This window comes from Rhyacophila brunnea, unplaced genomic scaffold, assembly GCF_057557595.1.
Source record: "Rhyacophila brunnea isolate RB1 unplaced genomic scaffold, BYU_Rbru_1.0 scaffold_1, whole genome shotgun sequence".
Classification (NCBI taxonomy): domain Eukaryota; kingdom Metazoa; phylum Arthropoda; class Insecta; order Trichoptera; family Rhyacophilidae; genus Rhyacophila; species Rhyacophila brunnea.
Window position 1 is genome coordinate 35585060 of NW_028232751.1, and position 72089 is coordinate 35657148.

General features: G+C 29.2%; 1 protein-coding gene across 1 annotated transcript; it reads left to right on the forward strand.

Annotated features, from left to right (window-relative positions):
• Nucleotides 1-8567: 8567 nt before the first annotated feature.
• SLO2 (slowpoke 2) lies at nucleotides 8568-60437 on the forward strand. The gene is given in 19 exon segments (XM_085944940.1): nucleotides 8568-8651; nucleotides 9832-9926; nucleotides 13259-13442; nucleotides 17107-17334; nucleotides 18317-18474; nucleotides 19249-19446; nucleotides 19528-19677; nucleotides 20641-21029; nucleotides 25159-25329; nucleotides 26417-26573; nucleotides 33667-34017; nucleotides 36869-37003; nucleotides 38802-38913; nucleotides 44194-44379; nucleotides 45888-46019; nucleotides 55034-55239; nucleotides 56647-56972; nucleotides 58876-58976; nucleotides 60249-60437. Coding segments are annotated over 19 exon segments (3474 nt in total). The 5' UTR covers nucleotides 8568-8645.
• The last annotated feature ends 11652 nt before the right edge of the window (nucleotides 60438-72089 follow it).

The window sequence follows — 72089 nt, forward strand, 5'->3', positions numbered from 1 at the left end:
ATAAAAAAAACTCACGTGATTAATAGTTTTTGGTTTTATAAATTCTCCACAATAGTTAAAAGAATACATTTTTTGTGTAAATGGAATAAAATATACATATTTTAATACTACCCCAGGCCGCGATACCCAATTATAGTGGAGTAGTAAAACAGTAGTGTATTTTGTAATAAAAGAGAAACAATCACAAATACCCAGGCTTTGAGAAAAATTTAAATATTTTGTGACTGAACTCGAAACCCCCAGATGAAAGGCTACTAGACTACGAGTTAGATAATAGACACTGTATTTTAATTAATTACTAGCTGCTCAGTACTGATTAATATATAATCAAATATGGTATTATTTGGTTGTGAAAAAATAAAATAAAATTAGTTACTTATAGTAGATTTTTTTCATTTTGATTATCTATATAAAATTGGAATATTATCATTAGTTTTAAAAGTTGATTTATAAATATTAAAAAAAATGTGCATTACCCACTTTAGTTAGTTGGTGTTAATATGAATGGCAGTAAATTTATTTCTTTTTAAAAGTCATATTATTATATTATATATCCTGTCTGACATAATTTTGTATAATATAAATAATATATGCATCTCAAAATACCGTTTATAATTTTTAAAAGACACCATCAACCACTTAAGCTAGAATATTTGATAAAGATTAATACCAATGTTATCTTTTCAAGGGGACATTGTCAACTGTCAGCGTCAATCCGAATGAACAAAATCAGTCATCTGTATTAAGTCATACGGAAAAATCCTACATTATATCCTAATCCTTCACAATAAATTGGGTCAATTATTATTTTTAAATTTGCCTATCTTGGTTTAATAAAGAAACAACTAAAAAACTAAAGGTTTTCAGCTATATTCAATTATTATTCGTTACATATTTTACTATCACTGTTAAATATGTTTCGTTAATCGACTGAAATTATTCCACAAAGACGCACGAGATGTTGAAAATTACGCATAAAACTAAAAAAACAATAAGCATTACTGGTTTATAAATTTATACGTGCAATAGTGTATTTATAGCTTAATATGTGGATACGAGAGAATTCTATAAAATACTTTCACTATGAAAAGTTGAATGAGAATGTTAGGTCAAAGCGGATATTATGTAGTTTAAAATAGAAATCATACATTTCTTAATAGATCGGTTTTATACGATACCATTATACATATATATATATATTATAAAACAGGTAATATAGAGATGTATTAATATAGATTGATCTAACAACCATCGCGTGCTAGCACACGATAAGTCCAAGTTTTAATCCCGTATACTGCGTGAAATTCAAATGTTGTTTTTTGTTTTATTTTAGTCTATTTCTATTTACATAATTGGTATATACCTATGTGCCTATAGAGATTTTAAAAAACCTTATTCTGTAGAAAAACATACCAATTTAAAAAAAATGTTTCTGAAAAGGATTATAAAACCGAATGGTTAAATTATCTCAAAGCCATCTACCACTACAGATTCATTTGTAGCAATTGTTCATACCCTGCGATTTATTTTTCACGGGTATAGTAAGAGACAAAACGCATTTATTTGTATTTTAAATATTAAATAGGTTTGATTTAGGATATTTATATGAACAATCAGGAAAAAATTGCAAATAATAATACGTCAAATCGTTGTTGAGCTGCTAAGATCTCTGACGTGGCAACTTGATTAATATGTTTTTTTCCCATATGTTTTGATGTTTTTTTCTATTAAAACATGTAGTATTTATTTATTGGTAAAGCATACTACCAAAAATCTAGTGGTTACAGGTTTAAGTCCCATCAAGCGTTGTATTTATTTTTTTCAAAAAAGATTTTTTCTAGTATTTATAATAAATCTGAAGTGTTTTAAAATTATGTATATTGAATATTTTTCATTTAGAATCACATTAGACTACTTTTTTAAGGTATGCATGGTCATCCTTAAGTCAGCTATTATATTCGACATGGAATACGTGGGTAATGTCTGCGATAATGGACAAGAAGTTTCACTTTGAATTAATATTGTCTAGAATTATTCTTCCACGGCGCTGCATCCCGGGGTGGGACTTGGCCTCCTCCACAACCGCTCTCCACTCACTCTTGTCTCTCGCCACACTTCTCCAGTTACCGGGTCTTCCTATATGAAGCCAGTCCACTTCTACGGCGTTAGCCCATCTCCTTCTTGGACGGCCTCTGGGTCTTTTCCGTTGGGATAGCCACTTCGTCATGATCCTTGGCGCTCTAACTTCAGGCATTCTCTCCACATGTCCCGCCCATCGTAGTCTTTGGGACTTACAGTATTATATGATTGTTTGCTGTTCAATCAGCTCTTCCAACTCGTGGTTCATTTTTATTCTGTAGTTCCCATTTTCCAACGTGGGTCCAAAGATTTTGCGGAGTATTTTGCGCTCGAAGACAGCTAATTTTTTCCCTCGTTTTGAGTTAAGCACCAAGTCTCACAGCCATAAGTGACCACTGGCCTTATAATTGTTTTATAAATTAGAAGTTTACTTCTTTGGCCTAGAATTTTCGACCCCACTAGTCGCTTGCAGGCATGCCAGCATTTATTCCCGGAGATAAGGCGGATTTTTATCTCCTCTGCTGTCTTATTTTGGGTATTTAGGCTGGATCCGAGAAACCTGAACTTGTCCACCCCTTCATATGCATGCTATCCTATGTCTATATTCTCCAGCGGTACCTGATCGCGTGTGCTGACCATATACTTAGTTTTTGTCTGGTTTATTTGCAGCCCAGCGTTTTCTGCTTTTATTTTCATAGTGCCACCATGGTCGATCATCCTCTGTTTGGATCTGCTTGTAATTACTATGTCGTCAGCATAAGCGCACATCTGCGTTGTACTGTTGTCTACCCAGCCTCTTATGTTAGTTTCACTAGCTATGGATTCCACCACAAGGTTAAATACCATAGTGGATACCGCATCCTCTTGTCTCACACCTCCATAGTGGATAGCGCATCCCCTTGTCTCACAATAGAATTATTATCTTTTTGAATATAATGTAGTTACTACACGATCTCAATTTTTATATCATTTTCGTAGTAATATTTTGAAAATAACCATTGGTTGATAATTTTTCTAGTAGGTATGTCATCTATTCAATAATACTGTCAATATTATAATGTTATTTATTTTTCTTTGTTTCAGGTTTACGAATTCGTATAGCGAATCTATTTTTCAAGCTACTGACATGCTTCCTTTATATATTTAGGGTTATAACCGAAGGCGACCCTATAAATGCAGCATGGTAAGTCATAACAATTATTATGTAATATATATATGTTAGTACTTATTCTTATATAAGGTATCAATAAGTTTTATAACTATTATTTCTAGCATAAAACTCAAATTCTAAACTAAAAATCATATCAATAATGTTAATTTGATAGTATACCTAAATACAGCTATGATAAATAAAATCCATCATACATTTATTTAGATTACATACTTACCATACTTAAAATAATATTTTAATTAATATGATGTATAATATGCATTTTTTTATTAAATGCATAATTTATTTTATGTAAATGTATTATTTTCATTAAATATTAAATAAATGCAACATGTAAATGGAATAATAAAATATAGACTACTGACTAGCACACGCAAACAATAATAATTTTCAGAAAAATAAACTACATAAACATATTAATATATTGTTTCCCACATACCTACCAATCGTGTAGGTTATAACTATCGCAAACTATGAGGGGTTTAACAAAGTTTAATTTAAATTTGTGTTTCCTAAATTTTTAATTAAAATCTCATTAGGATTCAACATTGTATAGGGTTATCAAATTAGTACTATAGTTTTTTAAAACATCATGGCAGCCATTTTTTTCTGATTGCCACCAAAATTGGCATTTTTGTTAAGTATTATTCGATAAATCATAATGGAAAGATAGGTATTACACAATTGTACAGCGTATACAAATTGTTAAAATTTATTACAACAATAATGAATCTATTCGATCTACGTTTTGGGCAATACGTATTTATGGTCAAAATAATCGATCTTCAGTGCTTACTATTCATAAAAATTGAGAATCTTTGTGATAATAAGAATCCAACCTGTCAAATACGTAAACGTACTGCTGAAAATATAAATGGTGTGAATCACAGTGTGGATGGAAATCCATAACAATCAATTAATCGTCGTTCTTAGGAACGTGTTTTTTCTTATGGCACTACATGGAATAGTCTTCATAAACATTTATATTTGAAGGCACATAAAATACAGTTAATAGAAGAATTTAATATAAATGACCATTTGGTGCGTCGAAATTTTGCTGAATAAGCTTTAGAGTAAAAACTTATCTAATCAGCGATTATGCTCATTTTTGTTTAAATGGCTTCGTAGATAAGCACAATTATTGTAGAATTCGGAGTAATGAAAACATACATGCTATTGTTAAAACACCTTTATATTCACTTGCAGTTTGGTGTGGTTTTGTAATGGGACCGTATTTTTTTTAAAAACGAAAATGGCAATACAGATTCTGAAAATGGAAAACACTATACGATTATTGATTTTGATCTGAACGATATATGGTTACAACAAGATGGTGCAATATTCTATACAGCTAGTGGCACAATCAACTAACTTATTGAGAGTTAAAATAAAAATACATATCTTTAGTTACCACTTACCACCATACTTCACAGTACTTATATCATTTTTAGCTGCCCATACCGACAATTGCTGGTTGTAGTTCTTCGTTAGCTTTTTCTACTCCAATCTTAGAGCTTTATATTGTAATGCATTCCACATTTATAGTCCTAATTCCCTTATAAAACCACACATACTGTACTGTTAGTACCTAAGCTACCTTTAAGCCGTCAAACATGGGTTTTTGCCACAGCTACCAATATCTATAATCGGACTGCCCAACGGATAGTATCTCCATGTCACTGGAAATCTATTTAGATATGGTCGGAGGATAACCACGTGTACAATGGCGTATGATGCCATGCTGTGGATCTGTCAGGAGCAATAGACCGCATCTAGTAACAGCGTAGTCTTAGATGTTACATGAAGATAAACTCCAAAATGTGTAGTTCTTAACTACTTGTAATTCTGACAAACTCTATCACATTTCAAATAATAAACGAGTACTTATGTGGTAAATCGCCAGATTCTCATCGGAAGTTGCCGAAATTTTCCATCTATTTTCCATACTTGAATACGTGTATTAATTAAGGCGCTAAGTACCAAAATAATAAAAACTGACATTTTTATAGAAAAATGTTCTACATACCAACGCCAATAACTTCAACTATAGTCTAAGTGCCTCAAGCAAGTCAAAAAAATACAGCAAAATAATTAAACCTGTCGACGTTGTAAGTCTGTTGGCGTGTTTTATTTATAATGGTGTAAGTAGTACTGCAGTGGTCAACGGCATTCAATATAAAATAGCTGACGATGGTGTGTTGACACTTGCGAGTTCTTAATACCTAAAATTATAGAAGCTGCCGTGATTGCTTCACACTGTAAAATTACATATTTCAAAAGATCTGCTTCATGAAATTTTACTGCAATGACTCGGTACTTTGTAACTACAAGCAATACTATTTTTTGATACTTAGAGCCTTATTTAATACACGTATTCACTTTATGGCAGCACGGTAGGTCGATATATCGAATATCGAACGCTATCGAGAATACGATAATAATCCCTAAAGGGGCTCGTAACTAGCAACTTTTTATGGCAATATGATACGGCAATTGTATTTCTGTTAATATATATAATAATTTACATCTATTGCCTTTGCTTTCTGACAGCATGTTTGGTCGATATATCGAATATCGAACGCAATCAATAATACGGCAATAATTACTAGATAAATCTCATTCTAGCTCTACTCCATATGTGCGTCTCCGTTTGATCTTACCCCTAGCAATAATAAAAACATTAGTGACAGCTGATATGACAAAACATTGTTATAATTTTTCGTCGTGTCGTTATTAATATTATTATGGTGTTATTACTAATCGTCAATTTACACTACGTACAATGAATAAATGGACAAACGATAGGGTATTGGAGCTTATTAATGAAGTTTATTTACGTCTGGAGCTATGGAACATTGAATCCAAACTATATAATGATCCTAATATGAAAAGGCCAACTACAAAGCAGCACAAACATCAAATTTTTACATTCTTTTAAAGTTATTAAATAAATAATTATCAATAATTAATTCCTGGTCTATATTACTTATTGTTTCACGTTTGTTTAAAAGTATGACCCGATCCAAATCCTTCTTTCATTTTGGATTAATTTGTTTATGTGATTATTTATATGGTGCAGAAAGTTTACTGTCGGCCGTTGTTGCTTTATCTCTAGTCACGTGTACGCACAAAATATATCGCCTCACTTGCCCGGCACTAACGTCGGGTCATACATTGCCGAGGAACTGGCAATAATTACACCATTTTTTTAGCAATGTTATCGGCAATCAGCAATTTTTGATGCTTCTTTACGGGCCCCTTTAAGGGGCCTAGGGGTGACGTAGGTCATCGACAGGTCAAACAGAGACGCACATATGGAGCAGAAGGAGAACGAAATAGATTTTTTAAAGGGCTCGTAAACGAGCAACTTTTTACGGCAATTGTGTTGCTGTTCATAGTTCCCCAAAATACGAAAATAGTTAATTCAGACGTTGATGATGATTAATAACAAAAATATTACTATTTCCTATCATCTCTCAGAACAAAATAATATGTCAAAGACAGAGGAAACCGTAATTTTATTTACTCACAATACAAGGCTCAAAATAGTAAGTTCATCTATAAAAATCAAATCTACATTTCTGTTTTCCCAGTTATGGCTGCCAACCGGGGAACACATCTATGCTGGAAGTCTCCGCAAACCTCACGCAGGAAGAGTTCCAGGAGCATCCAATCATCAATTGGGATGCCATCATGTGGGTCAACAGGCCTTTGGCGCTGTGGATCATTCAAGTCATCTTAGCTATGATTTCTCTCACGGAATCCATGCTGCTGGCATATCTCAGTTACAAGGCATGTATACATATTCGCATAATAAGTACGTATATCCTACGATATACAGTGTAATACTTATAGTTTTCGAAATATCTTAAAATCACTAATTATTTCAAATATTAAAAATAATTATCAAATAAATTAAATACCAAATATCACAGAAAATAAGAAATTGAAGAAAGAATTGGAAAAATTTTAATTTCTCCATGATATTAATTTGTGTTATTTTTAGAATATTCAAGCGTAAATATGTATCTATCATAATATATATTGTTTTCACAGAAATTGTGTAAAAACCCTACGAGTTTTTTTTTATCAACAGTCAGAAATACTAAAGCTACTATCTCGTAGCATTTTTTTCATAATACTAATATTAGTTTTCTTTCTTTCAGGGAAATGTGTGGCAGCTTGTAATGTCATTCCATTTCATTTTGGAGCTTGTAACAACTGTTCCTTTTGCGATAACTGTAAGTATATAAACATATTTTTTTAAATGTCTATCAAAAATTGGAATTTTGTATATATTATTTTCCCATAATTAATTCACGGTAACGACGCAATCAACATTTTATGATTACACATCCATAGATATTTTGTACAAATAATAATAATTTGAGAAAAACCTTTTGTCCGTATATTGATAAAATATTAATTACCTACGAATACCTATCTATGATATTTGGACCACCAGTAAGTTATCCGTTTGCTTGCCTGAGAGTAGGTTTATATTATGGGTGATGCTTCTTATAATTTTGAATATTTTTTTTATTACAATGTTCTTTATATTTTGTTTTATTTATACGAATATAATCTCGTTTTAATAATTGTATTTATGTTATGAATATTTTAAACTTATAATGTTTAATATTTTTATATAATGAAAATACATAAACATCAACCTTAACTTGGATGTTAACTCACGTAGGCTCTAAATGTATACATATATATGCTGATACAATTAAAGAGATAACTCTTAATCTATGACAATTGCGTGTTTACGATACGTTTATATTAATTTTATATTTCAAATATTTTTAAATATAATGAATATATTTAATATTACCTATGTAAAAAACCACTTTTATTTACTTCTCGCATAACTGGTTTTCACTATTTTTTATATAATACCATATTACATAATATAATAAACTAGTACATATGTATGGAGAAAGTAAAAGTAATTAAAAAGATATATTATGAATATAGCAACAGAATACTAAGTGAAGCTATTGTCAATAGTGCTGTATTTTATTATAAGTACTTCAAGTAGATATTTTAAAAAAACCGCCCGACAATATATGAAATTCAGTTAGCACGCGTCATTTCAGCGTCAGCGAAATTGGTAGTGGATATTCTGCAGGCTGGCATACTCGAAATTTTTTATACGACACTCTTTGATAATACCGTATTTTTATAATATACAATATTATCAATAAGTCCCTACATATTTATAAAATAAATATACTTATAGATATAGATAGATATATATTATATATATTTCTAAAATAAATATTCTTTATCAATATACCCATATTACTTACAGTTACTGTGGCCACCGTGGAGAAACTTATTTATACCAGTATTCTTGAACTGCTGGCTGGCAAAAAGATCTTTGGGGAATATGTTTGTAAGTGTTTTTTTTATTTTAATATGTTAATAAAAAAATAATGTAATAAAATAATTATCATAGATACATAATAAAATTATCGTACTTTTGCATTAGTTTCTAAAAATATATCTACAATTAATTGCTGAATTTAAAATTAAAAGAAAACGAAAGAAAGGTAACTCGATTCAAAGATAAATAATATGATATTCTAAATACAAGGTCTTATTTTCAAAGTATTCCCTGTTACTACACCATTCATATTTCTTTACATTCATAAGTATTTTTGTTTTTTTATTCATTAATAAAAACGTTTGGTAACTGATTCTAACTTATATTTACTTAAGTGTTACCTGTGTTCATTGAATATTAAAATAAATGTTCTTATTTAGTTAATAAGTTAATGTAGATAGACTACCTATTCACAGATTTACATTATTTTAGTACAAAAACCATTATTACCTAACACAATATTGTCAACGCTGAAAATAATAATAAATAATCATCAATAAAATGTTCAATAAAATAAATAGCTAGTAGTTTAGATATCATCATTGTTTTATTTTAAATATACTAAAACTCTTTAAAAAGCTTTAGAATAACAGTTCAAATAACTAGAAGCACGCACCACTAGGGGAAACACTTTGTATAGAAAAATGAGAGGCTATGTAGATGAATTGGTGAAGTAGAATTGAACTTGATTGCTTGAACTAAATGCCTGTTCAAAGTTTTTAATCGTGCAGTCATGCTTCACAGTGGCGATTCGTAGTACCTTATGGATGCTTGCAGTCAGTCATAATATGACTGTCAAAAACGAGTACAATATAGAAATGAGCATACTGACTCTCATCACATCTAAGGTGAAGACACGACATATTATTAATAATATTATGTCGGCTTCGTGCTACAAATGCCTCAAGATAGTCTTAATCTGATCTGTCTTTTCTTCGATGTATATAAGTACCATCTTAGTTGATCGCTGAATAACATTCGTATATTGTAAATGGCCGATTTACAGGATTCCAAAGATTAAAGAAAACTGGCGATTCTTCAAGACGTTCCATATACAAGGAGCGGACATGAACAAATACTACCAAACATAAATATTGCTCTTGCTTAATTGAATGTTATTGTATGACAAAAATATTAATATTAATAATGTTGGTGACCAAATTATTGATATTTTCTTTTGATTTTTTAGAATGATTTACACAGAGCAATGCAGAAATCACAATCCGCCCTTTCCCAGCAGTTAATGATTCTATGTGCTACACTAATGTGCCTCGTGTTCACAAGGTAAAATATGTTTTTTTTACATTTCACCTTTTTATTCATAATACCATAGATAATTAACATATACCTACGCAATAATAACAGTAGAATATTATAATAATGCAAGATTAATACATAATAATAAAAAAAACATTTACGAAACCATTAAAATCTGAATACCTTAGGTATATAGTGTAATTATATAAAATATCTCCTTAAATCCCTTGAATAGGTACCTCAAGAATACAAACCTAAAACGGTAGTCGCATTACCTTATTGGATTTTTATGCTTATTTGCTATATCTCAGGGACGTAGCTGAGCAGCACTCACTTGTTCTAGCAGGTCTCTATTGCAAACGTTTAAATATTTTATATTTTATATGAATCTAGAATACGCGACTTTATAGCAGGTACAAAGCAGATGAAATGACAATGGGCTGGAATGCCACTCGGTGAGTAAACAACCGCTGGAAAAAAATCCGTCATACAGAGATAACCAAGTGACACTATACGATTATAGGGACGCCCTAAAATCTAATGGATTAACGAACTCATAAAATTTAGTGGATGTATGTAGTAGCGAAAAACTAAGGACTGAGAAGAGTGAGAGGAGCTAGGAGAGGACTTCATCCCCGAATGATTATAATGATATTTTAAATTAAATTATATAGTTTTCTCATAAATATACGTAATACTGTTAAGGATATATATTTTTTTTCAAGTTCGATAAATACTATTTCGCATACAATATTAAGCAATCGAACACAAAAATAATTGCTCGTTTCATAGTAGGTAACTAAAAAAATTGTCAACGGTTAAATTTAATAAAACTCAAAAATTTCTTATCGAACAAAATTGGCTAACTCATATGATGTAATAATAAAATTGGAGAGGAAAATCTAAGTAGGTATACCTTTCATAAAATTTTGAAAGATTTTGCGATGCGGAAACTACAATAATTTGAAAAGTTTTTTTCTATCTTGGAACGACGCGCAAAGTTTCTTCCAGAAAGGTCCCTTTTTTATAAAATGACAACACTTTCATTTAATATGTAAACACCTACTTTCTTTTACACATTGTGTTACCCGATGAGGATAGAGACATCTATGTTTCTACAATCTTAAATGGTGAGTAGTTACATACTACAGTGCGACTTTCAAATTGAGTCTTCGACATCACTACCATCGTTTCCGGAACTAAAACCCTCTCCTGCATTTACTTTCACCGTTACTATAATCCCCGTGCCCGTAATTCAGTGTGTGTTTGATATTGCGTGGAGTTTTAATAACACTAAACTGACTAAACCTTTACAGAAGTAGACGAAAGGCATTATTTTGAATGTAAAACTGTTATGAGGAGGAGAAACAGAAAAGAAATCTTTTATTTCCTCTCAATAGTGCCAAAGATAGACTATCAACTTGCAAAAATTTAATATTAGGTGACATAATAGTATCAATTCGCAAAAACCATGCGATATAACAGTTAAGCGCATGCAGTGCTGTAACGTAGAAGATTTCATAGTATCGCTGCACCAGTACAAGAGTATTTGACAAAAACCTGTTAAGAGAAAATGGCCGTCAAATTTTTTGAATAAAAATAAGAGAGTAATTAGATATATTAAATAGTGATAGTAAATATCCTAAAAATATGAACATTTTATCTAAAATTATAAAGAAGAACCTTAAATTCCCTCCCATATTTAAATTATGTAATAAAGTGTTGTATTGCACTAAAAAAATTATACTCCTTTGATAGTCATCATACAAATGTATCTGAAATATTATGGTAAAATAAATTTCTACAAAAATAGTGGAGTCTTGCCCAGAAACTTCAACTGGTCAGTCAAAACTAATATTTTCTCAAATAGTGTACCCTTATACTGAGGCAGCGATATATAAGTCGGTCTTTACTATGTCATAACACTAGTCCCGATTAACGTCCGTACTATTTATTACATTACATCACATTCCCCATGTTCGGTACCTACTAAGAGGATCATATTATTATGGGCCGCCATAGAGTGGACATAATATATTTACGAGAAATGAATAGTAGCTACTGATTCAACATATTAGACCCATAATCTGGGTCCAAACCGACATTGAAAAACAATATGTGATTCTAACTGGGACCTGTGACACTATAAACTTGTTACTGCATCGGGGGTTCGTACTATAGATGATCCCTTTTATTCAACACGTATGCCCTCTTATGCGTAAGGCAGTGGTCTCCAACCTTTATGTTACTACGCCTCCCTTTAAAAAAAATCTAATCTTGGCGCCTCCCCCCCTTTATTTCATTAAATAATACAGACACTTTTTTAACACACAAGTTTTTACTACTTACTTATATTAAATTCATTTTTTAATAATTTTTTTTTTCATGCGACGAATGAGCTTGCTTATTACCACAATCAATTTTAATAGAAGTCAACCAAATTCATCATCGTTCATTGACAAAAATTAATAGATTCTATCATGGGCTCCACATACTGAATAGGGCCCACAGGCCAGGATCTTTCACCCATATATTTAAAATATTTAATAGCCCCGAAACAAAGCAGCGCCGCAGGCGACTTTTTTTACTAATAATAAAATAATATGAAAAATGCATTAGCAAACTAACCAAGAACTCAGGAAATAGATTTTTGTTTGCTTCAATATATCTGGCGTAGACATCATTTAAAAGTGGAGACATGTATTATTGTTATATTATATTAAAGAAATCACGTCAAAAACAATTAAAAAAAACAATATCACACCCTGCCTACACGCTTCAGTTGACACTTTAGCTACGAGTGACATTTAAATTTGAGGTTATTGTTTTCATGCAACCAGCGGTCGTTTTGTGCATTACCGAAACAGAGCGTTTGCAAAAGCGCCATTTTTTAATTTCTCCGCTCCAAATATTTTTTAATAGGATTTAAATATACGTATTATATATTAAAATAAACATTCATGCACTGAATTTTCACTGTTACGTTAAGATATGAAGTTTTATTTATTTGTAGATATTATGGTATAAAAATTAATTTATTAAAAAATTTTGGCGCCTCCCCTGGCAATAGATCGCGCCCCAGGTTGGAAACCGCTGGCGTAAGGTAATGACTTATTGTCCGAAAGCTCTGGTTGCGATTTCCAGTGCAGTTTCCTAATTTTCTCAAAGCCTGGGTATTTCTGTGATTATTTTACTTTCATAACTACGACGCTATGTTGTGTCCAGGCTTGTTTTGTCTCCTAAAAATGTAACATAAAATTGGAAGCACACAGCATCATGCTCATATTTTATACCACTATCCAACATCGATATCATGATTCAAGCAATTATATTAACTATAACTACATCTCTTATTTCAGTGTCTGTGGAATCCAGCATTTCCAGAGAGCAGGACACCGTCACTTGAACTTGTTTCAATCAACATACTTTGTCGTGGTGACTTTTTCGACGGTGGGCTACGGAGACCTTGTGCCAGACATTTGGCCAACGCAGCTATACATGGTCATCATGATATGCGTAGCTCTGATTGTTTTACCAACTCAGGTACCATATTAACTCTATATATTATATACATATATTTTTATTATTTACATACAGAAAACGTATACAACCATCAAAACATACATAATTCAAACGTGACATGCATTATTTTTATCAATCAGTGTATACAATAATATTATTAAGATATTTTTGAGTCTCATATATTATTATTATTACAACGTTTTTCTTAGCTCGTATTCGTATTTGTCCAGTGGCTCTTTGTCCGGTACAAATCTTGCAATCGATTTTTAACTAACTTCCCGACTAGCTAGACATTTGAAACTTTTAGAATATATCAGAACACGATGCCAATGCATTTTTTTATATACTTTTAGCCATCTTTAAGTAGAATTAAATTCATTTTCAGTTAATTCTGTTTTGTACGAAAAGTTATTTTGACACCATTATTGGTTGCTAGGGGTCTGGGGTCCTAGCAACTAAATTATTATATATATGTGCGTTACTAAGGAAATCAATATGATATTTCGGGTCTAGGATGATTTGACACCGGACAACTGGACGCCACGGAATTTGAAAATAAATAGACGTTAAGTACTTACAGATACTTTAAAAAAATATTTAATATTATTATTTATATTTCAATGATTATATTATGATGCAATAGTTGGTGAGAATGTAAATATGCAGACGTAAACAATGATTTAATCGTGCATATGTTTAAGTTCCAACGAAAAAAGAGTTTTTTATTTTAAATAAAGCCTTAGGCATGGTAATTATTAATTCGCGATAAAGAATACATTATGTTAACTCATTAGTGGCACAGGTGTTCATATGGACACATCAATTTTGTTGATGGTGTCATATGAATTTTTATTTGTTTTAAAAATTGTTTATTTACATTTTGTATGTATCTGTAATATAACAGAGAATGAATAGTGATATAAAATTTTCATATCGTTTTTAAGTTTTGAGATAATAGCCGTGTTCATATGGACACGCGTGACATTTATGTTATCAATATTTTTTTTTGGACTGTATGGTTTATTAGTAGAATTATTATAAAGTATGATAGTTTTCAATACACATTACACACAAGCTAATATTGCATTTTCTTCACTGCGTTCTGATTTCAGATGTTTCTTTTTCTTTCAAAAATCAGTCACAGCGTCAATTTTTTCTATTTTTTTGAATAAAATATTTTAACCCATTAAATTGTATATCTGCTAGAACCATTGATTTTGATGTACATAGTTTTGAATATCCATCCTATCAAGATCCATCAGCGTTATTGTTTTCCACATTTTTCCCGTAAAATAGATATTTTGTGCACCTAGGTGTAATTGCGTGTAGAATCTCCAGTTATAGTATAAAATATCAGGTTGGTCTATCTATGTTCTTGCATTCCTAGATTTCACTTGTGTATCTGCTTTTAATTGTCTATGATTTTAATTATCGATTGTTCCACCACCATCCTCATCTGTTAAAACCGCAGGATCTGGTCGGTGATGAGATAAATAATAATATTATATTCGTCGACATTATCATCATCACTAGCTTCATAAAGTGCATTCAATGCATTATTTACCAGCATTTCTCTTTCTTCAATCTTAGACATATCCCAGAAACTAAATACTTTGACAAAATGAGAATAATATATTTTATAAAAAATATAGTGATAACACAGATAACAAATCATAATTTAAATTTGTAGTGTTAAGTGGCACGCGTGTCCATATGGACACGCATTAATTCATTATGCAATAACACCACATAAACAAAAATAATTCCATTTCGTAATTACATATCATGAAACTGAACACGTTATAATGCATTCAATGACAGAAATATTATTCTTTGAAACAATATAATCAGAAAACCACGGTTATCCTTAACATAAGTCCATCATTTTATGATTATTAAATGAATGGCCACTTTGACACTTTATATTAATTTCATTATGTCAGCTAGATCATTCAAATGACGAACAATTGAAGCAGTGTACTTATTTCAACTGATTAACGTTTATAAAACAAATTATTATTTTAAAATAACAATTAGCCAAAGTAAACTGTACTACAATAATTGCGTGTCCATATGGACACGGGTGACACTAACGTGAGCAATTGGGTCTGGCACTAAAGAGTTAAGAGTAAAATGAATTCAAACTACTAAGTAGTAGATAGAAACTGATTAAAATACCTCGTCTATACGTATCTACGACAGTGCGGCGTCCAATTGTCCGGAGGCCAGTCGTCCCATTCCCAATATTTCAGTATTATTTCTATCAAGCACAATGTTTTTGATCATTTAAGCTAGTCAAGTCAAGTTTATATGATTCAAGAAAAAATTTAAAAACGTTGTATATAAAAAGTTCTTTTTATCTTGTAATTATTTTTTAAGTAAGTTATTTTACAGTACAACAATGTTTGTACTATTACTTACTGTCTTAACCTGGCGCTACAGATCATTTATGCCCATAGCCAATTGCACAACTGTCATCCAGGTATATGTTTATCCTGAGCTCTATCTTTCTCTATCTCTTTCCAATCAGTAACACTCAGCCACTTTGAGTCTCTCTTGCCATTATCCACTCATCTTTTTCGTGGGCATTCCAGAAGACGAATGCCTACAATAATACAATATTTACAAATTCCAGAATCATAATACTATAGTAACGTAGATTGTTAATCGAACTCAATTTGATTCTTGGCCATCTACAATCCTTGTTGTCTATTACCTTGGCCTCATAAATACGATGTTTCTTTCTATACTTCTGCCGTTCTATCAAAGCCTTTTGAGTATTAGAGTATCTTCTGACTTTCTGAGTTGGCAGGTAGATCACTATACAACGCGTCTAATAATTCGTAGTTGTACCTTACTTGTCACGTACAATCTAGGTTGAATAATATTATTCTGGAGACACTATAATATCAATAACGGTCTAGTCACAAAACAACTTTATCAATCCTTACACTTATATTATACAAGTTATATTGAAAGTTCAAAATCACCCGACCTACTGAATAGTATTATCCCAGATATAATTGTATAGACCAAGCTATATGGACAGTATCAGTGTGATATTCCGACCATGTCCTATCCTAATAAGATCATATGTGTTGTTAGATTTCAAAATCAGCCAAGTCCATAATGGATGAATAGGAGAAGAACAGCTTTTTGTTTTCTCAAGTACACAGTCACAAGGGTGAAAGTTTATATTATTTCGAGTATAGAATATTTAAAATTAATATGTTCCACATTTCAATAATGAAGAAATGTTAGAAAGCAGTAGTTCTTCAGCAATTATCAAAAAATTCAAAAATACCTAAAGGTGGACTCGGCTGATTTTGAAATCTAGCGACACATATGAGCCTCCACAGAGTAGAGGTTAGTATTAACAGATTTTGTTTTACGATAAATAGATATAAGCCACTTGCTCAACCTATTAAGGATTATTAATGGATTAAGGATTGTAAAAATATCTGAATATAATTATTTTACTAAGATTAATATTTGAATAATATATTCTGTTCTTCCGAACTGTAAAAAATATATGATGCATTATAAATGCCCAATATCTTTAATATAAATATGCATGATAATTTTAAAAATCAGTTCTTGACATATTGTTAATTATTAATATACGACATTAATGTCTGCTCTACGACAGATAACAAAAATTGATGGCCTGTATTTTATTTATCAGTTCGAACAACTGGCGTTCACCTGGATGGAGCGTCAGAAGCTTGGCGGTTCATATTCTTCTCACCGAGCCCAATCTGAAAAGCACGTAGTCGTATGCTCCACCACCCTACACGCAGACACCATCATGGACTTTCTGAATGAGTTTTACGCCCATCCACTTCTACAAGACTACTATGTGGTGCTATTATCGCCAATGGAACTCGACACCACCATGCGGATGATATTACAAGTAAGTTTTTGCTGATTAGGAAACCAAATCTCCAGCGTAAAACATGTATTATAAATAAATATTCATTCAATACAAATGCATACTTTGGACATAATATTTTTAATGAGAAGTAATATGATCTTTTGTAATTTTTGTGCGGGGAAATATGTAGAAATGGGCAGAGTTTCCTTGACTACGCCATCTTATAAATAGCTCAATTATTAATATTTGGTTGTATTAAATGGCACCCCACAAATAATTTTACTGTAATCTCTCTTATAAACAATTTACCTCAGTGTTAAGGATTGATTTGGAAATAGTCTATAATAATATTCAGGTATAATAACAACTATTTTTTTTCTTACCGTATCATCCCTTATTGGAGGTCGACCATCACTAGGGCAATCTTGGTTCTATCATCTACTAGTCTCAAGCTAGTCTCTAGAAATAAAAATAAGAACCGAGATGCCACGAGTGCCTTACCCAAAATGAAATAATGCTTTCTTAGAAATCGGTATCACATGAGACGCTGCTATGCCGCCAATTTCCTATGACTCTTAATATGTCACGGAAGTTAAAAGCTTTCGAGGTGTAACCGTAGACGCATCATCACCAATTTCTTGGACTAGCAGTATAACAAATGTTAGTCTCTCCAAACAAATGATGAATGACCGAGAAGTTTTGCACAATATCAAAACAGGGAAACTACAGTTCATTGGCCACATGGGGAGAGGAAAAAAGGACAGCATTCCGTAACTCGTTATCCAAATAAAAGTCAATGGAAAATATATCAGAAGATCTTTCGACTTGTTCTAGTTATCAGATGCTAGAGTAAATATTTCCCGATGATGGCTGACTTTCGATTGGGGATGGCATATGTATACAGAATAAGTAGAAAACCATAAAATTACCTTCATGATTACCAAAAATCTGTTTACATTCTAGTTGTGATAAATTTCATATTAATTTGATTGATTAATAAAATAGTGCCCAATTTTTTCAGGTACCTATTTGGGCACAGCGTGTGATTTACATCCAAGGGTCTTGCTTGAAAGATGGAGATTTATGCCGGGCACGGATGAACGAGGCTGAAGCCGTTTTTGTTCTAGCTGCTAGAAACTATGCCGACAAAACCGCCGCAGATGAGCACACAATTTTAAGGTAAATCAATAATTTATTGGTTAAAATCCTATTTAAATTATTATCAGGATCATTTTAATCAGTTTAGCAGGATATTCCATACACATGATTTGAATCTTAAAAGTTTTCAACATTTTATGAATGATTAACATTTATGTTTTCTTAAATTTAATTGTATTCTGTGATGATGGCTGTATGTATCTAATTCACAATAAAAATATTTAAGGCTCTATTTAATGATGTGACAATACATAATATAAAACGATTTAGCAAAACACTTTTGATATTGGCATATAAAGTTTCAATACGTAGTGCTAAAAATCAGCAAATATTATAGTTTACGAGATACCTTTTCAATAAATAATTATCGTATGGTAAGCATTTTTTATAATTGCTCAATATCAATTATCAAGTCCTAAAATATTATATTTAAATATAATACGTATATTTTAATGTATTATATTTCTTGCAACACCTCTTTTGTTAGTTTTTCGCCAGATTTTCTGCCATGTAAAATTTTTAAATTGTGGCTTACCAAATTTGCACTTTAAAACATAGCAATATGGATTACTTATTGGTATATATTGTGTAAGAAATATTTAATATTTTTATCATATAATAATATTAAAGTAAATAATAAATAATTTTAGACTTCTTTATTATTTCTAGAACGTTCTAGAAAATAATAGTAAATGTCGATAGTTAAAGTAACCAAATTATTAATAAACGTGTAGTAGTTTTAGTAGAGTTTATTATTACAAAAGCATTTAATCTCATGTAATAATAATTTTGCAGGTCTTGGGCAGTGAAAGACTTTGCCCCCAATGTACCTCAATACGTACAGATTTTTAGACCTGAGAACAAACTGCACGTGAAGTTTGCGGAGTATGTAGTCTGCGAAGATGAATTCAAATACGCCCTTCTTGCCAACAACTGCACATGTCCTGGAGCTTCGACCCTTGTTACGCTTTTGCTCCACACTTCTCGTGGCCAGTGAGTATTCAATGCGTTTAGACGAAGGGACTCTTTTAGTATAGTAGTATCATATTAACTTTTTTTATGTCTTTTAAATAGAGAGGGGCAACAGTCTCAAGAAGAATGGCACCGCTTATATGGAAAATGCTCAGGAAATGAGATTTATCACATTATTCTTGGAGATAGTCGCTTTTTCGGAGAATATGAGGGAAAGAGCTTCACTTATGCAAGTTTTCATTCACACCGAAAGTAAGTTTTAAAGTTTTAACTAGTTGGTTTACTAATTAATTATAAAGAATCCATCCCAATATTAAAATTACTTAAAACCTTAAATTTTTTTCGTTCTAGAACTTGGATTGGTGGTTAAAATAAATATGTGCTAAAATAATGATAAAATATCATTCTTCGTTATTTTCAAATTGGCTTCCTAATATAGAGAATATTTTTCATGCATATAGCATGACACGATGTGTAGTAGATTTGATTTCCCATCAGTTACCATACATTATTACAACGTGCTGGCTTGCCGAATACACATCATGAATAGCCATTAACAAAATATTTCTAAGTCTCCCCTATACAGTCTCTCTATGTATTTTGTTATTTTATAGTCAATAATAATTATGCTGCGATATCCATTTGGTCAATTTTGATTTCTTCTCATTCTTTGGCATTTTTTGAATATATCGCACCTATTTCAATCTTCATGACGCATGAAATCTTGTTTTTACCGTGTCCGATCCTAATATCATGGCCCTCCACAGGGGGATGTTATATTAACAGATTTTTTATTTTACGAAAAATGGATTTTAGCCACTTACTCTACGTATTAGGTTCACACTTTGGGTCCAAATAGACATTGAAAATAATATGTGAATTATACCAGACCGGGAATTCGAACCTGAAAACCTCGGCATTAAAACCCGGTAACTTTTCGGCCATTGTGGTTAATTTAATCTTCCAATGAGTTATTATTCAACTTCATCTTCAACGTATGGTTCAATATTATTAGATAAGAATAAATAAATGTCAAATGAAATTCTACAAGATATAGAAGATTGTGTTGTATTTTCAATTGAATCTGTTCATTTTCTAAACTAATTTAAATATGTGTTATTGTTGTACCAATTGATAGTAGATTAAGACAACTAGACTTTTATTTTGGATTAATATATCGATCTGCCATCACAAATTTTGTTCGAATCCTTTCAGATACGGTGTTGCACTGGTAGGCGTTCGCCCAGCTGAACTGCCAGAATTCTATGAAGAGACTATCCTACTGAACCCTGGACCTCGCCACATCATGAAGAAGACTGACACCTGCTACTACATGAGCATCACCAAAGAGGAGAATTCGGCGTTTGTGACGCAGCAGGGTGTCAACCACGGGCCTGTACCTCCGGGGGCCAACGTGAATAGTGCGAAAGCGAGTAACGCGGCGGGGCCAAGCACTGAGACATCCAACCGCGCTACCAACGACAAGGAAATGGCACCGCCTTTACAATGTGAGCCCCCTCAGCTGATACTGCAGGTGCCTGGTGTGACAGGCGCCTCGCCGGACCGCGCTGCACCCGCCACGCTCACTTCACCCCACACCGCCTGTGAGTGTTTGATGTTGTCTGTTTCTTTTGCCAGTGGAATATTGAAAACAATAAATATTTTTTTTCATCATAATATATAATATAACAACTATTCAACACCAGGCAACTTGTAAATTCATACATACAAGTTCTACCAGTGAGAGGTTTGAAGTATGGGAAAATTTATACCATATGGCAAAGTTTTTCAAAGTGTGCATCACGTCTCGTTAAGCCGCTGCAGAATATTCAAAAATAATAATTATTTCTGGTAAACTCAATTCAATACATCACAAAATACGATTATTACATATTATTATATATTTAATATAGATTTATATGATTCATTGTGCATTCAAAATTTTTTAATGATTGATCTAATTGGCTCAAATCTATCACCTAATCAGTTTTTTAATATCGTTCAGTTCTATAATATACCAAGAGCCATGAGCTAGGGACAATTTAAACTTTGAGGAATTTTTTTTTTTAAGTAGGTACTTAATGAGTTTTTTTTATATAATGAAATAATAAATTACCAATGTAGAAATCAATAATAAATTATTACAAAAATTGGTTGTAAACCAAAAATGGCATTCTCTCCTTTTTTTTCTACAATAATTGTAGAATTAATCTATATTTAATACACAAGCATTTTTTTCAAAACCTTCCATCTTAATTAATAACATTTTGAAATATTGTCAATTGGTAAAACACCAACCACTAAATTTAAAATGAAACAGTAATAAATAAAATAGTATTGACAATATGTTTACATAATATAATATAATATGATAGTGTAGATACCCAATAACATTTGCTTTAACAGCAGTTATGAAAACAGCAGTACCTAGTTGGGTGGGGTTAAATTTGTCGCATACACTTCAACTTAAGATACTTGGACGGTCCCTAAGGTATAAACTTTCCCCATATACCACAAGAAAAATCAATAAATAATATATATTGTTATGTTTGTGTATTATATTATCGTATTTTTCTTCATTCATGAACTTTATGAAAATTATACAAAACAAATCAACATTATATTAAAAAAAGGTTTTATTTTTTGATTTTTTTATAACCGGTAGGTACCTAGACTCAGGGTTTTGAACCAAAACTGAACCGAAAACCTGAAAAACCGTTATTTTTGTCGGAACGAAAACCGGAACCGAACCGATAATAAAATATTGACTTTTTTGGTTCGGTGTACATAATATTATGTTCAAACACTTGCGTTAACATAATCTTACTCCCTACTTCAGTTGTAGTGTTGAAATATTTGTGTCAAATTCAAATTATAAAGAAATCATTTACGATCATGTGACGTATCTCGACAAAATTTCAATATTTATGTCTACGGCCGTGCGGTGGAGCATAACCATTAGTTTCGGATCGTGACATACAAGTACCACCTTTTTAAAATTATCGTAGAAAAACACGTAAGCCGGAACGAAAAAAATAATGGTTCGAAGCCCTGCCTAAACTCTCGCTGGTATTAGTATAATATAACTATACATAATAATGTTTCTGACAAAACTAATCATATTTTCTTTATTCCACGAATTTCTTATCATCGTCGCTACTACAATATATTTGCAGCATACATTTAGTTATTGTTATTAACAGAATGACAGTACATAATCTGTATTTTTTTAAATCTATGCTAGTAGGTAAAATTCAGCTTTGTAAGTTTTAGATCATTTGGATGAAATTTAAATAACTTCCCATCTCCGCATTTATGTAGTCAATCGTAGTAAGTTATAAACAAATGTTTTATACATTTTTTGTATACATTTGTGTAAAGTAATTTTATGTGCATTTTATATTTTGCATTGTCATTGAGTTTTTGTATGACATATTTTTATAGCCTGTGTACATCTTATCGCGCAGCTACTATTATAATTATCTATTAATAAAATAATATTAGAAATATTCGCTAATAAATAGAACAATATAAAAGATATAAGTCTTTATTTTCCGCTATGATTGCATTCTGCCTTCTTTTGGGTAGTTTATTGAATATTTATATTATATAAAAAATATATGCTCCTTGATTTTTAATAGTTAAACCGTTTTCTTATTTAAAGTAAACAGTAAGTTATTTTAACCTTATTGTACTAAATAATACGTCTATAAACATTTTAATAACAATAGAGATTTGTCCCACTTCTATCGCTGATAAATTAATGAATATAATAAAATCACGTATAATATTTATATAAAAGTGATCTCATTAACTCTTATATTTTATTAATTATTTACACAATTTATACAATACTTTTCAACTTAGATAGTATATGTATAAAATATAATGATTTTTATAATATAATATTTACTAACCAGCATGCTGCTTTATTTTTACGGATTTTTTTCAATAGCGATTTAATAAAATATAGATCTGAACAGAGAAAGCTGAATTAAGGGTACCTATACATTATTGGCCATATTTTTTTAATGTAGTGATCGATGTATTAAATATCGTTATAGAAAAAATCACAGTAACCTTGCTCTTTTATCATTATCTTGGTATGAGAGAAAATATCAAAAATTTTGGTGCTTGTATTTGTACGTGGGTAGTTGTATTTGATACACTCAATCACAAATTCACACTACAATGAATTGGCAGATTTATTCCAAAGACCTTGTAATTAGAGAAGTTCCTCGATATTCAAGCGCGGATTCTGTTTTACAATATAAAACACTGTACGATATTTATTTTTTAACCATATTCAACCTTAAGATGGTCATGTGGCCCTCCACAGAATGGAGGATATATTAACAGATCTTTGTTGTTGTTTTTTTTTTTTTTACTAAACATGGATATTAGCCACTTCCTCAACCTATTAGGTATATTACTCTGGGTCTTTTCACGCATTAAAAATAACACATGAATTTGCCGGGATTCGAGCCTAGGGCCCACATCATTATAATACGACGCGGTAATTTTTTTTTTTTTAAAATATACACACAATTTAAATTCTATATTGAAACTTATAATATAATGGTAAGAAAAATGCTAGAAAAACCTATAAAAAGTAATTACGTTTGCTTTAAAATTAATACGATTACAAACGAGATGCATTCACTTTCCGTTTCGTAAAAACGGTTATTTCTTCAAATTCGTTCAACATTGTTTTCCCACTTCTTACAATATAATAATAACTTATAATACTAATAATTACTAAACATCGCAAAATTTATTTTATTTAATGACTCTCAAAACATCTCGATATAAGTATAATTTATTTTTAAATAATAATAAACTACGCCATCAATTGTTATTTTTTTTTGTAAACACATCTTGAAATAAAATATTGTTTTGAAATATACCTGCCAATTTATAAAAAAAACACATTACACCACATCAGCACATCAGCTAGAACATTTTATGCATTATTTTTAGGAATTGTACATACAAAAATAATAAAACTAGCAAATAAAATATATAAAATTTGTGGATACATAATATATCTTGAATTAATTATTTAATTAAGTCATATAACACTTTTTTTCTTCTAAATTGATAAATAGTATATCTCGGTCATTAGGGTAGTGAGATAAGCTACTACGATCACCTATAGATGGAACTATGAAACATGTGATTAGATACAATTTACTGACATATTTAAAACCGTTCATTATCATGGATTTCAAGTAAGCTAACCATATTTTTAATGTCAAAAAAATTAATCAGTCAACAAACAAAATAATTCATCTGATGAATCATCCAAAATTATTTTCTAAGCATTCAAAAGAATACTTGTCTTATTAAACTATATTTCAACAATGAAAATAAATATAAATATCAAACTGAATCTGTTATTAATTAATAATATTGATTATTAAAAAGTTTTAAATAAATTGTATTTTACTGCTTATTCCATCATCAGACGTCTTTAGAAGCTTACCGCTCCACATTAAATCATTTGATCTACTGATCTACATCGTATATTATAGTGTTCATTCAATACTTTCAATACTTCTTTTTCATGTACACCATTAGAGATTATAGTTTTATAAATAGTAAGAAGTCAAAAATATGTATTTCTATTTTTCATTCTTTAAAATTTATACAAATAGATATTCAATTTATAATATAAATACTGACTGGCTTTTTTGTTTGACATTTATTACTAAGATACTTTGGTTGATTTAGCTACGTTCCCAGACAGTGGAGGGCTGGGTGACTCCAGACAATGTTTGAAGGAGTCATCACCGGTTTCACACGCTACCGATAGTCTAATGGTCCCTGGAAGTCACTTGGAGGTCCCGCGAGGCATGGACACAAATCCCAATTTACTTTGCCCAGACAATATGTCGCGAAGGGGTGAGTTTTTACACCACATAATATATTATAATATTGAATTTGTAAGGTACCATATTTCTGATGTTTTCTTTCCCCGTATATTTTTATCGTGACATCGTTTATTAAGAATCTACATTTGTGAAAAATACGTTGTAAAAGTTACTAGGTAACAACAATGTTTAAATATATATTTGTAGTACTTAATCATATTATTTTGGTCCCGGTGAGCATTTTCCAAAGTTTCTATGAGATAAAAATACGAGTATCTTACATTGGTGTTGCAAGCATATTTCTGATGAACCACAACAAGTTTAAAATTTGTAAACCAAAAATCAAATTTTAGGATTGTACATTTTATTTTTCTGTATTCATTATTAAATATCCATCGGCCTGAGATTTAGGATCCCTTCTCCGACTGGATATTGATATATTTTATTCTATTTAATATTATATTGCGTTATGCTTTTGGATCCTCATGACTGAACAGCGTATGAACGGGTTTGCCCCACTCCTCACGGCATTATACGACAACCAAGACTTTTGTGGCCACTGGAAGATTCATGGCACTCATAAATTGGTGCAACTATCTGGTGCATTCAATATTTTCTTTATTATTCCGGTGTGGCATGTTTAAAAAACAAACGGATTCCGATCTTAATAATTAGTACCGCTAATTTACGTGCATTCGATAATCACTTATGCATGCGACAGCTCGCAATATTTCGTAGGTGAACAATCTTGGATACCTGCAGGCCAGTTGTCTATCGCTAGAAGACTCGTAGTGCAGTATTCTGCCATTGAAGAGGCGAAAGACTATAAGTAATATTATACTGAGTTAATGTGGATGTCAACGACAGATGTGAGATTTTCTTAAAAATCAATAAAAAGTATAATGAATATTTTTTTCAAAATGGACCCTCCCCCCCCCCTATCATTTCTATGGGTGTAATATAATTATATATTTCAACAATTTTTTCAAATAAATATATCAATGCTATTATTGCAAAATAAATATTTTTTATGATTCCATACGTAACAATCCAGGTCCGCACCAAGGCGATTCATTAGCCACTATTCTATATTCACTGATCAACTTTTCAATTTCCAGGCAGCCGTAGACCATCGATACTTCCGGTTCCAGACATGTTCACTAGCTCAGCATTTAATATCAATGCTGATGGTCACCTTGATGACGGAGAAGGAGACGAGAGCGAGGATGAACTTGATGATGATGTACCTTGGAGATCGGCTTCAGAGAAGATAGCGTAAGTTTAAATATTCTAGGGTGAATCAACATCTCTGGAAAAATATGATTCCGTAAGCCCTAATGACCTACATCTGGTAACTATTCAAGCTGATATCCGATACTGATTTTTTATTTAGATACTAAAAGGGTATTTTAAACTTAATAATAATATATTTCGGAAGTTTAGATTATACATAGTGAGATATTATGTAAATATACCGGTTTCATTCAGTACACACAAATTAAATCTGTACCTAATGTAAATAAAGAGTATTATATTATAATTATTTAGTAGTACCAGAGAAAGTTAATTGGCTAACCGCAAGTAAATTACAATAACTACGACGGTCTGATATACGTTGTCGTTTAAATATTATATTTATTTAAATAACAGAATCACAATTATATAATATATCAGTTTGTGTTTTCTTGATTGAAATTTTATTGTAGTGTGCCAATAAGCTTACCCTAGCATTACCATAGTAAATACTTGAATTCTTCAGAAGGTCTACAGTTTTATTTGAATAGTAAAATTTTTACTTGTTTTATTAATAGGTACTCGATAGCTTCATTATATACAATACATGTAAAATATTAACAAAAGCTTTAAATGTATATCGTGAAATGAATACACCCAAAACAAGAGTGATAGCTATGTAACAAAACTTTTATTTCAATTTAACACAGGTGATATAATATCATAGTTAAAACTCACTTTTTGTAGGTAGTTTTTCACATATTTTGTTGCATTTATTTTCTGTAAATATTTTTTATTTCATTTTTTATTTCAATATGTTTTCATACTTAACTTGTAAATAGAATATTTTATCATGAATCATTAAATTAATTTAATTTAATGGCACTATATTTGATCTGAATCGATTTTTTAATATTTGAAAACAGATAAACCCTGTTTAATAAAATTATTATGGTGCAATATTCGATGACCCATATTATATCCATATTAACACCTTTTCATTGTACATATTACAAAGTATTTTCATAAAATAAAATTCATACATAAATTAATTGAGGGTGGTTCGTCATATTGTATATTATGTTTTACATTTTGTAAAAATCATATAAAAATATTATATTATTTCTGTTGTTATAAAAATATTAAATTATTATTATATATTATTATCTTTTATATAACTACTAATCTACTCTTGAATATTTTTTTGCTTTTTTGCGCTTTCAAAGTTTACTTTACGCATTGCTTATTACTTATAATTACATATTCTATGACAATTTTTAACGCAAGAAATCTACCTACTTATTTTTTGATAAAATACTGATTTATTTTTGTAAAAAAGATTCATTGCAAAGCTTTCATTTTTTTTATTTAAATTTTGCACCTTACAACACTAAGTGGCAGTTGATCTATGGTACCTAAATATTAATGTTAATGATAATCTTTCTTATTTAAATATTTAACTAAACTATTCGTATGTCAAATTCAATTAATAATTATTTTTAAATAATTGGAAAACAATAATAATTATATAATCATTATACTACCGATATATTAATATACGTACTAGAAAAGTGGGTAATAATTTTATATATTATGCTTACCATTTTTACGTTTATCCTTTTGTATATCTATAAAAACGATCTGTGAATATTATGGATTAAATAATAAAATAAATAATGTTTTCACTAAAATAAGATATTAAAATAAAATTTAACATGTTTCGACTGTCACGTTAAAAATTTGATATTTATTACGTTTCCTTTTGATTTAGTTTCTTGCACGGCAAGTTTTCAACTGACTTATTTTAATAAATATATATATTGGATCTCATTCGGCATTTCAAACGGCAATGATAAATCATTTTTCACTATTATGCACATTTTTTCACACAAATTATTATTGCATGTATGAAACACAAAATTTTACTAATTAGATTTTTTCTATTTTTCTTAAATTTTTTCCAAAACAAGAAATTGCCAAGCGTCAACTTTTAAAATCACGCAATATATTATAATATTACGTATTAGGTACTTACTAACTTATGTAATATTATGATAACTAGTCGTTCTTCCTTAACCTGAATTTCCATACAGATTTTCACTGTGAATGTTTATTATTCTTAATTATTAGTATATACACACAATCAACTAATGCCAATATATTATTATTATTTCATAAAATATGAATAGACAATAAAAACTATAGTGTCAACAGTATGTTTATAAATTTTATAAAATTATCAGTAAATTCATTTCGTTTTTAAGTAGGTTATTAGATAGGTGACTAGTCTGGCATTTGTTGATTGAGCAATGCAACGATATTTTTATATCCCTATTTTTCTCGTCTATACAAATCTATAACATCTATTTTCCCGCAGTCATAATAAAGTATTCTAATATCCTTTATTATATATCCTACTCTCCAGTTGCAAATATGTATTATATTGTAGCAAAAATTTTAAATGTATTTTTTAATACAAAATAATAATGCAAAATATACATTTTTAAAACATTAATCATAGTATATACTAGTGGTAAGCTGTAAATATTTTTGCATCCACAAAATTGACGTAATTCAATGACAACCATTGAAATATTATTAACTCTATCTTTAATTTTGTTGGTTTTGGTAACTCCATAAACTATCAATCTTAATTTTGGAAGATGTTGGACTTAAATCACGAATTGATTTTAAAATTAAATCTTCATTAAGTCTTCGTATTTTTATCAACCAACTTTTAATTCACAAAACATTTTAATCAGATCTTGAAAAAAAATATATTTGAATCCGGAGAATGGATTACGAAATTTGATGTTTTTTTCGTAACTAGGTGAGTATTATCGAAAGCATACTTCGACAATAAGCAACACAACTGTCAAGTACCTAGTAAACCGTCCATACAAACTAATAAGGATGATTTTCCCACATGTTAAAAAAATGTCGGAAATTATACTTATTAGTATATGTATGCAATTAACAATACGGATATTAGGTCCTATGACAATTGTCGTTGGTATTATTTTTTGATAATGACCTCTCGGTGTTACTTTCACTTAGTAATAATAATATGCTTGCTTGAGCTAATACATCTGTCCTATCTCTTGACTAAAAATATATATTATATATATATATATATATACATATATTATAACCCTTCTGGAAACATTTGATGTCGTGTAAATGTGTGTCTGTACGTGTGTGCCCCCTGTTCGTCCCGCTTCGGTGTAGCAATCCGACGCCCAGCTCAGCGTCGACGGTGTCGTTCGCGAGCAGCGTTCCCGACACGGACGGTAGGCTGGACGACAGTTACCTTTGCACCCAAATCTTTAAATCAGCATGGCATGCAGAGTATGCTAGGTGAGTTTACCCCCGTTTGCACATACACTTTCCCTTTGTGTTTGGCGTTATATCTTTTAACTATATTTTATCGATTCGAACACCTGTATCAAACATACATATTATTAAGTCAATAAATTTATAATTTTATCTCACGGTTAATTCCGATGAGATTAGTACACTTACCTATTACAAAAATATGCAAAAGTAAATCAAAGTTTTTAAAAATTGTTAAACAATTTAATATTTACGATTCAATATTTTAAGAAAAGAAATATTTTTATTATTCTACATACATAATTTTGGAACACCTCAAAAATAATATAATATGTATATTCAATAAAGCATATTACATACTTTCTTTTGTAATTCGTATTCAATAATTTCATTTAACAGTCGTAAAATCGATAAAACATGGTATTTATAATTTTTGTTTAGAGGGATAAGTGGCATCTATGAAACAAATTCGTAAAAGATGAACTAGCCAATAACCTAGCAAACAAAAGTAGTATAATAAACTACTTATATTTTTTTCTTTGAAACAATAAATCATATAAAAAGGATATGTATAAAATGCCATAATAATGTAAGTTTTAAAATATTTTATATAATATGCGTTTTGCAGCTAAGTTTAACTTGAGCGAACATCAATAATTTCTACTGTTTATTGTAATGTGATATTATTCAATTTTTACAATAATTGAATACAATATTATATCTTTAATAAACGAGATATATTTTCTATATAATTAATGTGCATATACTTTTAAAATGATTATTGGAAGGCATGCACTGTTCGACAGTCGAATACTCGATCAAAATCCTGATTCTTTACAATGTGATGGAGTAAATATTTTCTAAACGATTGAGGAATATTACAATATTTCTTTTGTGCCATATTTATACTCATCAACTTTATACCATATCACAATAGTTCCCAGCAAGAACGCATCCAGGGCAATATATGAATGTTTAATTTATCTTTGAGAAATTGTTTCATTCTTCAGTCACTTTCCCTTTTATGTTGCAGAATGTATACACAGAAAATAGGCGGCAATATTCATAATTTCAGACAATATTGAAATAATTAATAATGTTTTATATAATTTCAGGATAACTTTCTGTGCTTAGTTCTAAACTGTGTATATGTTCATAATTTATCAGGGGTGGATTTTTAAGATTACTATTATTATTATAATGCTTAATATTAAAATCAGGAATCATGACATTTCATTATTTATTTTGGTACATAAATGATTAAAAATTAAATCATTTAATAGTTGAAATAATTAATGAGTGTCCAACTTGACAGATAAGAAAAGTACTCTTTTCGTATTTTCTTATATCTAACTAAATGAGTAATACATTACCTATATAAGATTTATATATATGTTTCGCCGAATGTGTGAAATTGCGTATTACATGAAATCGGCAAAATTTTGCCTATTTCATGAAAAATGCAAGCCTTATTCATGAATTAGGCAAAATATCTGCCGTGTGCGTGAATTAGGCAGTAATTTTTCTGCCTAGTTCATGCATTGGGAAAGTTAGATACTGGTGTTTTTTGCAACTAATCAAACTAACCAAATGTGTCAAATATCATTGATTATATAAAAATATACCAATCAATAACTACAATGACGTTCATTTCCATTTACTATGTCCAAAAAAAATCTAGAACTATAATATGATAACGGAAGAATTTTCTTAAAATATATTTTCGCGATTTGATTCATTCTTGGGTATCAATCGTGCAATGGTCGATTGTTTATTTGTGATAGTATGATTTGATACTTTGATGACAGTTGTTAGCTAACCTCAAAATGGACATTCAGTTGAATTCAGAATTACAAAACCTAACCTAACCTTATATTATGTATTAAATTTACTTTTTCTACTGTCATGTTGACAGTTTAAGATTTCCATACCCTGCCGAATTCACGCACTCGACAGATAATTTTCCTAATTCATGAATAAGGCAATGGGCTTCCATTTTTCATGAATTAGGCCAATTAATAATTTTGCCAATTTCATGTAATACACAATTTCACGCATTCGGTATAACATATATATGATACTGACTCTAATATCCACCTCTGAGCTATCATTTTAAAGGTAGAATAGAAAACCTAATTACACATTTTCTATTATCTGTAGTTCTAATTGAAAACTTTTATAATATATACTTACATATTTTTCAAACACTATAGCACCTGCAAAATCTCAAATTTAGTTAGCATTTAGACATAAAAATAAATATTTTTGTGGTTTTCTAGTCTACCTTAAAATATTTTCAATGTGTTGTTTATGTTTATTTGTTATTTTTTTTTTGCTGCAAAACTACACAAAATATACAAAAACTGCTTCGAAGCGCAGCGTTAAAACTTGCTTCGCTATTATTAGACACCCAGATGATATTAGAGGTTTTGTTCTGAAAAAATTATACTTTTTTTATTCTATAGTCTATAACGTTTTATGTCCGTGCATAAATATTTTATTTCACTATAACTGCTTAATTCTTCAAAATAAAATCTGAGTATCACAAATTAAATTTTAACTTCCCAAAAAATATTGTGCGGTGTTTCTTTCAGAAAAATAACTATAAATGTACACATGGGAAAATGCTATATTATTATGTAGGTATATAAAATTAAATATACAATTTATTATTTACATATTATATAAGTGAAAACTTCTTAAAATATTTTCATAGATATTATAAGATATTATTAATTATGTATTCTTTCTTAAACATTGTAATAACAAAATCAATTTAGAATCCAATTATGATGACAAAGTGTGTCATTATTATTATATTAGTCATTACTTTTATTATTTTCAGAAAATCAAAATTCAATGGTAAATGCTAAATACTCTTCAAATTCTTTATATTCCAATATTGAACTTATACAAATTTTATTAATTGGTTTTCAAACTATGAATACTAAAATAACCATTAAACATTAGTATCGGTTTTAAATATTACATATTAACAAAAATTATACTTATTTTTTATTTGTGATAATGTATATTTTTACTACACTTTTTAATACATTCAATAGTTTTGAATAAAAATATAAATCCTCAATTATGAGGATATAACACAAATTAAATAACACAATAATTAAAGCATAATTGAAGTAACATAATTTAATCTTTATGAAATCGTTATATTGAATTTATTTAGTTAAGTAAGTAGGTAAAATAAATATTAATTACTGTATACGCATCTGAAAAGGGGTATAACATAATAGTAGACTATTTTACACTATCGACCGATGGAATTTAAATTTAAATTCTTATGGATTTTAATAGTAATATTAATCAGCAGTGCTATTTTTAAGTATGTACAGAATCTCAGAATATAATTTTACATAACGAATATGAATAATCATCTAACAAAAATGGTAATGAAAATATTTTTATGATTGAAAAGAGAATAATTTGAAATGAGTAAGTTTCCATATATATTACAATGTCATAAATAAAAATACTAAATGGACAGTTTACCGTTACAAAAATTAAGCTTAATAATAATTACATCATTGTTGAGTCAAATGGACGTAAGAGACAATTTTTTGGTAAAAATGGTTAGGTAGGTACTTTAATCTCATATAAAATTGCTAATGACCCTTTATTTTATTTAACAACCTGTAATAATTTTAATGTAGGAATTTATCGGAAAATAATTAGGTCAATCGAGATTGAACTACGAATTTTATGTATATACCTACCTATTAATACGTTTTGCTTTACATATGTGATTTTCTTTAAATTATTTTATTCTGTGTACTGGCAGTATCGTCAAAGGTTTCCCGCCAGTTTCTCCGTTCATCGGTGTCAGTCCCACGCTCTGCTATCTCCTCAAGGAAAAGAAGCCACTGTGCTGCCTTCAATTGGCCCAAGTATGTGAGCATTGCTCGTACCGCAACGCAAAGGACTACCAGTGGCAAAATAAGACTATTATCTTGGCTGCAGACTACGCCTCCAATGGAATCTACAACTTTATCATCCCTCTGCGAGCACATTTCCGATCGAAGACGTCTCTCAATCCCATCATCTTGCTTCTGGAGCGAAGACCTCATATTGCATTCTTGGACTCGATTGCTTATTTTCCACTGGTGTACTGGATGCTAGGTTCTATTGATTCGTAAGTCGTAGTTTTTAATACGAGTAGTTAAAATTTTCTTTTTATTTTTTAATAATATCTTACCGTTAGAACAATAAGTGGTTGGTTGTTCAATTTATAAATTATTATTATCTACGTTACATTATGTCAAATATTATGGCACGTGCTATATTGATATATTACATTTCGGCCTGAAAGATTACTACATATTTTTATATGATAGCACTACATAATTCATAACAATATGTTTATTTCTTGTCACTATATACCTACAGTGACTGATTTTTCGATTTCAATAGGTGAGATCATTAGCGTCAAATAAGGTCATAATAATTAGAGAGATTTTTAATGACTCGCATTAGTAGTTTTTTTTAATACGCTTTTCAGTAAAATTCAGAGTAGGAATCACGCACACTAGTGCACGCCAACCAAGGTATTGGAAAATTGCTCCTGGGACACTTTCAGCACACCATTGAAGAGCGCCTAACATTCGTTACGCCATGGTATACGCCTGCATAATGGGTGTGGAGACGTGGCGGATAAAATAAAAATTATAGGGGATTGTTTTATACATCATACCGTCGGTCCCTATTAAAAAAGTCGGATCTGCAAAATGCTATTTTTCAGTACGAGCAATCAAAGATGTTTCATCAAATATCCTTCGTGACCTATTGCTTGCCATAATGAATAAAAATACGGGTTATAGAAACTTTCTAAACGTTTATAATAACATCTGTCTGTCCGGTGAACATAGCAGCAACTGTCAGATCCGACGCATCTTGCTCACCCACGCCCAGCCAACAATGTCGGTTGGTAAGAACCGACATTGTTATTCGGACACTCTCGGTAGGTCCGTCATTTTTAACTTGAGTATCTCGAAATTTTTCAAACAAACAAAAAAACTGTGATTGTGGTATAAATATTTAAAGTGTTTAAATAACTTTTACGTTTAATCCGAAAATGACAAAATTTCAGATCCGACTTTTTTAATAGGGACCGACGATACGTAATAACTAATAATGTCTGTTTAATGATGTCACAAATATTTTATGAGGAATATTGATTTAGGAAATATTATTCGAAAGGTGTAATATTATAATTGTGAAGCTATGGCAGTCATGGATAAAAAAAACGAGTGTAGTTATTTATACGAAAGAAAATTAGCCGAAAACATTGGACCGATTCATAAAAGACAATGCATGAAAACCGAATGATTTTTTTTATTGATCAGCTCTTTATTGTCTCATTAATTTGCTCGAATTTAAAATATGCTTGAGATTTGATAAACAATTTTAAAAAGATACTAGACAATGTTTATTATTTCATTATGTCGTAAAATAATATTATATAATGTTGAATGAAAAGTGATAGATGCACTTAATAAATTAATATAGGTACGCTATTTTATCGAATACAATATGTAAAGATACCTTTCCTAATTAAGAATATTTAATTATCTGTAATATTATTTCATTGATTACTTACTGCAATCTTCGATCTTCGTGAAAATATTGTCGTCATTTTTTTACTAGATTAAATCAAATATTTCAAAACTAGTATAGACTCTTACATGGTTTTCAGTTATGTCCAGTTCTTCAATCGGGGATTCTAATTTTTTTAATAAAACGTTTTAACGATGTATTACTAACATGACTATACATGCTATAATAATATATCAGTAACAACTTATAGGCAAAATTGTGCCTTAAATTAGTTGTAACATTAAAGTAAAAATACGCTATCTTTCAAAAGCACAAAGATGAAAATAGGAAGTTCGTAATTTGAGACAAAAGTTTACAAATTAAAGGTATTTAATTACTTTATCAAATTATTTAAAACTTATTCAAAAATACTAATCTTTTATAAGAAGCCGTTGATAGGAAGTATTATATTATTTCATCAATTATTATAATATTATTATATGTGTACTCACAGTAAACTAGTTGGTAGAGCAGATGTCTCTGAGAACATTGATCGTGTGTTCGACTCCTCGACTGGGCAATAAAAAGCATATTCTTTTTTTTTAATGTATGCTTAGCAGTGTCTACATTCGAGAACTTTTTCAGCGATGGATTTCTGTTTAACATCACGTCAGTGTTGCTACCTAAACAATACCGTGAACAATGTATAATAGTAAATTATAATATAATATAATTCTACTTTCTTTTATTGCGTTAACTGTCAATTCATGATGGAAATGCATTGTATTATTAATTTTTTATAAATTATTGGACCGATTTTGTCCGCCTGTTTTTCAGTTGAAAATGTCCCTTTGAGGAGGACGAAACCGGTCCATTTATTTAATGAAAGTAGAATTAGTACTATATAATTTGCATTTTTATTAAAATTAATAAATCGTCAAATAAGCCAAAAAAATAAGATTTTAAAACGAAAAACATTCTGTCTGGTATAGTTTTTTTTTAGAAATACTATATTTGTTACATCTTAATAATAAAATCAGCATTATAAAAGATGACAACATTGCCTCCTATATTTATTTTTTTTGTAGTGTAGGGAGTTGACAAAGTGCGTTCCGCACATTCAACTTCAGGCATGCGCAAAACTACTCGGTATTAAACCTGGAATTAAAACGTGTACGTGAAGTGGAATATGAAGTGATCAAAATAAATAATGTATACATATATTTTGATCCAACCAATGTAATGGGTTTGGTTCATGGCTAACAACCATGCATTGTAAAAAAAACCTATTAATATGACCTTCGTTCTGTTGATACCCATAATAATATACTCCGCTAGGGAGCAAAAATGGTGATATATGTGGATCTCTAAATTGTTGACAACTATTTATGTGTAAATTGGATCAAAAATACCATTGAAGGTTTATCTTATTTTTCTGTAATAACTTTCAGTCTTGACGATTTATTGCGGGCTGGTATTACCCTTGCTGAAAACGTTGTGGTGGTCAATAAGGAGCTTTCGAATTCTGCTGAAGAAGACAGTCTTTCGGATTGCAACACTATTGTAGCAGTGCAAACCATGTTCAAGTATGAGATAACAATATTATTCACATAATTTTAATTCTATCAAAAAATACCAAAAAATCTTCAGTTCATAATCATCAGAAGCACGACATCTTGGCTTCTTTCAGCCGCTTTTTCAATCTATCCTATCCAAAGTTACCAGTTTTTAATACAGTATTCTAACTCAGCAGCTTAATTTATCCATCGAATTCGGCGCCGAATTGGATTTATTGACTATGCATATGACTTAGTAAAATGTACATAGTTGTTTAATATTAATTGATTAGACTGAACTACAGTCTTTGTACAGACCATAATACTCATATTCTTATATCTTTCTACCAATATTACCATCCCTGTTTGGCCAATAAATATGGGGAAGAATTTCATTTTCAATAATTATATTAAATATATTTGAAAATTAAATTTTAATGCTCATTCATTTTACAGTGTTAATATCTCAGATCCTGAAGCTGAGGTATGTACGTATAAATCATCATAATACATGACACAAACATACCACATAACAATATGTCTATCATATGAAATATTCCAACTACGTGAGAATGAGTTTAGGTAGACGTTGTTTTATAAATTTTTAAAATAGGGTCTGCTTAACTCATCCGGTGTACTTCTCTGTACCTATCTAATTTATCTACTGATCTATCTCTTTTTTTATGTAATACTGTTTTATATATCTTTGTTTCTAAATGTCATGTTGTGAACGTCTTAAACTAATAATTTGTAATGTCCACAATATGTTAAAAAAAAAAAAATTGAATTGAAAATAAATCAATTGAATTGAAATATAATTTGACAAAAAAGTTGGGTACAGTTCGGTTATGAGGAATACAGCGGCAAACTGATTTTGAAAATACCCGATATACTAGATTATTTGTTAGGTTAACCTAACCAAACCTAACTTAACCTAACCTAACCTAAACTTACCCAAACTAACAAATAATCAGTAAAATATCGGGTATTTTCAAAATATCTTTTCCACTGTATTCCTCATAACTGAACTATACCAAAAGCCGTTATAATATATTATATTATACTATCACAAAATCCATTATAGAGAAATATATTCAATCACTGCTTATGAAAGTTATAAATGAGTAGCAAAATTATACACCTTCCTTTCATGGCATTCTTACACTGATAAGTCTTTCTCATACATACTCGTCGATCAATATCACTATACTGGCCACTATATTTAGTCAAAACGTGATAAATCATACCTTGAATTTAATTCCCAGCTCTAAATCTGAACTCTAGTAAAAGACTTGGGACTTTACATGCCAAATTTAAAAAAACAAATACGACACCCAATTTACACGTAGTTGTAAGTGCCTTAGTTAATCAATATTTGTCTAGTGGTATGGTCACAAACTGTAGCTCAGTTTAATGTAAAAAAAAAAAGATTTCAAATTATAAATTTGAAAATATTCAGAGATGCTACTGAATTTCTGGATTTCTCTCAATTTTAAAAAAATATTATTTTATTCTGATAAAGACGTGTAATAAGACTATACACGATTCTTAAAAATAAGATGGTTAGTTTAAATTACACAAAAATAACTTAAAAACTATGCATAGTTGGTAAAAAAGGTTTTATTTTATTGTACTAAGTATTGTTGAAGCTGTTGAACAAAATGAAATAAATAGGAATTTAAAACGTAGGTCATAATTAATATATTCAACGATGTAAATGCATAACTCTAAAGAGTTAAGAGATTCACATGACAAGTATTTACCAATGATGGTAAGGAGATTATTTCATATAAGATAATCGTTGACCAGTTTTCATCAATGTTTCCAGATTTTTCCCGTCAATCCGTTCGATCACGGAGCTGTCGCAGTCGTCAAACATGCGCTTCATGCAGTTTCGCGCGCACGACAAGTACGCACTGCACCTCTCCAAAATGGAAAAGGTACAGCTGGAAAACCAAGAGCAACAGGCCAGGGGCACCGCTCAGTCAAGTCCGGGAGACGATCCACGTTCCCTCACACTGGTACTTGCAAAAAAAAAAAACAATCCCTAAAAAGCCTTCAATAATGACATCTATCCGCTGCCTCTCATACTACTACTATTATACCAGCCTGATACCGCATTTTTTGATATATTCTTTTTAGGAAATTTTGCTCATTATGGCACTATACAACATGTATAAAAAATAGTCAAAATTGTGTAGTTTTTTTTTTCCTAATTAGAATCCTAGGTAACGCTATTAAACTAGAAACTACCTGATTTTTTATTGCGAAACATTTCCTTCCCTATAATTAATTTATGGATGTATAAATATAAAATGACATCTATTAGGATGCCAATAAAAAGGATGCCTTTTTATATTAATAGTTCTATATGTTTTACATATAAGACGAAGGAATTATTTTGCAAGAAAAAATTTCAGTTAGAGTCTGGCCGTACGAAGCATCAGATTTATCTTAAAAAACGCCATCTTTATTATTCAAACTATTTAAAAATGTATAATTAGCTAGTAAACCGTATGATAGGTTAAAAATTGTAAATTGCACCAAAACAGTATTACATCATTCATTTTACCGGTGAATCATAGAATATGTCGCACTTTTAAAAAAAATACGTTTCTATTGTGCAAAAAAAATATCTTAATTTTAGTAACTTTTAGACGTGTAGAAATAAAGCAAACATTCTATAACCTATCCTAGTTTACTTTTTGTAATTAAACTATTATTGTCTGGTATGTAAACGTGAACTTTAATTCGATGATAGTATACAAGAACTTAGGAAAATCTAAGATGGTGTGTCGGATGATAAATTTGGTGTTTTCAAATAGTATTACCCGATCCCACATTTCTTCAATGATTCAATAATTCTTATACACTATAGAAAAAATATTACATAAAAAAATTTACGACATAACAATATTGAACAAAATACAATGCAAATTATTAATTATTGACTTATTAGTGTTGTAATGATGCCACACAAATAAGTGTTTTTAAATTAGTGAAAAAATATTCGATTTGGACAGAGTTTGATATTCTCTTATACAATTGAATTGTTTTCATTCTGTAAAATCTGGTCAATATGATAAAGAACGCTAAAGTCGTAAAACTAATTGATCTAATTGATACAATTTATATATTTTTAATAAGACATAATTCAATTAAAAATATACTTATTTATACTACTGTTAAATATTTGATTGTCTTTCGTAAAGAGCAAAAGACAATATTTTAATTTAATCTTTCGGGTTGGTAATAATATAATAATATTATTAATAAAGTCGTTGAAGTATTTTAAGATAATAATTCTTTATCAGTATACTCTACTTATTTTCTTTACAAATTACCTACAACACAATATATCATAAAATGCACAAAATATATTTTATTAATTATTAACAAAATAATGTATATTTTTATCTGTCAATGAGTAAATTTGCACTACACTAGTTTTGAAACACAAAATCTTGAAGCAAACACAGACTACAGCTTTTTTTGTCATGATACAAAATATGGTAGATTTTGTTATAGATTTTAATTAGTTTTTTTTTGTCTTGCTAAAAATTTTCAAGAGACATTTTTTCCTAGACTGCATTTACTTATTACTGAAAACTTCTTGAAATTCTAAATATATGATGTATTTTTTGTTTCCTCCTCCAACAAGTACCAGTGTCGAGAAAGTATTTATATGCATGGCTTTAATACCTGAAGACTCGCAGATATATATATATATATATATAACGACCACAATAAATCACACAAATAATAACGAATCGTTATTTTATACTGAAAATAAGCATATTTTACAAGTTATTGCTTAGTTATGGAAGCTATCATTTAAAATTAAATTTAATTAATGTTCTTAATCCATATGATAGTATGTTTGATCAAAATGGATTCCATTTTCTTAAAAAAGCATTTACTAACTGAAAATACATGACGTATAAAATATTAGCTGTGATGTATTTTCTATCAGTTTCATTGTCATTTAATCACATATATAATAAGAATTTTAATTATAGTTTGTTTTATATCTAAATTAGCTAACATACTTAAGCAATAAATTACCAAGAGTTTATTTATTGACTTTTGATAATGGTACGAAAATCGAAATAACCATTACTCAAAAACTAAATCTAAATCAATTCAATTATTAAACTATTATAAAAAGAAGCTCTTGTGATATATTGAATATCCATTGATATAATAAACTGTGATTTTACGTTATTTAACAAGATTTTAATTGATGTCCTAAACATGATAAATAACTAGTTTTCAATCAGTACCTAATTTCACAGATATATGTGGTGTTCTCTTGTTAATATTTGAATGACTCCCAATCTGAAAGGCCTTGAAGAGTTTGATGCAATCGTCTCCCGTACTTGGCTAAGTATTTATTATTATTTTGAAGTAAAGGGCGTAATTGCAAAACAAAGTCATTTACTTATGTAAATTATTATTATCGATGATTTTTCCTAAAACAAAAATATTTACATCGAAGTCATTGGGGAACTGGACGGAAGAGAGGCATAAAAAATAATCTATAGTTTTGAACAAAACACTTAACATTGTTATTGAATATTATGTAGTCTTCAAATCGAAATAACTTTGGTGACGCATTTAAGAAATCAATATTTCTAAAAAGACTATCTCAAAAAACGCTCCTATATTACTTAGGCCCTTCTTTTATCCAGCTCCTCAATCACATTTATAATTTTATTTGAACAGTTTTGCAAATATGCGCTTTGGGTTACATAATATTAGTGATTAAAGTGTCTTAACATACGTAAAGATAATCTGTATTTATTAGTGATATGTAACACAATATCTTTATTAATAAGTTTATTTTGTAGTAAATTTTATAATAAATAGTTGAATGGTACTAATACTTTTCTGCTTTATCAGGAATTCTTGACAGGAAATCCATAATATATTTTGTGTTACAATAATTTATAATATGTTATAATTACTCTCAAAGTTCTTGTAAATCTAGGTATGTGCATTTTGTTTTTTCATTCGCTTAATTGTTTTATGTTAACAATATTATATTGTTTGTAGATATAAAATCTTAATAGGTAGGTATTATAAATTATAAATATATTATTAGATTTTTTGTTTAATAATAGCTTTTTTCCGTAATATAGAAAATTATTGGAGGTAATTAATTTATTATGTATAAATATGTATTTATAATGATCTAAAAACCACTGAATTTTTAAATGAAACCTATTTATGAATAATAAAATTAATTTCCTTATGTTTTCTTCTATTCAATAATTTTACATATGTACAACAAAAAATATATTATTATAATATACATACATGTCATTATGCTATCTAGTTTATTTTATCTTCTGCGCAAGCTATTATAGGTATGTATGTAATAAATAATTAAATTATTTTTATGTTTCAATAAACTGAATTTCTTGCCGTTTTTGTAATATTTTAATGCTTTTGCGCGACTTGTATTGTATAATTTTATAAAATGTACGTAGGTTATCTACATTGTGGAATTTTTATATTGTCATCATATAACTGCGTTTATTATCCTGCAAAATAAACAGGCGCATGTCTTTCATAATTCAATTATACACAAATCAAATTAGAATATAAATCTAATAAAATAATAAATAATAGTGTTTTAACCGTCAATTCATAGTTAGAAATAATACATAGTTTTAATTAAAAGAAAACACAATATATAGTACTTAATAATTCTATTCAGTATAATAATAATCATGACTGATTTCATCCGGCTTAAAAATACATTATCAAGTGGAATCAATACTACATAATATTGTATTTTATTTTAATTATTACAATATAAACATTTCAATTACCTGATAAATATTTTGCAACAAAATATCATAAATAATATACTTATACGTATTTAAATCAGTTTTATTTTACCGTCACAATACTAGCTTAAGTCCGCTTATTTAACAAATAAATCCTGTCAAATAATACTCGTTTTCTATGTTTAATAAACCAAATTTAGTATTTTTAATAATATATCTCTTTAAAAATATGCTGAAGGAAACGAAGCCTTAAAATCATCTTAATAGATTTACTATTAGTAATTAATATGATAACCTGTCATAATAAAATAATGCGACTTACTTTAAAGGTATGATATTATATAATGCAATTAATACGCGTTTCTTATTCACGCACCGTATTCGACCATTCACATATCGACATCATATTATGTATACACCCTGATTATAGGAATAAGTCCATCAATTTTCAGGAGATAACCTTTGTACAAACCAAAATGGTAAATAATACAATCTCTCTGGGTAGCGTAGGACATTTTTAATTTACTAAATTCGTGTGTAAAAATGCTTAATATCCAGAGAGCAAAGAGACAGTAAAATTTATTGATTATTATTTATCAATTTCTAATACTGTTGGACTTATACAGAGGTAAACTATTAATTAATTTAAATAATAACGACAATACACATGGATAGTGAATCTTCATATTATATACAGTAGAAATTACCGTACTAATTACTGTAATAATAGTAGTTAGAAAGGTGGTTGTATTTCTAGTTTTTCAATGTGACTATTGCCGGACTATTTAGCAAAAGCTAGAGCAGTTTAGTTTTCCAAATATCCGACCTTCTTGTCTTGTTACAGTTTATTTTTTTAAAGTCGATATTTGTTCAATTTATTTTAAAATATCTACTTGAAATTTCTGATTCTTTCGTATTTTGTCAAATCGTTATTTATACTTATTATGTTTCAAAAATATATTTTTACAGATCAAACTAAACAATAATAAATCGTTTAGAAGCAAGTTTTCAATACTGTGTTACATTTTTTTCTTTGTGTCATTGACAGTTGAGTAAATATTTTATTAATCAGTAGAATTCTATGTTTATTTTTTATTTTTTTTATTATTTTGAAGGTTTTTTATTCACAAACACTATTCTTGCATGTTAATTATGTTTTATTTATGTATAAAGTAGTTTATTTAATATAATATAATATGCGATAGTCGCGGTGTCATTTGATTTTAGTGTATAATAATAATATTAATTATATTTAATGATCTTGTTATGAATGTAAATTGAGCATTTTCATTCATTAATTGTTGCAAGATTCTATGGAAAATATGACTGTGATTTATAAATAGTGATCAAAAGCAATCAAGGCATGGTTGCATAAAGACATTTCATAGAAATATGAAAGTATGGTACACGAATGTCATGTTTCAGTGCGAGAAGGAGCGAGGATCTCACATCTCGTATATGTTCAGGCTGCCCTTTGCAGCTGGGTCAGTCTTCTCGGCCTCTATGCTTGACACCCTTCTCTACCAAGCCTTTGTGAAGGACTACGTGATAACTTTCGTCAGGCTTCTGCTCGGAGTGGACCAGGCACCAGGATCCGGATTCTTGACTTCGGTAAAATCAAATTTAAATATTTAAACCACTTCGCGCAATAATAGTCTAAAATACCTACTTGACCAGTAAATAATTCGGTAATTTGATGTAAATGGTTTAATCTGAAGCCATTTTGAGTGATCCTAATTACATTATGAATCAAATTTAGTAATTCTATTATGTTTATTTTATTACATAAACAATTGTCATGATTCTGTTGATTTTAAAATATTATCATATAAGATATTAAAAATGATCTGCAAAAGAGATAATTAGATCGACAGTTTAATGGTTCACTAACCCGGCAAATCAAATATGTAAATTCAAATTTCACTTAATCTTAGATTGGTTTTAGAGGCTTGTTCAAATCATGTACCCAACAACAAATCATTTGGAACTTACCTATGATTAATTTTCTCTTACCTTTCGTCGTATACTTTACCGAATTTTAATGCAAATAAATTAATGATATACATTATGATACTGCTTAAAAATACTATACATGTCATACATATGATATAATAAACAATGAATTTTAGCATGCGTACAGAAAAAAAAATTGCCACGCTATCTCATGATTATCTATGCGGACCTATATTAGTTTGTAATTATAAAAGCGGAAGTTATTATGGTACAATATGTATTTATGTTTAATATAATATTCACTTTTGCAAGCGATAAAAATAATTAAATATTAAAAACAAGGCAATTTTGCTCTTCGCAATTTATAGTTTTAGTACATGATGTAATGAACATGCAATGAATGTTAGTTTGAAAATAACAGTTGCAAAAAAGCGTTTTGTTTAATTTTATGATAATATTTCAGTTTATTTTATTATTTTTAGTTTTACCTGTGCTTAAATATTTATATATGATTATATATAAATGGTACCTAACATGTATAGAAATAAGATATTTAATCTGGTTTTTTCACGACACATCTAATCAGCGTAAATTATATAAGAAACTATAAATAATCCACTACATTAAAAATCACATATATTTTATTATATTCTTACCTAATAAATGAATATTAATTAGTTACTTACTTAAGTCACAGTTGAACTAAACCTTACTATTAAAATAATATATTACAACAAAATTTAATGGACCACAGTAAAGTTTTGATCAAATATCTGAATAAGTGTGTTAGTTGGAGTTGTAATCTCTTACATTTAGATTAGGTACGTCCAAATAGAATATCCAACAATATCCACTGGTGGTTTCCACTCAATGTTTGTATGGAAATGCGTTGAATGCAGTGGATGACGTGTGACCGAACGTCTCATATAAACTGAAAAGAAAAACTACCCATTCGGATCATTTTTTTCCCGAAATTGACTGATTCTATAATCTAATTACTATTAAAATATCTTTAACCAAAAACACGAATACGTTTGCTGATCCATCGCTTTTTTTAGAGAAAAAATAGTATGTCGAGATAAGCTTTTATGAATTAGGCCCCTGTAAACGAAATTCTTAACTAATTGAATTCTTGCTCAGCTGACTTAGTCTGACTGCTATTACAGATGAAGATTACCAAAGATGACATGTGGATCAGGACATACGGCAGACTCTACCAGAAACTGTGTTCGACCACCTGCGAGATACCGATCGGTATTTACCGCACGCAAGACACAACCCTGGCGGACACATCGCACGTGAGTATGCACGGAGCCCATACATGGCCCTGGACCAACTGCGTGCGAATGCGACCATCGGTGAGTTTACTAATACAGCTCTCGCCCGCACACGACACACCTATGCTAATTCAATTAATCTCCTTAAAGTTTTTGTTATTCAAATATACAGAAAACAATAATTTCACCCTGTGGTTTTTTTCGGTTGGGTTATCATTAGGTTTGCCTGGAATGACAAAGTATCGTTTTATTTTAATTCAATAATTTAATGTAATATAACAAACAGGTACTCAAAAACTATTATAGTGTTATATTTAAAACTGTAAGTATAACAAATTCAAATATTTAAATAATATTTTTTTAATAACAATTCAGTACAAGATTCTTTTCTTCCTCAATAAATTCCAGTATAGAAATGAAGCTGGTAAAAACAGTACCTATAATTAATTATTAAATGTACATTAAATTTCACCAAAATAAAATTATGACAGTTTTTTAATGTGTGTTAATTGTTAAAGTGGGTATAAAAAACAATATTTTATATTGCCTTTAATTGACACAGAAATCACTTTCTATTTCTATTAGATGAGACCACATTTTAAATTTAAATAATATTATCTATATTATTAGAGATTAATAGAACATTCAATATTTTTTTTTAAATTAGAAAATTGTCGCTATACCATTTAAATATTTTGTAAAACCTATGTGGATTATAATGTAGTATTATAAATTGATATATATTATCTTATTATAATTTTTGTGATGATACAAAAAGAATTCTATCAGTATTTAGCAAATTCACAATAGTACCAATAGTATCAGCACGAGATAGAGGCAGCCTGGTTGACTGTTCTTACAATGATTTCTCAAAAGCATTTGACAGAGTCGATCACAATATTCTAACGGAAAAACTCCAACTAATTGAATTGTCTGATCGATTTCTTAGGTTATATGGGAGTTATTTTAGGAAACGTTAACAATACGTATCGTACGACCTTTATCAGTCACAGACATTTGAAACATTTTCTGGTGTACCTCAGGGCTCAAACATGGGGCCATTGCTGTTCACGATTTTTATAAATGACATAGAATTAGTAATTAAAAATGCTACGTTTATTTTGTTTGCTGATGACTTGAAACTCTTCGTGGAAGTTGTCACCTTGGACGATTTTCATCAACTCCAACTTGATATAGATAATATCGTCTCTGTTCTGACAGAACACATTAACTGGAGAATACTAGTTTTGAGTAATTTGACTTTGAAGTTGTTAAAATGTTTGAAATGGTCTATCATGTGAGTTTATTAAGTAATCGTAAAAAGGATGACTTTAAAATAAAGACTGTTTATTTATTAAGAAGGTTTCCAGACGGTAAAGTTTGAAATAAGGAACATTTTAGTATAACTAACTCAATATGTCATTTTTTTGAATTAGTGTCTTCTGCCAGAACAGTGACGATATATTAGATTAGGGCAGGCGTAACAAACTGGACTTCAATATTGATAAATGCAATGTTTTATCGTTTACTAAAGCCTCACGAGTATTATTTTTTCAGTATTCGATGCATGGCAGAGTTCTCTCGCGAATATAGTCTGTAAGGGATCTTGGCATTACGTTCGACAGTAAACTGACCTTTAGTAGTCATATAGATACCATTTGTAAAAAGCGCTAAAAATGTTGGGCTTTGTCTTGCGTACTTCCCGGGTCTTCGGACGTTACGGTACTAAAAGTCGTCTATAACTCCATAGTTAAAAGCAGACTTGAGAGTGGGTCTATCATTTGAGCCCCGCATCAGTTGAAGTAGGGCCTTATGGTGGAGAATATCCAAAAGAAATTTTTGACACACCTTTACTTTCGGCTGTATGGATATTATCCATGGCTCTATCCGACTGACTTTCTCTTAGGTATGGTTACATACTGTAGCTTAAAATTTAGAAGAAATCTTCGTTTAGCTACATTTTTTCCGATTTATACGCGGCGTAAATGTGAACTCAGCCATTCTTGGTGGTGTTGGCATCTGTGTCTCTTAGGAATCAAGGGCTTCCGTTGTTTGTTCTCTCAAGGTGCAGAACTAATCTACCATTAGTGATGCCAATTGGGAGAGCAATAACGATGTTTAATTAAATCGTATCAAATATTGATATATTCAACTTACGTGAGAGTGAATTTAGGTGGACGTTGTTTTATAAGTTTTTAAGATAGGGTCTATCAATAGTTCACTGTGTGCTTCCATCTACTTTTATTTTTGGTTTTTTTATTTTATTTTATTTCTTTTCTTATTTTATTTCTTATTTTATGACTTATTGTATTATTTACTCACATTCCTATGTATTTTTATTTTAAAAAAATATTAACATTTATTTTATGTCATGTCGTGAACGCTTTAAATTTATAATTTGTTATTTTCTATTTCTTTAAAATAAAGAAATTTGAATTATAGTATATATTATTTAAGTACTTAAAACTAATTTGTCATTCTGGGTGGATACAACTTTGATTTCAAGCAGAAATAACTCACAGCTTTATTATTTTCTTATTTCACGTTATTTTTATTTGGTTATTTACATATTTTCTTGTGGACTCACTTCTTTTATAAAATGCAATTTACAATGCTTGGATCGTAAAATTTGTCTTTTGTTTGAAAATTGACTTACAACAATTTATTTAGCTTTACTTACTAACACTTTTTATTATTATTATGATTAATTTCTATACTATTTTTTATACATTATAACTAATACAGTAAAATATTATATAATCAGTTACAAAGAAGAGATTTCTCTTATGATTTATTTATTTTTGTTCTCATGATATGTCATTGTTTTATTTCTGGTAGTTACTTTGTACATACAATCTTGAATAAATTTTATAGTAACCAAAAGTAATTTATTGAAAGCAAGCTTTATGCCAAAATAAGCAAATTATTATTGGTTTTTAATTTATTAAACTAATTTTATTAGTTTTACGTATTCAACATTTTAACCACTTAACCATTAAAAGGTTCTTTAAAATTTACATTTATATTATTTTGAAAACCTCTATTAAATTATTTATTAAAGTTTTTTATGTGAATATAATAGTACAAACTATATTGATGTTTATGTAGAATTTAAACAAAAGTACTGCAGTACAGTATTTATTATTACACTTTACCAATCCATAATTGTATTTTTTCATTGAATCCGCACATTAATGTTCTTATCTGTAATATTATCCAACATCAACATATTTTCTTGGATTTTTATAATAATTATAAAGAAAATATTATAACAGAAGAATTTTCGTTCGTCACAATTTAAAAAGTTGTTTTGCGTATGTAGTTTATTTTTATTTAATTAAAAACTGTTTATATAATAATATGTTAAGTGGTTAATTTTTTGTTGGTGTGATGATCAAAAACATGTAACAATTTTGTTATAGCAAGAATTGTGATTTTTCGTTTCGAAGAACATTTACTATGCTTAATAAACATTAAATCTGCCTTTATTTTCTTTTGTGATTTTGTTTTCCGATCTCTATCTCATAATATGCTGTCATTATTAATTCAAAACGTTGATTTTTTTTAAATGATGAAACATACCAAACAAAATATATTTTACTAATTGTTTTTATTTTATTTCAAGAAAATTTGATGCAATGGTGAAATTGATTGTTGTTTTCAATTTGGTGGCGTGTGGTTGTAAAGTAAAATCAATCGAATGATCGCACTCTCACATCAATCACGTAATCTTTCCATGAGATGTAATATTATTATTATGTGATGTACTTTGTAAAAGCAAGACATTTGTTAGTTTTTCTACTTAAATGTAGGTAGGTATCTTACCTTAACTGTGGCATGGTGGTAAAAGTCTGTGTGTTCTACTTATATAGACGTAAAACTTTGTTTCATGTAGAGGTGTTTGTTTATAGAATACTGCCAAGCCAAAACATTATTGATATGTACACTTTTTGTTTTATGAAAATATATGAATCTCGAAAAAAAATAATTAAATTATTATCTCTAATTTAATTACATATTCTGATAATATTATTCTACGTTTACTAAAGGTAGGTATTAATAGTATTGGCTGCAGTAAGGTGTTTATAGTTGGGTATTGCATGCACCTAGATTATTATAATATTTTCTCTTTCTTTCATGGGAGATCTCACTTTTCACCATATCTACTAACTTAAAAATCATTGATTGTGTTGCTTTACGTGTTTCACTTTTTTAAATTCTCATTATTAATTTCGTTTTTAATACATTATTTAAGGTTTTACGGGTTAAATCTAATGTATACGTTAATAAATAATATATCATTCTTAAAACCGGCATTATTCCAGCTAACTATTAATACAATACTATAAAATTCTATTTGGATCATTTTCAATTCGGATTCTTTGAATTTTTGTTATTTTTTGTGTCCGATGAATGTATACGTCAACACCTATATAACGAAGAAATGACCAAACCCGTTATACACAAGTGTCAGAAAACATTTAAACTGAGTGGAATTTTCAGCAATCAGTTCATAACTACTGGTAAATCTTTTTAAGGGTAAATTATTTTCTTTTCGACGTTTTCGAATTTGTTAAAAAATTTTACTTATATGTACCTCTTTACTTCTACCAGTTAGTTAATGATTTAACTTCACATAAATTCAATAGTTTCAATATACCTAAATATATTTTGATGTTTTCATTAAAAAAAAAACTAAACTGTATCTAAACAACCTTTTTTTGATAAAATTATAATGTATAATACTTATACAAGTTTTCATAAACTACACAACTACATACAGTAAATTACCAAATACTTTGACATTCATTTAAGCACTGACAACTCCCAAAGTATTTTACAAAAGCTCTTTTTCTAGTAAACGATAAACCAGGATAGGAGAGTTTTTGGTTGTTATGAATACATTTCGTAATATTATATTTTATTTAAAAAATGCGCGAGCATTGAAGAAAATTTGTGACATCGATATATGGAGGCGCCTTTCTAATTTTTAGATATTTTCATTGCAAAATTTACTTTGCTATTTTTACTAAAATATTTCCAACAATAAGCTGAAAACTACAAAAGGTTATTTTGCTTCAGTTAGTATAATATACGCTATAAGGTGGGTGTGGAGCTATATAAAAAATATGACGGGTGCATAATAAAAATATCTTTACTGACTCATATACGTCGCTTTTCATAGATTTTTTGCTATACTATGTAGACAAAATACATAGGTACCTGGTTTAGAGAATTCTATAAAAAAATATATCGTCGCTTCTTTTAATTTAAGAATAAAATTATTGTAAGTATTAATTACGATTTTGTGTGGTAGTTAAGTATTTAACGATTTCACTTTTTATTGTGTTGTTTGTAAAGCACATACGTCATAATTTTACTAATACCTATATTTTTAATTTTCCGTTTTTGAAATCCATATAATATAGTATTTTCATACATATATAGATTTAAGGCTGGTAGTTACATATTATTTAGTCCAGGTACCGGTAGAACCAATCACCACTTTTCGACATGACCATATAACTCAATTCTTTATGCGCAAATGCGAAAATTAATTAATTAAATTAATTTTTTTTTTAATTAACGTTAAAACCGACTTGTTTGATAATTTTAGATATTTTACTACACCGTGGCCTTTCTTTTTATAACTATTACATTCAAAATAATTGTAATGTCGATTTCACATAGTATAATGCAATCCAAAAATGATAAATAGGTGATCGAAGTACACGAAAAGTGTAATTCATTATGAATGATAGAAATATTTTTTAATTGAAATCGTGTACTTTAATTTTTTTTAACGTATATAATATTACTTTTTTGTTAATTTACATATTATAAATGCAATATTAAATTGACTTTTTAAATAATGTCAGCGTGTAATTAAGTATTTATTGTCAGTAACGTTTGAGATTACCATTGTTATCTATAAGTATTTTCTTCCTACATTGTTAAAATAGCTATATTATATAATGCGGTACTGAAAAGCGACAGTTTAATAATGTTTTGGATATGTCCTTTCTTTATCTGATAAGCATATAGGTAGGTAATTATAATAAATATTTCCCAATTACCTACATTATGACTAATAAAATAAGTCTACTTATAATATAGTGAAATTAAGGTTTATCTTATAATCAAATTAATATATTACACTGACATTATAGTGATTGTTTAAAAATATATAGATAGATACTATCATAATATCAATCATAGCGTAACCGACATATGTCACAACTAATGTCTAACCATATTATTATAAATTCAGGTAGGTAATAATAATTTGACTACCCAATAGAATAGAAATAAAAGTTTTAGATATTTTTGAAACCCTGTGTTTCCCTTAGCTGATTTTTTAGACAAAAATAGATATTGTGTTTATTAAAGCAGGTAAATAAGGAATAAAATTGAGATCGTTTTGTAAATTGACAATTAACATTTATGACAGCATGATGAGGAGTGCGGCGACAGTACACAGACTGGAGTCACCTACCGTCCAACCACTACCCCCACCAGTTGCATGGGCGGATGTTCTAATAATGACAAAACAGCGGTAAGCCAGGGATTCAAAAAAGTGACCCCTTTACCAACATGTGTATTAATAATTATTGCATTAGCAAGTATTTCCCAAACGCAAACGGTGCCAATTCGGCCCGATTATTAAAACAATGATTATTTACTCATAAGGTATCTTGATACACCTGTGACAAAATTATGTCATTGTCGACAATTAAATATGACCGTATATTTTCAAACATTAAATTTTATGAAAATCTATCAACCGTGGTCATATTTTTTTTTTCGGTAGATTTTATTTTGTAACAGGTGTATCTTGGACTATTATTGTATTTTTAAAGTAAAATATTTTATGATTATTTTGTAAAAAAAAAACTATAAAAATGTCAAGTAAATATTATTATATATTGCTATTACTTCGTTCTAATAAATTATATTTTTACAGAAATATAAATAAATAAAATATACATTTAAAAATAGCCGATAACTTAGGTACTTAAAAAATACTGCACAATAATATACCTTTTCCCCAACTCTTTTTATATTATTATCATGAAGCTACTAATTTTTTTTTTAAGAAAAATTCTTCGTTTGATTAGGTTGGAACTTCGGAGAACCACTGACATCATGATTCATTAGGACTATACACAAAAATATATTATTTTAATTTTAGGGGAATTTTTATATTCTAATTTCAACTAATTAAGAAGATAAATTACACATATCTAAAAAGCACTAAATACAGATAAAACCATTATTAGATATATTATAATTGTTGAAAAAGAAATCTAAAAAATGTTTCGATAATAGCAATAATTATTTATTATAATAATAATAAAAAATAATATTTTAATTACCAGTTAATTTGTACAATAAGATAAATATTTATTTATTTCATATCACGAATTATTTTAATTGTTTCCTATTTTTTGTTTTATTTTTATTACAATATCACTTTTTTTATTCAGTAGTATTCTATGAATACCGACACGATATTTTTTTGTCGTGATCCTTTATTATACACTAATTATTACATGGTGTACATACGAGTAGTTTATAGTTTATATATTTTCGTATACTTTATAAGAAAAACACAACAATTGAACATCTGAAAATAATTTGTTAAAATCAAACCCAAGAAGAAAAAAATCTAAATGTCAAGTAGAGGATATTTTTGTATGTTTTATTTGCCTCTTAACTCTGAAAATGAATGCTAATGCACGTGGTATTCCAAATACATACTTTAATAAATGTTAAGTAGGTACTATTAATTAATATTTTACAAAATAGATAATATTAAGTTATTGAAATAAAAAAATACACCAATTTGTATAATGCATGTTTACTTCAATTTTATTTAGAAGACATATTAATTAAAACTTTTGCATTCCTGATTAAATATTATTTATACAATAAAAGGTACATATTTACTATTTTTTAAACACTAGAATTTTTGTCACCAATAATAGTAGTTATCATTAGAATTATTGCTTGAAATTTAGTTTTGTCAATATAGTAAACAAACAATTATCACATCCAACATTAGATGCTAAACATATACCTACACAGGTACTAATTGACTATTTTATTGTATTCATTCTGAAGTGTAAAAGAATTTTCTTTTTTAAATATAAATTTAATATAGTAACTTAGTAAAGTATTCATAGGATTCAAAACATGATCTATAACTATAATTTGAAACTATAACTTTTATAAATAAACTCATTTTATTATTTAAAACTAGAAATTCTTTTAGTATACGTTGGTTTGGTACACATTGATATTACGTGGTCGAATCAAATGTTTATAGTATTAAAATATAATTTTATAATACATGGTCATTCAATAATCTATTAACGTATTTATGAGTACTTATTTCACATAATAAATACGTTTATTGACAAACGTTAAAAGTGCATTTTGATTACTGAGAATTTTCACTGAATGTTTGCATTTTTTTTTTAAATTTTAGTCACTTACATATTAATGTGTCATTTTAAATATTCATCTTTTTTATCTTTTATGGTAGTTCTTGTTAGAAAAAGTAAACGTTATATTTGATTATTACTTAATACTACTAATTACTATAGGCATATTATTATGTACTAAGTAATTTGAAAAAATGTACATACAATTCAATTACCTAGTCTAATTATAACCTTCAGCTAATAAAAAATATTTTAGAATTCGTTTGTATTATTTTCATTATAATAATTAAAAAACCATATTGAAATAAACTTGGAAACATTAAGACTAAATTGTCACTGATTTTAGTTAAAACTAATATATTTTTTAAATAAAATATTACATATCGTAGGATAGTAAATAATCATTATTTGGAACATTGAAATATAAATAGCATTTTGTGCATTGAATATTTTTTCTATAAAGGAATACCAAATTTTGCGTGCGAGTCATTGTTTGTTCCGGTGTTAGTCTGTGTTGTATGTTTGATAATTATATATTTAGTTAGATTCACCGTTTCACTAATTTAATATTATATATAAAATTCCTAGTACACGGTTGGCATGGTGGATGAAGCAAGAGACAACCATGCTCAGCAGATCGAGAGGGCCGAGATCGCGAACCTTGTCCGTTCTCGCATGGAGTCACTGAATCTGCCCAGCATAGACTACGATGACGTCAGCGAAAAAAGGAATAGTCTGTCATATGTGATTATTAACCCTAGCTGTGATCTTAAATTGGAAGAAGGTGACATCATGTGAGTTTACTTATTTTTACTATAATATTTTATTAGAAATTATATTGTATCTAACAAGTTTTAAATCAATAAGCTACCTACATAGTGACGTCCCTAGGCAAAGTGCCGGCCTTAGGCAAACTTCGAGTGCCATCTTACTTAATTTTTACTTTCAAATTGTCTGCATGTGTTAAATATGTACTTATCTATAATGTTTGAGACTTTCACGGTTGTTTTTTTATCGTAGTAGATTTTTAGGTTTCCACCGTGTGTCCTTCTTCCTTCTTTACTCGACGTTTTGCGCTCGTTGCAAAGGCCATTATCAAGAGATGATATGTTTTATGATGAAAATATAGTGTAGGTACATGACTGTACATGTTGACATTCTTAGAGCAATGTTTACATTCACATACCTACACTACATTGTCATCATAAACATATCATCTCTTGATAATGGCCTCTGCAACGAGCCCGAAACGTCGAGTAAAGAAGGAATAAGGACACACGGTGGAAACCCAAAAATCTACTACGATGTATTTATCTTAATACACCAAAAATAATAAACAAAATCTATTAAGAAATAGAGTATTTCCACTAAACCTACTATCAAATAGTGGTGGTTTTAGTTACTTGGAGTTCAGTAACGCTGACCTTTTTGAAAAAAAAAGATGTCAATACTTTCTAATGAGGCGACGGCATCGTCATAGAAAACCGCCACTGTCCTCAATACTTGTAATATTTGTATTTGTTCCTTCATTCGCCGCCCTTGTGTGAATGTGCCTATCCCCACGGGACGTCACTGTACGTACATATTATATAACTCCTGCATATTAAAATGAAAATATCAACAAAGGGTATTCAGCTACGCCGACTATACGCAGGCCGGGTACTGAATTACGAGTTTTGATGGTAGTGCTATTAATTTTGATTTTGATGGTAGTAGTATAGGTATTGATTATTTTTTAATGCAATGAGGTAACGTCTTCGCAGTAGATGAAGATTTTTGTTTGAATATTACATTCAATTAACGTATTCCCGTGTATTTTAATATGAAACTATCATCATTTTCTACAAACAGTTTACCATGGTGTACTCGAATAATGAGAAATAACTAGCACTACGATTGAAATGGATAGTTTTGTGTCATGGTAGGACTATTATATACCAGGCTTTAGTATTTTCAGAATTAAATCAAATTAAATGGTTAAATAGAAAACATGAAAAGCCTAAAATTGTTTCAGTATAATGAAAAACGTCATGACAATAGCACAAAATTCTATAAACAATAATTTACGCTATCAATCGTACTCTTAACAAAAGTTAAGAGTTCGTTTAGAAATTTAAAACAATTCAATTGGGTAAATATTTACTTTTTTAGTTACATTTAGTAGTTCAATATGTTTACTGTATTCTGTTTTATCATTACAGATATCTTGTCAGACCGTCACCGTTTTCCGCCCAGAAGACCTTTGAGAGACACAACAGCAGGCGCAAATCGAATATTAGCTTTTGTTCTCAGACTGTTCTTCAGTCGATGGGCGGGGCCCAGGGTGGAAGCGGAGGAAGTAGAAGAGGCTCCGGCATCGGCTTAGGTGGATTTCCTTCACCAAGAGCCCCACCCTTGGCTACAACAAAGGCCAATTCCCTCTCGTTGCCGGATAGTCCGACCGTTGCTGGAAACTTTCGCGGGAGATCAAACTCACTTCGTGTCATCGATGATATCCTTCTTCGTAGATCAAATTCACTTCGGCAAGGTGACTAAGGATATTTTTTCTATACTTTATATCACTTTTCAGACTTAAACTTTTTGTATAAATACTAGACAGCCAAATACACTGACTATAACACCATTTAAATCTGACAAATATGGCGGATATAAACAATGATGATCAGTGGCGCACCCAGGATTTAATATTGGGGGGAGGCCCAAGGAGGAGAATTTAAGTTAGTCCTATAGGCTCTTTTTCTCCTTCACAGCCTAATTTCTTGTTTATCTTTTGTCTATTGCACTCGGTGTACCTACACCATGGTCCCGACATCAGGCTAGGAAATTGTGTTTTAGTTCAAATTAAGGGTACTTACTTATACAGTGAATTATTGGCGATTTTTAATACATCTACTTTAATAATGGAGCTGTCGAGTATTGACACATAATAATCAAAAAATATATTGCATAATTATATAAGTAATTGAAAATTTTTATGGTCATGAAGTATAATAGCGCCGCAGGCGACTTTTTTTACTATTAAAGCTAATTTATTATGTGTGTTTATCTCACTTATCTGGTCAACCCGACACGCCGGGCCCCCCACATCCCGGGCCCCCAGACTAGAGCCCTGTCAGCCCTCCCCAGCCATGACCTACACCGATTGGATGGAATTCGGGTGGACACCGAGAATTTTTTGACAGTTCCATTAGGGATTGGGTTTCTAAAAAAACCTGACATTAGTGTTTCGAATTTTTTGTGTTGGAGTGCTGGAGAATTATTACAAATCATTTTTTTGCCGTGTTTTTATTTGTCTAAGCCCAAAGGTATAGTTTATTGGCTTTCAATTTCAATGTTTAAAATCATTCTGATAATTTTCATTTTTGGGGGGTGCCAGGGCCCCTTGCCCCCCCCCCCCCCCCTGGGTGCGCCACTGATGATGATAGCTTCAATGTATAATGAGCTAACCATCGTTGCCACATTCATCGTTTTCTTTCCAGATTTTTTGATACCCATGTAGCTTGCATTATATGAAATTTTTTCAGCGTTTCATTACGAGCATACGTAAGTGAAACGGCAAATAATTTTCAACAATAGGTGGGACGAAATTTCGCATTCTTCGCCAATTACCGAGCAGCATTCGAGGTGGGAGCGCGTCGATTTTTTTTTGTGATGGCCTCGTAAGAATATATTCTTATATCGTGTAAAGATGACTAAAAACCGTTATGCCTGTACTCGAAAAAGAAAATATGTAAATGAATATATTAATATTATTACCTATATAACAATAAACATAACACTAAATGGACGCATGTTGAATTTTTATGACAAATTATGTTCCGTTCGGCACGTGTCATTGGCCCAATCCGCGCGTCACATAGTTACGATCTTTTTAGATCATGCCTCAGCTGAGGTATAGCCTTAATAAATTGATTGACAAAGTAATATGTAATTATTTAGTGGGCATTGATTGTATCCAGGGTACCCAACAGCCTGAAATTATTTGAAAAAAACGCTAGAATTTATCTTTAGTGTTTTGTCTTCGTCATCGAGAGCAGTAAAAAGTTCAAAGGCCCCGAGTTTGATTCTGAATCGAAAAAAGCTCTCTATCGTGTATCTTAACGGAATATTTAAAAATGTACGCGGATTTTTTTCCGAAAATAGTAACGTCAATTCCACAAATAACAATGGACAACGCTGGCTCAGCTTAAGTGCGTTTTTGTATTTTTTCTATCAATTTAATCACACTGAAAACATAGCAAAATTTCCATGTAATGTGATACTACAAAGTTTCATAAGTCTCTTTCGCCTTCTATTTTATTTATGAGTAACATTATTTCATTAAAATCAACAATACAACACCGATTTTACTACCTATTAATATTATATATATATATATATATTTTTTAATATAAAATATATTTAATATTATATATATATATATGATTTAGGATTACCAGCGACGGGCGTAAATCGAAGGAAGAGCAGTTTGGAAGAAATTGGAATCTCTCATTTCAATTCACTCCTTCAGCATCAGCAACAACAATTAGCGGTGAGTGGTTTGTCATATTTGCATGGAGCAGAAACTAGAATGATTTCTTTATACGTCATAGGTCACTGGTTGAATTTACGTGTCTGGATTAAATTCCCGTACGCTTTTTTGTTACCAATCAGCATATTCAACACATGAACCTAATTGACTGAGCAAATATCTAACTAATAACTCTTATAAAAGATTTATTCATTCATGAAAACAATATTTTTTAAGATTTAATTAAAACTGTAACGTGAAAAATGTGGATATAAAGGTATAAAAGTAAATATCTAGCATATTATATAAAAAATTAAAACAATTGTCAATAAAAATCATTACTGAAAAATCTACGTATGTGGATTGAGAAGATGACAACCTTTGTATTATGGTATGTGGTCTTAAATGTTTATACTAGATTACATAGATTTACATATACATATACATATACATATAAATACATTACATATACATAGATTTCGGATTTTGTTTTTATTTTTTGTAATATTTTAGTGTTTACAACAAATAATTTAGACTATAAATAGAAGGAGTCTTAAACGTTATTTATGTTATGACATTTTAAATCATTTTGCAGGCGCATGAATCATGGTAAAGTTGGTAAAATCCACAAATAATATTAAGAATACTCAGTTGCCATTCCGATCTTCTTACAGACGCAATGTCAGCCATTTTATGGTGATTGTGATTATTTACTTGAGTTCGGTTATAGACGGTGTTGCACAATTTTTAGATGATTTTTTTCAACTAAATAATGATGTAGTATTTATTGGCAGCTTATTCACCCATCGTGATGGATTGTTTTGTTTATACGCCCCGCAAATTGGTAAATAAATGTCGTAGCGGTTGTGTGAAGCTCTTTGCAAATTCGCTTGCGGCTAATTTAATTACTGGAACAGTGGTCCATGATTGTTACAATTTTATACATTTAGGTTCAATACATAAATGGTTAAAAAAAATCTGACCAGTGGTAAATATAGCTCTAAGCTACCGAAATATGGAAAAAATATGAGTTTCAGAACTAACGATAGTTTTTTTTTATAAATTCATTTTGTTTAAATTTAATATAAACCATTATAACAACCTGTGGGCCTTGGTGACCTCCAAGAAATATATATATATTGTATTCGCCTCAAAAAAGTTATGCCACCTCTCTACAAAATAATTCTACTACCTCGTTTCAGATCAGCCGACTCGTCTTTTTCCGTCTAGTCTATTGAAGAAATTAACTCTTTCAGACAAGATCAAAAAGGATTTACATATAAACATGAGTAGAAATAATATTATATATTTCAGGCGGCTAATCATCCTAGCAACATAAAGATAGCACTAAATGAAAACATCGGCTTGGAAGTAACGCCGCCTGAGGAGGCAGCCTCCTCCGACCTTGGAGTCCCGTACGACCACGCAGCCTCCCTGGGTCCTCCGCCCGATCAGTCACCGCTGCAAGGCACCATAGTATGATATCACCTAATGTGGGGCAGAAGGCTAAGCTCTGTAGTACGTAACAAGTGGCTGTGAAATTGACAATGCCATGCTCTACTTTTGTAAACTTTAATTAGTTATGTTATTTGAATATCGACTGACAATGATTTCTCGTCGGACGCTATTTTAAATTTGGCATCGGTACACTTTTATAGACTTGAATGATTGAACATTAAAGTGGTTGTGCTAAGCACAGATACTTGTATCAATGAGTGAGATTTATCTGTGGTCTAAATAGTCTGATAATGGTACCCGACATAGGCTTATAATGTGTCATGATTCAACACAAAGGAGCAATTCAAAAATTGCTTATTTGCAGTCATCTATTATTCTTAAACTTTTCAAGCATTCTTGTACTTATTACATTTCAACCAAAATACAATTAACAAGACATGCGTATAATAATATTATAATTTCTTTATTTTCATTTTTTTTTTTTTTTTTCGACCATGTCCGATCCTGATAGGATCATATGGGCCTCCACAGAGTGGAAGTTTGTATTGACAGATTTTGTTTTTTTATGAGAAATGGATGTCAGCCACTTGCTCAACCTATTAGGTCCATACTCTGACACACACAAATTGAAAAACAATATGTGTACTTGCCAGACCCAGGATTCGAACCTGGGACCCACGGCTTTATAGTCCAACGCTTATGCCGCGCGGCCACCGTGACCTACATTATCTATATCATCACGCACTGTGTCAAATAGAACAAGATTTATAATACTACCAGTAATTCTTATTGATTGTATTTTACAAAATATATTCCGAGTTAGATACTTACATAGTGTGTAACCAAAATAATCTGGGAATATAATTTCTGTATGAAAGAATATCTTATTTTATCATGTTTAGAGAGAATTAAAAGTAAATTTCTTAGTATTAAAGAATGCCAATTAAATGTATAATACATAATATTTACAAGTTGGCGGATGATTCATGAATGTGGATTTCAAAAAATCAATAGAATAATTATTGACTATTCCTTGCCCGAAGATTTTTTGAATTGCTTCTTCCGCATTATGATGATATATATCGAGTGTTAACGATACCTGGCTTATGCATTGTTACATATATTGTATATTTGCTGTGCCATATTGAAATAGTTATTCGATTTGCTGTACTTTTACTGCGCTTATTTAAATAAAATGTTTAATAATATATTCTCATCAATACGTGAGAAATTTTATTTCTTTCCTTGTTCAGTACAGAATATTATATAATTTCAAAAAGGCACCGATGAATATTATCTTTTTATTAGCCATGATTTGTATTATAACCACTTTAATAATAGTAATTATATTATTACAAAATAATCAAAAAATATTAATTAATAAATAACTTCTCATTATAAGAAACATAAACAAAAAAAAATAATATTTTTTTCAAATATAGTTGTGGGGATATGAAAATCTATTGTTGAAATTTTACTGACAATATGAATAAATTTAAATCTAATATCTTTTTCGCTTTTTATCACAAAATTTCAAAAATAAACAATAACTTCAATGCAATCTTTCGTAAGAATATAAAACGTAATGTTATAAATATACTTACTGTAATTGAGTAAATAAATAATTTGCTTATATAAAATTTATTTCACGATAGAAAAATAGTTTCACTATAATATATTTTTATTTTTATCTAAAAGGTTAGTTTGAAATAGATTATTTATAATATAATAGAATAGTGCCCTAGTTATCCCAGCATTATGCACTAACACAACCGTACGCGGTCAATGCAACGTCTTTCGCGTGGAACTATTTCATAATATAATATTATGTTATACTTTTTTCTTTTCATAATACTCGTATAATAAAAAATAGCAATAATCAATGACCAGATTCAGCTATATTTTACCAATGTCATACGCTATAATATTTTCAAAAATGACAATAGCATACATTAATACTAAAATTAATTATTATTAATTTGTTGCAGTATACTAAATATTTTTTCAATATGTGTCAAAATAAAAACTGGTTATTTATTTATGACTGAATATACTATCTTTTCTGCTTTTTTTTTGAAAAAAATGAGTATTCAAATTCAGTCTTATAAATATTATGTTCACATTTTCATAACACTATTTTTTCCAATATAATATGTTTATAAATATAGTTCATAATATTAGTGAACAATAAAATAATTAAAAATATACTATCCTACGCCAAGAACTAATATATTATGAGATATAATACTTATAAGGAAAATATGGAATTACATCTGGGTAGCATAGTACTGCCCTTCCAAGGAAGAGGCAGTAACTGACTCTCACACACTTTCGAGATAAATGGCATAATGTATTATTTTTTTTATATAAATATAAATGGTATTGTGGATTAATCAAAACGATGGTAATTTTTATTAGTTGGATGTTAAAATACAAACAAAGTAATAATAAACAAGCAGTAACTGCAATAAATAGGTGCAATGACTGGCTTTTTGCTAAAAAAATGTGTATCATTTTAGCAGATGACCATTTTTTTACTAAGGATTTCAACGGTATTTTAGTGATAATACTGATTTTAATGTGGACAGAGTATATAAGCTTTCTAAATTATGAAACAGAGGTCATTCATATTTCAAATTCACAAACTTTGCGAGTTACTGCCTTCTTCCTTGGAAGGGCAGTACTACGGCAGTACTACTGCGGTTAAAATCGTGGACTGTACACTGAAATATTTTTCCAACAATCCCATAAGTAAATATATACTATTATAATATAATATTATAAAACATAAAATATGGTGTCGCCAAAGATGTTGAACAAAACCTTCTTCTAAACATATAAAATGAGGTAAATAAATGACCACCATATCTACTTACTGATTAAGTTAGCTTCAAGTCAATCTCTCTATTTTGATTTTGATGGGGAGACCTAAGAAACCTTCATTATATATATTATGTGCAACATCTTTGAGTACCAATCACATAAAAACTATTTAATTTTGTACAACAAAGGAACATTATCACAATACTAAATTTTTACATGTTTGAATTTGTAATAGGTATATAATATTTTCCTAAAAATTGATTTATTCTTAGATTATAACTTATAGATAATTTTATTATGGTTACGATACTTTTATGCTCAATTAATGCTTATCAGGATATGAGCTCATGTTTTAAAATTTAAAAAAAATGTACTATACATTTATTCAAATATAATGTTAAAGTATACCATAAGTAAGATAATCTTTAAGCATTGTCTGGATTTTGAAATAATATCAGAATGAATGTGGGAACAACTATTATTAGCTATACATATGTCAGTTAGTTTTCATCGCAGATATGAGTCTTATGTAACGACAAAATCATTTTTGTATATACAGGGTAATTCTTCAATAATAATTGTGGCGTGTAACCAAACATTATGCAATGTTTATATTATTATTATTATATAGCATTGGACAACGTTAATTAAACTGAATACCTTACTCCTAACGAGGTACATGGTTTTTTTTTAATTTCCCATACAGTACAGTCAGGGTTGCCAACATAGCCACATCTGGCATTTTATCATTATATCTGGTGCTGTCAATACCGCTTAAAATTTCTAATAAAAAGACGATATATTTTCGCTACACTAGATTTTCTTTGAATACTAAACGCTGCCTCTCGTATTATATAATATAATAGTATCAATCAAATAAATTTTAGATTCAATTAACCAACCAAATAATCAGTTGTATGACTTACATACTAAATTATTAACTTCTTTAAATGTGTTCTCAAAAAACTCATACGAATAAAGCTGGTTTATTTTTTTTTAATTTTAAGAAAATCTAGGGTTTTATTCTACCAACTTTCAGATTGTCTTATTCTATTTGACATTTTTTTGTGAATGACAGACTATGCATTTCCTAATAATATTACCAGACTAAAAATCTATACGTTATACACAGTGGAGTAAATCCTTGAATGACTATTTACTCCTTGTTCAACTGATGTGGGTTTAAATTACACAGCTGATTTTAATCGACACGTTGTTTAGCATGTCAAAACAACAGCAAACTGTGGAATCTCTTATTTCTCTCAAAAGACATGTCCTAAACTAAACTAACTGGCCATATGCAACAATCATTATTGTTGGAACACATGTATAGTAGAGGAGTTTAAAATTTTCTTAAAGTTTTAAATAACCACACTTTTGGGATAGAGTAATTGTATATTTTTACTTACCGAAGTAAGAGTATTTTAGTTGGTTATCACCTATACCTATGTTAATCAAGTAACAAAGATTTGGTGTTGATGGGATATAAATGGTAGATACCACTGAAATTTGTAATAAATTCATTGTAGAATATTTTTAACTCAAAGTGGTCTTCTCTACTATTTTGTGATCTTATAATAAAATATAATGACTTTAACGCAGACTACCTTGTCTAAGCAAAAATAGATTTATTTTGATAGTAAAGGTTTAGACCATATCGCCAAACCAAATTCTAAGACTTTTCGAGTGTGCCTCAATGACTGGCGATCGTATATTTTGATTTTGGTTTCAGAATGAATGCAATATATAAAAAATGCATGTATTTTAAACAATACGCTCAGTCTGCATTACTCCTGTAGATATTTAAAATTCTATTACTGTTTTAGATAAAAGGATCAATATAAAAGAAATAAGTTTAAAAAATACCTTGAGTTATATTTTTTGAATAACCTTTTCGAAATAACCTTTTAAAAATTGAAAGAAACTATGATAATAAAATACTAAAATATCTTATTTTGACTATTAGCTCAAGAATATGATACGTGGTGTTTTTTTGTCGAAACTGATCGCCTAGTCTTCCATAAATGAACTATGGCACCAATATTATTATTGCCATATTGTGTTCCGTAAGTATAAATAAACATCTTACGCAGCATGGCTGGATAAGCTTACGATCAACTCGTCAAAAACACCATCGTGTGTTCATGGGCCTAGAATACTGGCTAACCTGTAAGTCATCGTGATTGTCTATATGTAAATATAAGTTGTTTCATCATATCTGCTCCAAAGTGGAGTATAATGATTCTAGAATAATGCTATCTTTTGATCGATTTGGTAATTTTTGAAAATATTTCGAGTAATTCATGAACGGGATTTTAATTGTTAAAATGCACGAATCTTTGGTCTTATAAAACTAGATTATTTGCTAGTCTAACGAGTGACAAACTCAACAATCGTGAGCTAAAAAGAAGAATAAGTATAGAAAAAAAATATCTTTAGGTAATATTATCATAGAGTGACTTTTGCTGTGATTGTGTAAAGGTACCACTAATCGATGAATTGGTTTGTAGATATTTCGATAATTAAAGATTTACTATACTCATGTTGTTGAAGTTCTCTTTGTTGTACAAATCAATTCATCGTGTTGAATCGACCTAACTGTATTTTGACTAGGTAATATTGTATATACACAGATATATTAATTTTAATACACACCAATCACACGCTGACTTATCGTTTGGCCATACATCAACATTAAAATATATTTACTTAAACATTATTTTATGTAGTTAAAAAAATTACAAACTACACAATATATTTCAAGTTTTACGGATATTATTTTTATTTAAGAAAATTTATGACGATACTTATCTACGTATAAATAATATAAATGTAATATTATCAATGTTACAAGTTGTTAGAAAAGAATGACACTATATCGTATAAACGGATGTAGAGTTATTTTAAATAGATAACGTAGTAAAGTTAGATTATTTTTTAAATGAATGGAAATTAATTTTAAATGCTTCATGAAGCCAAATTATTATATGAACTTTGTGTGGCAATCTATGAAAACTGATAAAAACTATGTAGATTGAAAAGTCGACAGCATTTATCCTATGATGTATTATACAAAGACTTTTAATATAACTCAGATTATAGCGTAACATGATGTTTTTTTTAAGTGAATTAATTATAGATATAATTAAAATATGTATGTATTATCGAAAATTTTAAAAAAAATTATAAAATCACAATATTGAGCGCAAGATCTGATTAATCAAATACATGTAAAATAAACTGAATTAAATACTTATTTAAAAATTTAGTTTTGTATGATACTTCAATTAAATACACTCATATAATTTAGATAGTAGAACGTGAGAACAATATTGAAAGTTTATAGGAAAAATATAATTGTACATCACTACGTACGATTCTTCTATTTATATTGGCTAAAATAATTGTTCACAATCATGAATAATATTTTCATTTAGTATTAGGTACGTATCAACTTATTTTTCTAAGATTATCAAATTGATATATTACGAATACCTATACCATTTTATCCCAATTGATAAGGTACCTAATTCCATATTCAGGATAGACATTAGGCACTACAGAGATTATATTATTAAGTAGATATAGATATTCTCAAAAAAAAATCTGAATAATATTTAAGTAGATATTTTAATTGAAGTTTTAAGTAGCAAGATGTATCTTACAACCACTGTCAAAACCAATCAGTGTAATCATAAATAATTGGAACCATTAAAAAAAATATTTATAACGTATAGGGATTAATTCATTATTTTCCAACTATCAATAGTGACTTTTAAATAAAATAGATTACAACCTAATAGTAGAACAACTATCAAAATGAAATTACTAAACTTATAATAATTAATATATACTTACGTACTTGACTACAATACTTACATTCATTGCATTTTTGTGGCGGTACACGTCAGTATTGTCACGCCACAAGTGCATTTCCAGGAAAATATGAATTCAGTTGGCAATTTATTTAACTTTTAAATATTTTCCATTTCATAACAATCGAAAATGAAACTAACAATCAGTTTTCCATTACTACAAATGCACTAACCGTATCAATATTATGTATAACAATAATTTTTAATATTCAGTTAATGGTAATATTAAATCCAGTTTTAAAAAAAAATCATTAAATTACAAATACGTATGTTAATTGTCTGTGGAAAGATTTGTTTGAGCGTCGTGTGAATTCCGAATTAAGTGACTTCAAAGAGGTTTCAATACTATATATAATATATATTTACCTATGACTGAGTATGCTTTCACGTTTTAGTTATACGTAACTAAAAATTCATAATATACCGTGTCATACATCAATGATGATGTAATATCTTTTTGCCACATTCATTGCTTATAGACTATAGAACTGCGAGGAAAACACAACATATTTCCCTACATTGTTGCATTATAATATTATGAAATTTATTAATCTGGCAATGATAAAATTGGTGTATTATTTTGCACATAGAGTTTTTTAATAAACTGGTTCATTATAGAAAGTTGGGGAGGGGATAAGCATTAGTGAAATTATAGTTAATTTAGGACGTGTAGTTTAATTATTAAAATGCTACGTTATTTTATTAAAGAGGGTAATCATAATGAATTGAGGCGAATTGAAAAGTACTTGTATATACCACGGTTTCTATAAAATTTAATTACACCATGAAAATATGAGGTGAAATGGCTTCACAATTTTATGAATTAAATATTACCAGCATTTTCTTTTTCACAATATAATTACTAATTATTTATTATTATTCACTGTCACGACTTTTATAGTCATGAAAATGTGTGAAAACATTGAATTCATTACTTTCGATAGGTAATCAATTAATAAATTCTCCTTTAATCTTTAAATAGGAAAAATATGACTCGAGAAGAGACAACATATAAGCGATATAATTAAAAATGGTACTGTGGTTGGGTCCAAATTATTAGTATGTTAATGCTAATAGTCTCTTACCAGACACTATTGTTAAAAATTGTTAAGGAGGGTAATTTTTAATTGTACATTCCTTTTCATTATAAATGAGAAAAACTCTGCATTAAAAATTATCATTAAAAAAATTTGAGGCAATAAGAATCAAAACCACATTTGACATAAAATGGAATAAATTGTTGGAAAATGACCAAAAACTGATTTAATGAAGATTTGTAAAGAAGAACGAAAGATTGCATTTTAATAAACAAAACGAAGATTCTAAATAAGTTTAATCAAGTTTGCAATTGTTTGCAACTCAATAATATAATTTTTAAAATGCAATAATAAAAATATGTTGTTGAAAGATAATTATAAATTATGTGCACCAAGAGAGAATGATTATTACAACATTTATATATTTAAAAAATCAAAAATTGTAGTCGAATAGATATTGATTCTTATCGCATCATTTTTCCGCATGCATTAAATACTATCTCGTCTAATAAATATATACATATAATACAAACCAAAATAATACTATTTAATCAATTAAATAAACAAAACATTATAATACATGTTATATGAAATATTAAGTATTGATGTCATATTCTGTATTTACTGGCGAATATTCTGTCCTATAAAATGCAAGGTTCGGCAATCAAAATAAAATATTACAAACTAACATGTCATAAAACTAATTGTTGTATTAAATTGCAATTTTTTTTTTCCTGGCCTAACGATAATATTAAATTTAGTAAGCTAATATTTTTATTTTATTATCTGCCATTGTATTAATTAGTGCATTACCTACTTCAACTACTATCATAATATTTTCTATCGTGATATGAATATTATGAAAAATTACACATGTACATGAACATAGTTTGAAAATTATCAAAATATAATATTATAATATGTCATAATAAAACATTAAATTAAGGTTTAAATTCAAATTAACAACACCATCATTATTGGGTCAAAGATAGGTATGTTTTGGTATTATTTATGTGTATTATAATGTGGTACCATAATAATTGGATATTACCAAACCTACTATCTGACTACAATATTATTGATTCCAAATATAATCAGATATTGCTTGATTAAAAATATTAATTTAAGATAATTTATTATTATTATAATTATATAATAAGAAAATAGATAAATAAATAATTGCTGAAACTAAATACTTTGACTAAAAATAAAATGTGTCATTACATAATATTAATTGCACCGTGAGTGTAAAACCAAGGCATCTGCAAATTTTTCAATTTCGAGATTAAATGAAAAACAACTGCAAAAGTCGTGAACTTGATAATGTAAAAGTGAAGTAACTGAAAGAACATGCAATATAATGTAGATATAAACAATATATTATTATGCTTTTTTTAGAAACTCTTTTTCTCCTAACAAAACGAAGACTTCAAACTCTAATATATCCAAAATATGCCTTTTGCAGATGTCTTGGTTTTACACTCACGGTGCGTAATGTTCAATACCAAGACTATCTTCTCTATGGGAGCGTGATTATTATGTTATTGAAAATCATTAATAGTTCAGCTTGTTATAATAGGATTATTATCATGTACCTGTAGTATTTTTTGCCGAGCCTTGCAACATGTAATATTTTAATGTTTTCATATCTGCGAAAGGGATTGGTAATTAAATCATCAGCTACGGACGCAAATGAGATCTTTGTCCAAAGTTTTTTGCCAAATGTACCTACTCCTGTAATATTTTGTCAACATAAATAAATACATGTTTCTCTACATTGCAACATATTATTTAATTATTAAAAAATCAAACATTTATTCCCATGCGGTCTGATTCATATATACAACTACATATTATTTTAATATTCCACGGTTATATTTACTCACACTTGGCCATAATCTAGCATAAAATCAACATCACATTTTAGCTTACCCACAGGTCATTTATGGGGGATGTGTATACTAACAGAGGCACCTAGCGGAAGAATACAAAGCTCCCAATTTGACATTTTTTTGATAATAATTTTAATAAATATGTATCTAAAAACATTAAAAAGAAAGATATTTTTTTAAGCCAAAAATAAACTTACAATTATTGTAAAAAAATGTTATAAAATGTGAATTTGTCACAGAACCGCATCTTATTATTACATTATATTTTATGATCATTTTCATTAACATTTAGTTTATTAAGTCTTCAATTTTTTCTCGTACAGATTTTTGACTAATTTATAGTTTTAAAATTTTTATATTTATTTAAAAAAAAAACATCGATTTTTATAAAAATATAAAAGTGTATAACTTCACATCCTTTTTATTTATATGAAATCTTATTTAGGTGTGGTCCCAATATTTAAGCACGAGTTAATACGGGGGGCATAGATAACAAATTGGGAACTTCGCGATATTCTCAGCTGTTAAAGCAATTTAATGAGATAGGTAGAGTTGCTACCTAATATCTTTGCATTGGCTGTAGGATGAAAATTATATTAATATGTTAATAAAATATATTAAAATGATACTACTTATTATATTAATTCAAGTGAATATCATTTGATCTAACTTTATGCGAGGTAATCAGACAAAGATGTGTATCAGTGTAGTTAAAAGTGGAAAAAAGTTCATAAAACATATCATCTCTTGATAATGCAACGATCCCGAAACGTCGAGTAAAGAAGGAAGGACACGCGGTGGAAACCGAAAAATCTACTACGATAGCAAACATATAATTTACGAAGAGAAATCAAAAAAATAATATTATGTACAAACAATTAATAATATATTCTATTTAAAAAGTTTCCACTTTTTGTGAAACATTGTCACTGCTGAAATTTACTCGACATCGCCCATAGAATAGAATTTTATTGAATTCATTGAAGACGAATGTCCGAATCCCGACTGGCCAACTCAACAAAAGCTTCATACGTATCGTGAGACATCGGTAGAGATCCCCACAGTCCGGGATCATCGCTGGATCACCATTGGAAAGTTCTCAGCAAGCATGAAAGATGCGGAATGGTTTCGCAAATGTTCCACTAACATAAGAATTTGATTGGACAGTGGGTTCACCTCGATTGCAAACTGTTTTTCTTTCACGATACCGCGGCAACGGGGTGCTTCAGTAATCTGTAAGCGTGACCTACTCTTTTTTCCCATACTGGTATGTATGTCAATAGGGAATCGACTCGTCCGAAAATAATAATAAAATTATTCCATACTTCATTTATATCGGAATATTCAGTTCTCGGATCATCTACTAATCACTCATATGCTGCCTTTCTTTTGATGGTTGTTTGGTACTAAATTTCAACTGTACCTACATCTGTTTCAAATCTCAAGAATATATGGATTCTTTCTGTAAGTATGTTCTTAACAAGATAATCACCTCGAATTATGGCGGTGTCATGAATAAGAGCTTCACCTTTGGGCATTTTTAATTATTTTAAACACTGGCGATTCTTCAATTTTAGATTTTCTGATAAAGAAATGATTTGCAGGGCTAAAATTGCCTGGATGTATGAAGCCATCATCAATTTCTGCATACTTCGCTGCCATGAGAATTGTATTTCTTTTATTTTTTCATAGTGGGTATCATATCATCGTAAGATTTGCTTCTTTGTTAATTACCTCACTCCGCGCCGTATTAATTGTAGTCCTCTATAGAAAGCGTTCTCTCTGAACATAGTAGACTGTTTACTATGAAAATAAATATCAAAATACGACATTTCATAATATTATGTTGTACACCAGCACCATTTATTATTACTGTTTTCCTCATTATTAATTTATTACTATTCTATCATTTCCATAGATTATTTATTTATACAGTAGTATGTTTCTCTTTTAATCTAAAAATCGTTATCAAAAAAATCAATTGATTATTATTTTGTCTCCTTTAAAATTTTCATTGTCACACCAGCTTATCAAGGTAAGTATTTTACT